At 38.0% G+C, this 61817-nt stretch overlaps 3 protein-coding genes across 8 annotated transcripts; 2 read left to right on the top strand and 1 right to left on the bottom strand.

Moving 5' to 3' along the window:
- The first annotated feature begins 1106 nt into the window (after window positions 1-1106).
- Window positions 1107-15499, top strand: LOC113411114 (uncharacterized). Of its 3 annotated transcripts, none has more exons than XM_026666017.2 (10): window positions 1107-1214; window positions 4246-4336; window positions 4541-4619; window positions 5343-5457; window positions 7634-7818; window positions 9226-9380; window positions 10035-10197; window positions 12278-12436; window positions 13399-13566; window positions 14065-15499. In XM_026666017.2, exons 2-10 carry the CDS (start codon window positions 4248-4250, stop codon window positions 14266-14268), a joined length of 1317 nt encoding a protein of 438 aa, XP_026521802.1. In that variant the 5' UTR covers window positions 1107-1214; window positions 4246-4247; the 3' UTR covers window positions 14269-15499. The 3 variants fall into 3 exon arrangements, with proteins under 3 accessions (XP_026521802.1, XP_087828618.1, XP_087828612.1); XM_087972486.1 differs by lacking the exon at window positions 1107-1214 and adding an exon at window positions 1264-1355; XM_087972492.1 differs by lacking the exon at window positions 13399-13566.
- A 902-nt stretch (window positions 15500-16401) lies between these two features.
- TPD52L1 (TPD52 like 1) lies at window positions 16402-40062 on the top strand. 4 transcript variants are annotated; one of them, XM_087972422.1, is made up of 8 exons: window positions 16402-16526; window positions 23786-23901; window positions 28179-28327; window positions 30715-30816; window positions 34858-34872; window positions 36431-36469; window positions 37665-37725; window positions 38446-40062. In XM_087972422.1, exons 1-8 carry the CDS (start codon window positions 16508-16510, stop codon window positions 38575-38577), a joined length of 633 nt encoding a protein of 210 aa, XP_087828548.1. In that variant the 5' UTR covers window positions 16402-16507; the 3' UTR covers window positions 38578-40062. The 4 variants fall into 4 exon arrangements, with proteins under 4 accessions (XP_087828548.1, XP_087828559.1, XP_026521850.1 ...); XM_087972433.1 differs by lacking the exon at window positions 34858-34872 and having other exon boundaries at window positions 36428-36469; XM_026666065.2 differs by lacking the exon at window positions 34858-34872 and having other exon boundaries at window positions 38446-40060.
- On the bottom strand, window positions 40054-50138 carry HDDC2 (HD domain containing 2). Its single transcript, XM_026666066.2, has 6 exons — window positions 49993-50138; window positions 48052-48173; window positions 47014-47116; window positions 46211-46279; window positions 41289-41427; window positions 40054-40195 (listed from the first exon to the last, which is right to left on the bottom strand). The coding sequence occupies exons 1-6, from the start codon at window positions 50035-50037 to the stop codon at window positions 40098-40100; spliced, it is 576 nt and encodes a 191-aa protein (XP_026521851.1). The 5' UTR covers window positions 50038-50138; the 3' UTR covers window positions 40054-40097.
- Between the last annotated feature and the right edge of the window lie 11679 nt (window positions 50139-61817).

Here is a 61817-nt window from a genome sequence, read left to right as displayed (position 1 = left end):
ATGACCATTTCCCACAGTTATGAACTTTGCAGCATCCCCTTGGTCACGTGATCAAAATTCAGGTGCCTGGCAAATGGTTCATACTTATGATTGTTGCTGCATCCCAAGGTCATGTGATCACTCTCTGCGACCTTCTGACAAGCGAAGTCAACAACTGGATTACTAACTTAACTGCAGTGATTCATTTAACAAAAGTGGCAAGAAAGGCCATAAAACGGGGGCAAAACTCACTTAACAAGCGTCTCACTAAACAAGAAAAATGTTGGGCTCAGTTGTCATAAATCGAGGACTACCTATACTTAACTACTACTCGTCTACCTGTATGCCTTGCCTGAGACAAGATGAAAGGAGAGAGAAAGCCAGCGGAGCTTCGGTGCTCCTTCACCACAATTCCTTTTCGTGCCATGCTCCAGATGGAAGGAAATTGGCTCAGCTGCCCGAGGAACATGGGCAGCAAGGTGAACATGGGACACCAAACTCACAGTTGGACGGCCTACCTTTTTTGCAACAACACTTGAAGGACGACAGGGCTGTGGGGGAATCCTGCAATTTCAGGGTTGGCTACTTGCCAAAGAAAGGGCCTTCCATCCGAAAGTAGTTGCGCCCCGTGAGCAGCTTGGCTTTATGGAAGCCAATCCCAAAGGTGTTTTTTTTTTTTTTTTCAAGAGGCAACTGGACTTTCTTTTCTTTGAAGCCATTTGGCTTCTCATCCATTCTGCAGAGCTGAGGAAGCTTCTTGGATGAGAAGCGAAACGTCTTCAAAGAAAAAAAAACAAAGTCCGGTTGCGTCTTGGGGAAGAAAAAACACCTTTGAGACTATAACCTTGGATGACTGAGAATCTATAAAGATTAGGAAGAGGAGGTATCTTTTCTGCGTCAGGACCGAGGAGTCGTCTTTTTGAGGGCGACGCCCGGCTTGTTTTGTTTTGCAAATTTGTTTTGTATTAAGGAAATCGCGGAGATTTTGCAAATGAGGAAAAGGAGGCACGAAACCTGCCCTCTTTCTTCAAAACCGAGCGCTTTAGCTCTCCTTTTTCTGGTTTTTTCTCCCTCGTGGCTTTTACCCCGCCCGGCCCCGCCTCCGCTGCCGCTGCCGCCCTCTGACATTTTGGCTTCGGCTCCCAAGGAAAGTTGGCTAAAGCTGTGCCTGGAGGTTGCCGTGGAGACGAAGAGCCGCCGGTCGGTTGCATTGGCTTTTCCTGGAGAGCTGAAAGGTAAGAGTTGCGGGCCTTTCCTGTGCCTGCCGTTGCCCTTCCCTACGCCGTCCCTTCCTGGGGTTGAGCGACCGAAACCGCTTCAAGAGAACAGCTCACTTCTTGCGGTTCCTCGTGAGAATAAGCCGGCTTCTGCTCTCTGTAAGAACGATTTGACGTCCGTGCCCGGAGAGTTGTGTCGTTAGCAACTGCTTACAAAATGAACCCTCTCTGAATCCATTTGCTCGTGCTGGGTTTAAACAACCCCGCTCGTCCATCACCTGTGATCAACAAACCTCAAACAAACCCCGAAGGGAAAAATGGAGAAGTGCAAAACGCGCACGGTTTACCACAAATAAAATTATAAGCCACTTTAAAGACTGAAGGGACTGCCCCGGTGTTTTAGCTTAAATGTAGCTTAACTACTGTGGTTTGTTGGCCAAGGGTCGTGCATTTGCATCTGGGGGAGCCCAGCTTTCTAGTAATTGTGTTGCAGTGATTCAATTTGTGTCTTGTAACTTTTTTTTTCCTGCAAGAGAATTTAAAAGTGTAATCCTTGTACACGCACGGATCTCTTCTTCGAGTTTGGACTGGACTGAAGTATTTATTTTATTTTATTTTATTTGGTTTGTCAATTGCTTACAAGATAATAGGTATAAGTAAAAACATAGTTATGAATACATGGATACATATAAGAAAAATAAAAGAAACAATAGGGCAGGGACTGTAGGCATATTGGTGCGCTTATGCACGCCCCCTACAGACCTCTTAGGAAAGCGGTGAGGTCAATAGTAGACAGTCTAAGGTTAAAGTTTTTGGGGTTTGGGGAAGAAACATAGTATGCTTGGGAACGAAGTAAGAAATGGTCTAATTCCAGGATCCTGATGGAAAGATTTAAATATGGATCATCATTTAACTACACTGATATTAATTTACTGCTTCATTTGACTTCTAAAACCTTCCTCTGGTTAAAAGACATATTCATTTTGTTTGATAGAGGATCAGCAAACATGGACATAAATTAAAATTTTAAAATTGCAACAGTAGGGTAGTATAAAAGATGAGTACTGTATTGCACTTGGACCAGGCTTTTATATACTTGCTGATTTAAAACATAATTACATGAATGATCGTGAGCAAAATGCACTGGCTTAACTTCTTAAAATCCAACGAGTTTTAACTGAACAATCTTGCATTATTTTTAGTAAAATGAAAGTTTTTCATTTTATGATAGGGCTTTTAACAAAACATCTATAGTGAAAATATCCAGAATGCAAATTGCAAGCATTTGTATTTGACCAATTAAAGCAACAGCAGCAGCAACAACAACTGTATTCTCCTGTGCTTAATTACCAAGGAAAAAGCCTATGGAACTCATGGGAAGTTTCTGCAGACCCTATACCATTTCAGACAAACATAGATTTAAAACATGGTTGATTTAATTGTTTTGAGAAAATCAGTGAAGGATTCAAGGGTGATGAGAGATTATGACTGTAGAACAGGTTTCTTTGGGGAAATTTTACCTTTGTACAAAATGGAATTAAATTAGAATGACTGCAAAAAGACAAAGTATAAATCCTTTTTACTTTTTAAATCAAAAAGTTTTAAAGGCAGATCTCCCAGATGAAAAGGTGAAAACACTTCCCAAGAGTTTAGGACTGCGTGATGTATTGGCGAATTATGCAAGCAGATCTCAGTAAGGTGGCCTTCTGCAGTTGACCAATGGTGATTTTGTCAGCACCAATTGTTTTTAAGTCCTTGCCTAGGTCTTTAGGCACAGCGCCCAGTGTGCCGAGTACCACTGGAATCACCTGCACTGGTTTATGCCAGAGTCTCTGCAGTTTGATTTTCAAGTCCTGATATCTGGTGATTTTTTCAAGTTGTTTCTCGTTGATTCTGCTGTCACCAGGTACGGCAATGTCAACGATCCACACTTTTTCTTCTCCACAATCGTGATATCCAGGGTATTGTGTTCCAAAACTTTGTTAGTCTGTATTCAGAAGTCCCACAGTAGTTTTGCATGCTCATTTTCGACCACTTTTTCAGGCTTATGATCCCATCAGTTCTTTGCTACAGGGAGATGGTAGTTGTGACACAAGTTCCAGTGGACCATATGAGTGACTGTGTTGTGACATTGTTTGTAGTCAGTCTGAGCGATTGTCTTGCAACAACTCAGTATGTGATCGATGGTTTTGTCCGCTTCTTTGCAGAGTCTGCATTTGGGGTCATCAGCAGATTTTTCTATTCTGGCTTTGATTGCATTTGTTCTGATGGCTTGTTCTTGGGCTGTAAGAATCAGGCTTTCTGTCTCTTTCTTCAGTGTTCCGTTGGTCAACCATCACCAGGTCTTTTCCTTATCTACTTTTCCTTGGATCTTTTCAAGGAACTGTCCATGCAGTGCTTTGTTACACCAGCTGTCAGCCCGAGTTTGCATCATTGTTTTCCTGTATTTATTCTTGATTTGCTACACTTTGAGCAGCTTCCTATTGTTGACCTCCATCAAAGCTGATTCAATACTGTCTTTCACATAATCTGAAAAGCAGAGCATGCTTTTCTTCTTCGGCTGTCTGCTTCACTTGCAAAAGTCCTCTGCCACCTGCTTTTCTGGGCAGATATAGCCTGTCCACGTCACTACGCAGGTGCAGTGCATAGTGTATGGTCATCAGTTTTCTCATTTTCCTATCCAGGCTGTCCAGCTCTTGTTTTTATTATTATTATTATTATTATTATTATTATTATTATTATTATTATTATTATTATTATTATTATTATTATTATTATTATTAATTTTCATCAGATGATGGACATGTGTTTATCCCAAGCATATTTAAACTCAGTTACTAATCATTGACTCACTGAAAATTGGTTCCAAGCTTCCACTACTCTTTCTCTAAGAAGCAATACTTTCTAATGTTATTTTTGAATTTCCATCCTGTCATGATAAGAGATAAGTACTATGGTATATAAGATAAAAGTTTCTTTTAAAAAATCATAAAAATATAACTTTATAAGCTTCATTTTAATTGGTTTTGGTTTTTTTTTTTGCTTTTAGAAATGGAAAATACATTACTATGCATAGAATCTGAATACATCAAGAATCTTCAGCAGCAAATTTATTTCCTTGAATTGGAAGCTAAATTTCTATATCCTATGCATTTCTGTGTATGGTTAACTAAAACATATGAATTAAAGAATCATAGGGGTATTAAAAAGATTATTTGTAATATTGGGGTCAAATATTGTATTAATGTGGGAACTGAATGAGAATTGCTCAGCTATTTATTTTATTTTTAATCAAAGTTATTTAGTTAATATTTCACCCTTTTGCCTTAACCTTTTGTTATTACTCGTGAGCAGACTAAAAAAGCAATTCATACTCAGCCTTTCCTTGCATGTGAAATGGAACATATGCTACAAAACCTACAGGTAACTTTTATCTCTCTTTGACAAATAATGGCAAAGTAATTTTTTGCATATTTACTTATACTTAGTGGGTTATTATTAAGGAAAGTGAAAGTAGCTTCTTCCAGCAGTTTCAAAACGTATTTGTGAATTGAGGACTTGCTACCAATGAATGAAAACACAGGAAAAACAGGAGGCTAACTACCCACAAATACATTTGAAATATATGTATAGGTAGTGGTCAACTTACGACCAGTCACTTAGTGATTATTCAAAGTTACAATGGAACTCCCAAAACAACCTGGTTCCAAGGTTATGATGTGACCACATTTTGGATGCTTGGCAATTGGCCCACATTTAGAATCGTTTGCAGTGCCTTGTGATCATATGACCATTATGATATACATTTACATTTGGTTGTTGGAAAAAACGACCATAGTGAACAATGAATCTACTTAATGACTGCTGCATGTAGTTAACAACCACCACAAAAAAGGTTGTAAAGGTTGAGTCTAGTTATTTGACAATCCACTTTACCACTGTCACATATTACAACTGGAATTGCTAGGCCCAATTACAGTCAAAAGTCATAGATTACCTGTATGAAAATATTTTTCTACATTACGGTAGGTCTGAAATCCAGTGTATCAGAACACATAATTTAAAATGAACTCCTTAAGATTCTGAACTGTTATTTCACTGTAACTATAATTTTATAACTATAACTCACTTTTTATTGTTTTATAGACATTACAGTGTAAGGCTGATAGCCTTGATCTGGAGCTGAGGCGAAAGAAAGATGGTTTAAACATGCTGATGATGGAAAGAAATCAACTTAATAACCAAATCAGTATGGCTAATGGTAATAATTTTTTCAGCATTATCAAAATTATGTAGATTTTCCCACAGTACTATTTTTTTTAATTTAATAAACATTTGGATTTTTTGTTGACTTCTAATATCTGGGGTGAAAAAAACTCAGAAAATTTTATTGCAAATCATTTTCATTAAACTGCAAAAAAAAATTCCAAACTCCTCTACTGAAATCACTAAACACCACCACTGTAGACAGGGGGAAAAGTGTTGCATATGTCCAACTATGGTATTGTTCTTTTTCAATAATAAAGAATAAGAAACTTTACTAAAACCATCCAAGATACTTGAATCTCTAATAAATTTTAATAATTACTGTGCTTGAAAAAAATTTTTTTCTAAATAATAGTACTATAATCACTCTTTTCTCTGTAAGGTGTGCAGCTTCATGAATTTATCACCAAGGCATAGCCTTAGTAAAAACATACTAAAGATTATTTTAAAGAAATACCGGTAGTATTTTTAACATGACATTTTCAATATGCTTATGCTATTTAGCAAATGGAAAGATGTACTTAAGCAGTCAATAAAGCCAAACAGCAAATATAGAAGGAAAGAGAGACAAGGACAGATTTTTAATTTCACTCTGAATTCATAATGTAAGATACATCATTCTAGTATTATATAGCTTATTGAAACTGTTGACTGCTGACAATAACCATTTTAAAAAGCCAGATATTACTTAAGTTTAAGCTTCAGGTGACTGTTTTTTGTTTTTCAAAATAGCGCCATCCTGTGGTAAATTTGTATATTATTGCTTCAAATGATATCTTCAGGAAATAGTATGTTTTCTTTCTTGCTTTCAATTAGGTAGACCAAATTCTAAAAGAAAATATGAATGTGTTGAATAATTGATTATAAATTAGTCTTCAAAAGGCAGTTCAAAAGGAGATGAAGTAAAATCTGTTCCCTTGATCTCTAAATAAAACAGTCTTATTTGAGAAATGATGGAGCTTTATTAATGCTTTCCACTAGACTAGAGGGTGCTTAGACAGAATGAATCTAGAAGCAAGTCAGGTGTTACTACTGAAGTAACACTAACACTACTGAAAAATGGTGTTCTAAGTAGTGGCATTGTACAGTACAGTCTTGTGTTGTAAATCAGCTGCTGTTACTGTAAATCTGAAATACTTATTTAACCGTGATATAATAACTAATCCACAATTATCAGAACTTAGATATCACATCAAGCTACAACTAATAAAAAACAAATTGTAACTTGGTATGATATATAGATACTATATAAGACAGCAGAGGAATAGCAGCTCTCATTCACTAGCTCATTGGCCACCAGCCCTTGCCTACCTAAAGAAACCTAAAAAGAGATGGAACTAAATCACAGATAGGGCATTCATACTACAGAGAACAAAACCTTCTATTTTATTGATATTGTTGAGTCACCAATAGGTTCTAGTCTGTTAATACAGCAAGGTTGCATTAAACAACCTTGTGGGGTTTTTCCATGGTTTACCGATTATCCACAAACCAGCATGTATGAATCATTGGTTAAAACCACCACAGGCATTTTTCAGATGCTATAGGATCTTTTCTTTCCTGCAGCAGTCTACCATAATTATCCCTATGAAATCAATCAGACAAAACATCCAGCTGAGTTGTTTATTTCACTATGAATAGATAAGATAGATAATGCACAGAATAATTTATTTATTCATGACAAAATGTCCTTTTGCTCATTTTTCCATGGCTTCTGACTCTAATTTTGTGCTAAAATTTTTGAAGTTTTGAGCTAATTCAATCTAAGTGTAAGGCATCCAGAAAGTATCCATGATATCAATCACTCCGAGACATTTCTCTCCAATTGATTTATTTAGAAACAGATCTGCAATGTCAAAGGCAATTTCCCAAGTGAAATTATTTTCGCTGTGTTACCCAGAATCCACCTTCTCTCCTCCCACTTCTACATTTAATAAATCACGAGAACCAATTAACTGCCACTGGAATTTCTTAATACAACATACAGAATAACGAACTTTTCAACTCCTCCAACTCTCTTTAAAAAAATGTGGCAGCTGAATTTTAAAGCTGAAGCTAAGTTTAATCTACAACTGTGTTGATCTGATCACAACTGGAGCGAGCTTTTATTAAAAGTATGAAGAGCATTAGTTATCTTATGCTGGCTAGAATTTCATACATTCTACTTTCAGAGCAGCATTTAAAAGAGAAACAGGGTTTGATAGAGGAAATCAGACAATGGAAGAAAAAGAAAGCAGAGAAAGATGAGCAAATCTCTGGAAAACAAATTGAGATCACATATGCTAAGCAAGAACTGGAAGAACAACAAATGAATCTGAAAAACAAAGAACAAACTATCCTTATGCTAAAAACAAAGGTATTGGTTATTTTATTTATAGTTTATTATGTCCTAATATGTTTGATTTAAACAGTTTTTAAACAAAACAGATACACACAGAATTATAGAGCTGGGAAAGTTTAATTTATATTTCATCTGCCTAATAAGTCTATGCTTTCATAATGGCCATCATTGTTTCTGTACATCTGTCAAGCCCCTCTAAGGCTGGCAAATTTGGGAAACAGGAACCAGTTGGATTTCTGGAAACATGTTTATTGCTAAAAGAGTAATGTAGTGAGGAATGGGAGTAGGCTGGGATGCTGAGGAAGCAAGCTGGACTATTTCACCAGCAGTGGGCAGAGTGATATATGGTAAGGATCTGAGGGTGGATCATACTCTCAGACACTGGGTTTGCTGTTTGTTGTTCTGTTGTCCAGTTCTTGGCTTCCTATGTGTCCAGACAGTCAGATCCTGGAGTTTTGCTATTGTCTTTGAATGCCAGGATGGTGTATAACAAAAGCAAAAAAAGCATTCCTTGGGTAGAATTCCTTCTATTTCATGTCATCAATGTTCAGAGGCACCTTTTGACTCGGGAAGAAACATTCCTCTAAACACACAAGTTTCCTTTACAGCCTTATGTCTTAGACAATTAGAAGAAAAAACTTTCCTCACAAAGCCATTGAAAGCAAATTCTGACATCAGTTTTGGTCCATCATATTCTATTGTTGCCACACACACACACCCCATATAAACAAATCTATTCTTCCATTTCCTTCTGCATTACTGCAAGTCATGGAACAAATGTTTTGAGAAATGTGACAAGAGAAGCAATATATATTCTGCCTCTTGTGAGACAGTAATGGCCTCTTGGACACTCCCAATCCTTTCTCCAAATCATCATTAAAGAGTTATCAGAAAACAAAATATTTTAATGCCTTGATAAATCAGATAGCATACACTATATAGCATGCAAGAGATGCAAGAGCTCCTAGGATCTATGGTAGCAACATATTACCTTATTTTCTAAGCTGAACTGGGCATGTAATATCAAACATCTCATCAGGTTTTATATAAACAAATAAGTACATGCTCCTGTATTTTCCTCTCTCATTTTGGGATATCTCAGAGTTGTTATCCTGGAAAAACAGATAACGTTATGATGAAATCTATCCAGATATTCCTGCTAAAAAGTTCCTTCCTTCCTTCCTTCCTTCCTTCCTTCCATCCATCCATCCATCCATCCATCCATCCATCCATCCATCCTACTTCAGAAAAGTTGTTTATAAACATTTGAGAAACAAAAAAGCAACAATTTCAAAGTCCTAACTTTAGATATATGACTAATTATTCATTAATCTTGTTCTGTGATGAAATGACCCTCCACTATTTTTGAATTACAGTTCTATAGAATATTTGCCTACTATCACATGTTATATTTAAATCAAGGTGACGCAACAGTTGGACCGTCAAAAGGCAATGGAGTTGCAGCTTTCTGAAAAGAAAAAGGAATTCTTGGAAATGCAGTCTGCTATTCATGAAATGGAAGAAAAAATCCTTAAGAAAACAGCCGCAATGCATGAGCAAATTACTCATGAATTACGGTACTAATTATTGAATTTTGGAAAAAATGAAGGCTGGGTAAACTAATACCATATTCAACCTTGCAAGTATTTATAAATGCTGCAAACCCCCTACTTAAATGATTAATTTATGATAGTATTAGTGCTAGAAGTGAAGAAAAAATATTCATTAATGGTTCTGCCCAATGGATTTAGCATATTGAAGTTTTGTCTGGAGGCTTGACTAGGAAACTTTGGTAAATGTTTGAAATGAAACCTTTTCAAGTAGAATCCTATAATTACAGAATTCTCTTCTGAGACGATCACACTTTACATTTTTTGTGGTGATATTTATGTGACTGCAAAGGCACTGTGTTTCAGGGGAGTTCTGAATCTGATTATATTATGTTATAATTATTAATTTTCCATGAAGCTCTGTTACTTTGTTTTATTTTATTTTTGATTCTGATGTGCCTTTTTAAATAATTTTGTTTTGCATTTTAATTATTGTGAGGTTGCTTCAGGATTAATTGACTAAAAAGTTAAAAAAAAATTCCTCACCTAACTACAGGTGTCATGTCTTCTTCAACAGTAGACAACAATTCTCATAATCAAAATTAGGAATGATGCAGAATTGTGGCCTATGGCATCAGGATGATAGCAAACTCTGGAAATTGTATTTTTTGATTACTGTAGGAATGAGATATCTTTTCTGCACCATCAAATTCGTGAACGAGAGCTACTGGCAGAACAGGACCGTCTCTTACGAAGTAAAATAGCGGATGATTATGCAGTTTTGACCAAGGAAAATAATCTTTTGCAATCCAGGTTTTTGGAACTTGTCAAACAAATGAACATTGTAAGAAAAATAGTAATCTCATCCACAATAAGAACATACATATCTGTTTGACAGTATGTGAGGAAATATACTGGCTTCTACTACTTTTAATTTTTTAAAAAGTGTGCCTTTTTACCATCTGTACGTATTCCAGTAAAAATGTATTAATAAAGGCTGTTCTGTTTCTTGCTACAAATAGGCCAATTGAATATTCATTCTTCCTTTTTCTCTCAAGGGACAAAATTTTGCCTACGTTTTTTATGTATTTATGTCATGCCTATGATATTAAAGCTTAAATTATTCTCTATTATAAAAATCTGGCGAAATATAGTATTTTAAATAAAAAGAAAGCCTTGTGGTCAGAATGATCTAAACCCCAGGATACAAGAAGAGCTGGTTAAGAATATGAGATGACTTGTATACATTCCAAGTGGCCTTGCATGTTTTCAAAAGATAGAAATCCTATACTAGGAACTCAGTGAGAAGATATTACACAAGATGTAGAATGCTCTCTTCTGTATTAATTAGTGTTAATAAAGATGTGTAGCATAGTAAATGGAATCAAAAGATAAAGACTGGATGGACCTGCCTAACAGAGGAACTGACTTAAAGTTAATTTAGTTTCTCACATTCATACATTTCACTTTTGAAGAGGAAAAATATCATCATTGCATCTCCTGATGACATAATATACCATATTTGGCTCACTGTCCTTTTTTTTTTACTCTCCTTTGATCAGATTCTGCCAAATGTCTTCCTGGGCACAGTTAACAAATGCATTCATTTATCCAATTAGTATAATGCCCATTTCAGATCAATAAAATTAATCACACTGTTGATTATATATTAACCTTTTCTATATATACCCAAACACTTCTAATCATCAGGGATTATTGTGCTGTTCTTGTGAATATAAAAGAACTTGCATAGCCATTCTATTACAAAATTAGATCTTTATTTTTATATTTCTCCAAGTGCCTCAACTGCAGCAGCAACCTTAACTATTTTTTCAAAGCATTTAGACCCCCCCCCCCACTATTTTTTCTAGGACACTAGCATATATAACATTTATTTCATCATTTGATATTTTATTATAATTATCATGTAAATGTCTACAATACTTATTCCAGCATTTCCTCACTTCAATTTCATCTTCAATTATTTCATCATGTTATTTTTCAATGCCATTTACTTTACTGGAAGCTCCTTGTTTAGTCTTTCACTCCTTTTTTTAAAATTTCCATCAAAATTACTCTGTATTTTTTATCTCTTCTACTCTTGACTCTCTTTGACTGCATTCTTTGAAATTATAATTTTCTTTATAAACACCTGATGCAGTATCATACATATGAATTTAATTTTTCATCCTAACTTTTTGCATTAGTTGCCTCTTACATGCATATATTTTATGGTTTTATAGGTTTATTCATACACATCTTCTACCAAAATGATCTTTAGAATTTAGAATTCCCTTGTACCCTTTTGCCATGAATAAAAATTGTTTTATATATATATATATATATATATATATATATATATATATATATATATATATATATATATATATATATATATATATATATATATATATATATATATATATATATATATATATATTATTATTGTAGTGTTAGCGATTATCTGCCATATATATTCGAGTCGATTAGGATGATTGCTGGAGATTTTCTCCGATTGGTGGGTCTTGTCTGTTTATGGTTCGGTTGCTGTGTTTGGAACTCGAACATAGTCAAACACTGATCATATATATATATATATATATATATATATATATATATATATAATGATCAAACTATTCAAAAGAATCCAACCTCTTTCATGATTCTCATTTATTCTTGGGTTTCTAAAACGGTTCAATCACTTTTCCTGTACTCCCTTGCTTTATTTTCATCCATCAATGCATATCACCCATCTCTTTTTTCTGGATTACAATCTCAAAACTTCATCTAACACAGAAAAATACCTGCTGCAGGGCTCCATTATTTTATATAGCTCTAAATATCTTGGGTTGACTTGTGTGCTTTAAAAAAATATACATGTTTCCTTTGAAACTTCATAAATAGCTCATATTTCCTTGTTGTAGGAAAGAGTTCTCAAGGAAGAGATGTATACAACCCATTCAATGAGCATTGCTCAATTTCTGACAGTGAAAGATCAGGAAGAGCAACTGCAACGTGAGATTAAGACACACCAAGACCTTCTGAAGCAAGAAATGAGCACATTCCAGGAACTTGAAGATAAGGTTGAATGACTAAATGGCTGTTAAAAAATCGTAAAATCAATACTAGGCTAGTTCTGATATCACAACAACATGTCTGTGATCTTGTGTATGACTTACACGACTACCAATCAATTCCTTACTTATTTGTGTAGAGTACAGCAGAGGAATCATGTCTTGTGTCTTTAGTAATACTTCAGTGTGATGGGAAATGGCTGCCTGACATTTTGCTGCTACCAGCTAAACGGCTATTATGCTAAATGATCACTAATTGGATGTGTTATAAAACAGACCCAGTTTGAACGTAATGGTTAACGAATCAGATCCTTATTCTATATTTGCATGTATAATTGTAATACAGGAACATGATGCATACTAGTTACACTTTTAAAGATAAAGTGTAAAGATAACCCAGCACTTAGTTCAGTGACAATCTGTGCATATCAAATCCTGTACTAACTGCTTCGTCATCCAGGTTCATTTTTAAACAAAATCCTTTTAAAGCAATTAGAAACATTTTTAGAGAATAACAGATGGGTGCAACTGAGTCAAAACATTCACTTCCTGCTGCTGAATTTTCCTTTGCTTTTGTGTTATAAAGAAGCCAGATGCTTGAAAACATCTAGTTCTCCTTTAAAGTTCAACCGCAAGCCAATATTATATTCTTCACTGATTGCTTGTTTCTGATACTTAGTCAATAACTTTTGATCTTCAGAAGGTCCATTTATACTCATGATCAATATTCAAGGCCTTTGATGGAAAGGGGGAAGCAGGAGGCAGGCCTTCTGAGGGCATCAGAGAGATAGGGAGGTTGCTCATCCAAGTTTTTTATTGATTTTCTCTGGGTTTTCCCTTATAATTTTCTTGCTCAGTTGATGTAGTGATGTATATCAACTAAACAATTAAAGCATTTTTATATTCATATGTATTTCTTTTAAATTTCTGCTCGCTGGTTTTTATTGTTTATGGTTGCTGGTTTATTCTAGATTAGCCTGTTAGAAAAAAGAAGCACAACTGTTGATTTAAATATTGCAACACTGAGTAGCCGAATAGCTGAAGTTAGAGCTATGCTAGAAAAAGAAGAAGACGACAACATTGAACTAAAAAGAGAGAATTCTCTGCTTATTGATTTTGCATCTAATCTAAAAAAACAGGTGACTTCTTTTATCATTTGTGGAAGGAAATTGTGGGTACAGTAATAAAGAACATCTGTAATCAAATACACTTGCATTCACATGTACACACTATAAATAATCTGGATATGTTGTGGCATGACATACTTTATACAATTCCACTTAAAAGGCTATAGTAAGTAGATAATGGTATGCTGAAATTGCATGAAAATACTAAAATCACAGAGGAATTGATGCAGGATCTATTATTATGTCAAATATTTCACAGTCTGCCCAAATAGATAAAGGTATGAGTGCTTAAAAACAAAACTAGTATTTTGTATTGTATTTGAAGCTTTTGTACTGTTCACATTTCATCCTTTTATCAAAATTAATTTTATCTGTAAATATAATCTCATTTCCTATAACAATTCAGAAATATAGTGCAGGCACTTTATGCCCTTTCATTTGGCTGGGTAAAGTAGTTTGGCCTTATGAACAATATCTTTTTACATAATTTTCACATTTTTCTATCTTCAGCTTGCTGGAAAAGAAAACAGTCTACTGGAAGCATCAAATAAGATGCTGGGCCTGGATGAAGCAATTTCAGCATTAAAAATGAAGCATACATTACATCAATCTCTTCAATCAGAAAAATGGGACAAAGTCTCCAAAATGGCAAATACCATGATGAAACTCAGCAATTCAATGGTGAATATTATTGACAGAATAGGAAAAGAATAATTGAGATGTGTTAATTTGATTTCATATGAGTAATGTTAAATTATGTATGATTTCATAGACCCTTCTTGAATCATGTCAATTTAATCATGTGAATTATTCTTTCAATCATGACTGTACATAGAAGGAAGAAGGAAGGCAGTAGTATATGGGAATGACTTTGGGAGATAGGAGGAAGACCCACAGATAGATGAGTCTTGATATAGTCAAATAAGCAATAGTCAGATAAGAAGCAGCTGGGCCCTCAGAAGAAATGGGGCATGGCAAATTTTGGGAAGGACTCTTTCTAGTTTCTTGAGGTGTAAAGAGAAGAGGGAGGGTGATGTATGTTCAGGCTCACAAGATTCTGTAAATTTAACATTATAATAAAGATGGAGTTGGTATTTCTGGTATGCTTCTTGTCTGGGCTATCTTGCAAGGCTGAAATAAGATGACTTTGAAATTGTAATCTTCAAAAGCAATTGTATAAACTTAAGCATGATCTATACTTACTCACCTTGCAAAAATTTATACATTTAATTATTACTGGTGGAACAGTAATTTAGAACATATTTAAAAATAATTATAATTGCCAGGGCACAATTTATTTTGTGGCATGAAATTGTTCTTTTACCAAAGGACAATATTTCATAGAATTCAGTGGGTTTGGCTCCCAAGAAACAGATTGCACTAAGAATATCTCTCATTTAATAGATTTTTAAAATATTAATACTGTTAAAGCAGAAAAGCAGAAGCAAATGTACTCTACTGCATTGCAGGATAACAGGTGATACCCTGCATCCTCAACTTTATAAGATTTTAAACCATTGTACAGAAATTTAAATTTGGTAACCTTTGTTTAAATGATTGTATGTCATCTGGTCTTAAGTGTATCATGTTAAGATTCTTTTTTAAAGTGGTGATTTCTTTCACTCAAAAAACAGTTCACTTACACAGCCAATTTGAAACACATTTTTTTTCATTTCAGATTACAATATATGTTTGTGCTGAAGCACAGAGGTTGATCAGATATTTTCTGTTTCTCCTTCTTTAAAATAAAGATCTATATGCCATTGTTCAAAACATGTCAAAGTGTGGTTCCTAGTATCCAGATGGGTGCCAACACTGCTAGGGTTTTAAAAAACTTTGAAGACCTGGGCCTTTGGCAAGAATAATTGGGTTGTGTGGGTTCGATTCTTTTTGTTCTTGTCTTTTGTTATCTTTCTATTTTAAGTTGCCTTTGTTTTTGTGTGTTGTGGGGTGTGTTTGTAAATAAATTTCCAAGTCTTTGGATCTAATTTTCCATCAGTGTTGCACTAAGTTGCACTCACAGTATTCAATGATCCTTCAGCAGTTGGTAATTTGCATCTTATTTCTAAGTATGGGAAACTCATCCCCAATCTTTCTTTCTAAAACAACTTCTGGCACAGAGAAAACTACAAACTATAAAAAAGGGTCAATTCATCCAAGAAAGCCATTCATAATTCATGGGTAAATTCAGATTTAAAGCTGATTTGTGAGCAAATTTAAGTAATTTCAGATCCTAAAGTGAAAATACGTTGGGTAGCTTAGAAAGAAAGAAAGAAAGCTATGAAAAGAAAAATTATGACACTATATAAATTTTGTAACTTGAAAGGTTTCTTAACCTTCTTGGTCTTAGCTTTAATAGCATCTGACTAGACAGAAGAAGTGTTACATATGTTATCTCAGAAGTTAGAAAACATGTACCTAATACAAGGGGAAAACGGAAAAATACATTTTTCCCCCTGGGATCTGCTCTCAAAAGTTCTGTTCATTGTAATCTCGAAAACAAGAGAAAATGTGGGCTTCGGGTTTCTTACAATACACATATAAAAAGCCACACTAAATTGTACAAGCCAAAAAAATAGAGAGAGAGAAAAGCACCCACTCAACCCTGAAATGTTGTGAGCCCCTTCAGATTGTAAACCTCTAAATTGTAGCTTCATGCCTAAATCCGGCATCAAAGGAAGAAACAGATATTTCCTTTCGCGAAACGTGTGACGGTACCTTCCCCTCAAAAGCGTCCGCCTTTGGGGGAGGGAGGGGGAGAAAGCAGAGGTGATGTAGCAGAGCGGACCAAAAGACGACAGGTGGCGCTGTCTCAGAAGAGCACGGGCAAAGAGCATCGAAGCCGGAGCTGCCGAGGATCACCAGAAAGCAGCAATCGCGGCGTCGAAGCGGGCGCGTTTTTAGACGCATCCTTCCGCTGGTCTTCTCCGCGGTGAGACGCGCTGGCGGGACAATGGAAACACAGGCGCAAGGTGCGTGGCTTAGCTGGACCTTCTGGGGAAGCCGCGTGCGTTTGTTTCCATTCTTGTCAGAGATTTCCAGTCTCTTCTTTCTCTCCCCCACTCCCCAATTCGCTTCCGGCTCGGTATTGTTTTTTTTTTTTTGTTTTTTTTTAGGAAGGAGGAGTGGGTGGCAATCCTCAGGCTGGTCACCCAAAGCTTAGACCTCTTACTCTGGTTGCAACAAGCAGAGAAAGTTCTGAAAAAGGTTCGTTCCTCTTGCAGAATAATCCTCGTCGTAATAGATGAGAGAGAAAGGCACGGCGTTCTAGAATAAACCAGTGTTTCTTTTCTGCGGAGCTTCGAAGGTTCGGAAGTAGAACCTTCGAAGTTTTATTTTAAGATACTTTATTTTATTTATTTTATTTATTTTTTTGGAGTGAGGTCCCTTGAATAGCTTAAAGCTGGGGATTTTTTTTTAAAGAAAGTTGAGAATCCCGCATGGCTCGGTCGGTTAGCTTTTGCCAAAGAACTACTTAGCTTGAACCCTAAGCGGTCTCCTGATGAGAAAAACTACTAAGATGTTGTTCTTCTGGGTCTCTTTAAGTCCAACGTAATGCCGGTTTTTTCGGCAACAAGACCATGCTCTCGTTTGGCGCCGTGTAGCAAAAAGCCCTGAGGTGGCGTTCTCCGTTACTTTTACTCTCCCGTCAAGAGGCGCAGCCTGGTAAATATAGATTCTCTCCCATGACAGTTTTCCCCTGAAAAGGCTCAGGTGTATCCTTAAAACGTGCATTCAAATACAGTAAAAGTTTAAAAAAAAAAAAAAAAACCTCTAATTTTCTTCTTTATCATTTTGCATTATTAGCGTTTTTGCCAGTTGCAAAGCAAAACTCCTTTGTCGATTTGGTGAATAGAAATCGACGAGCGTTTTCTATGAGCGTCGGAAAGGCCCTTACTTTCAAATTACCTTCTAAGTTTCGCGCCCCCCTCTTCCCGCAATGGAATACAATTTTGGTGTATTAAACACAATTGTTTCCATAAGAGCTAATTACAGCACTGTCTCTTAAGGAGTTTTGCGATTGCTGTGTAACAGGTTTGGCAATAAAAAGTAAATGTCAGAATCTCTCTTAAAATCTTGGTTCCTTGTACCACTTGCTTCTTTTTGGTCTGTGAACTTTATGGACCAGAGCTTATGTTTGCTGTTTCTGTTTACAGCCCTTATTTTATGCCTGCATTTTGTTAATAAATGCCTCTTATTAGTGGAGAGAGATCTAGTTAAATTAAGAACTCTTCCATGGAGAATTTGCTAAGTAATGACCTCTGTCTTATTACAGAGACCCTCTTCTTCTCTTCTTCTACAGAGACTCCATTAGTTACATCAATATCATTTTCTAAACCTAAGAAATAATCGAGGATGCCTTTTTATATTACTCTTTTTTTAAAGAGTATCATGTCCTTAGAGAAAATCCAATAAATTTTAGCCAGTGCCATTTGCCATTTTGCATACATGCCTGAATATTTCTGAAAGAAACTAATTGTATAATATTCTGCCAATGAATTTATTATAGGGATAATTCCACACTGCCATCTTGTGAGTAAAAAAATGAACATTGGAAACAAGTTTGCAAAATAAGAGAAGTTGTTTTAAGGGAATATATTCGCTCATTATTGTTTAGTTTTTAATAAAGGGATTGAATGTAATTTTGCACAATATCATGGTTGAATAATTATATTTCTACCAAGAACTCATTGTGCTGAGTGAGATTTCTTTCCAAGTAAAACGTGCATTGCATCAGACTGAAAAAGTGTACAATAGATGCAGTTTAAACATGAATGTTTTGATAATGCATGCAATTATTCTGAAATAATTGAAAGAAACTTGTTTCGCTGTGTTGATTCCACTTCAGAGTCATTGTGAGTTAAAACTCAGCTTTGTGTTAAAACTCATAGATTTGAGTGGGAAGAGCATGGTTTAGATGCCAACTTCTCGCATTATTAACAGACTATGATGTGTAAACTGACATGCTAGTGATCATCCAGAAAAATCAATTGCTGATTTCTGGATGGGGCAGATTTTTTAATGAATGCCTTCTCTGACAGGTTCATAAAGCTTTTCCTCTCAACATATTCACAGGTATGAGAGAGATTTATGAGTGATAACAATTTTATTTTGGAGTTCTGCTCTATGTGGTATTTAATTACTATTTATTAAGCTAAATAATTGACCATTAGGACACCTTCAGTTCACTTTTTTGAATAGAAAGTTGCCAAAATTATTTCAATAGTTAAACCTTGTTGAGAAGGATTACCCAGAATTCATGTAATGCTTCTGCTGCCTGCTAATATGCTTCCCACACATTATGAGGTGTTAATGTAAAGCCTATAAAAGATTCTTTAATGTTTATTGTTCTGAGTTATGAAAAGGTTGCAAGGAAAATAAAACATGGTATAGTTCAGTACCTCCTGAGGGAATAAGCATTTTGAAGTACCAGGCATTCTTCTGAAATCTTTTGTAGAGTTTTATGAAGGATTTTGAATAGTGATGAAAAGATTTTGAACTGTGGGTTCTCAGTTTCTTGAACAATTCTTATTCAGACTTTACCATAATGGTGTTTGTTTATCATTTTCACTTTCTGCCCACTTGATATATGATATACATCTAATATTGGAGGGTTCTTCCAGAATAAAAAGGTAACTTCCTCACAAAAGATCATTAGAAATGGGTTCCAACATTTAATGGATATATCTGCTTTTCTAGCAGTTGAATGTTCAGAATTCCTAATGGATGAAAAGCAAAATGTTTTTGAAGAAAAACAAAGCAAAGTCAAATTGCCTCTTGAAAAAGCACCTTTGGACAACCATGACCTGGATCACTGAGAATCTCCATAGACAAAAATCAAGATGGCAGCCTCAACTACACAATCAGAGAGATCCACCGTTTTTACATACATCACGATGTGAAATGTAAATGTACATAAATTATAAATGTAGAATGCAAGTAGAAAAGGGAACAGGGCTTTGGATGCATGGGTGTGATGGCCATCTTGAGTTTTTAAACACCATCCCTGTGGATACCCCTTCTCCCACGCTAAATTAGTGGGAGAGTTCTAATGGAATATTGTGCTTCATTATAACCAGTGACTCCAAAACCAACACTACGCTCTTCTTGGGAGGCTTAGTTGCATTAACCTCAGTGGCAAATTAGAAATAATAAATCTGAACAAGTTCCAGTTTTTAAATACCTTGGCATAATTTCCCAAGCTGCAGAAACTAGGGGGAACAAATCAGATCCATCTTTTCCAAAGCTAACAGCAGTGTTAAGGCAATTCTAGGCCTTTTCCTTTCTAAAGTGGGTAGATGCATGCTTGCCACCGCTGAGTTTTTAAAAGCTAAAATTATATCCCAGATGTCCTATGGTGCTTCTGTGTGCATTTACAGTGAACTACAAGCCCCAAGACATTGTTGAGTCTAAGTTTTTATGAGCACTGTTCAAGGTCCCATACTGTGTCTCAAATGCCTTAATCTGCATGGAAACCCTTTGGAGGCGAGAGGCCACATTTGCCTGCTCTTTTACTAGTTTTTTGTTCTCTAATGGCTCACTGACCCTGCTAATTCTCCTTGATGAATTTTCATCAAAGTGGAAAATGAAAACTCTTAGCTGACCTGTGTGGTTACAGCCTGTCTTTTTTTCTACTTCCCCTGGATTTAAAGAAAACTGCCATGAAAAAACTCTTGGAAAGTTTTCAATATCACGTGGCAGAAGGATTTGGGCACTTTAGCCAATCACCCAGTAGCAGGCTTCAGTCCAAAACTACTTTATATTTCCAACAGCTTATTTATCCTTATTTGTCCAGCATACTGCGAAGTGTTTACTTTGTCTCATGTCAGTGCTTTACCTTCTGCTGTATTAGAAGGGAGGTTCTGTTCAGTAGAATCCCATTCACCAAGAAATGCAGCCCTTGTAACTCACGTTTTCTTTTGTTGCTTTTGCAATAATGTATGTCCTGGTAAATGGCAGAAGTCTCCCATTTCCTGCTTGCAAACAACCAAGAAGGAACCTATTGGCTAATATGAGAAACAAAATGCTAGATTAAAATGCCCATGGCCTGATCCAATATAGTTTATACTTGTAGAGGAAATTATTGTGCATCTAAAAGCTATTAGTGCCGAGTGAAATATAATAAATGACTATGTTTATTTCTTATTTATTTGATGTATGTCTTCATTCTACCAATGAATAATACTCAAGGCAGTTAGCAGTAAAAAAAACACACACAAAAAAATGCCTAATTAAATTTTGGATTCTCGTATTTCATGGAAAAATGTGAACTGATTATATTTATATCATTTCTGTTAACCTACCTCATATTGCTGTATAATGTTTACTTCACTGGTACAGCAAGCTTTGTTTAATTAGAGCTACAGTCCTAATCAGCTACATTACTATGTGGCTTCCACTAAGAGCAACCAGTAAATTTAGTAACAAGTCTCAAACTCCTTTTTGTATTGTTACTTGATTTAATTATTTGGATGCCATCAAGTTGGGTTCAGCCATTGGCAATTGTAAGAATCAATGTCCACCATCTCAAACTGATCTGAAAACCTGTATATATTTTAAGGGGTTAACACTGATCTCTTGATCCCACCCATACTTGTTGTCTTTCCTTTCTTCTACTTGCAAATCATACTTGCTTTTTCTACTTCATCATACATTTGCATTACATGCCCCAAAATTAGTTTCTGCATGCTACTCATCACTTCAAGGGATCAGTCAGTCTTTATTTAATCCAGAACTGATTGATGGGTTCTTTTAGTAACTATTAATGCATAATTGAAGGCATCTGGGTTCCTGCTCTTTCTTAATAAACAGCTTTTACAATTATTCATTGTTAGGGAAAAAACATTCCTTTATCTTCATTTTATCATTCTGATCTTTGTCATAGAAATATTCTTCCTGCATTAGTTTGTTCATATTTAGCTATTCCTGACCCAAGAAGACAGCACTCACTTCTTTGCCATAAACCAGGGGTCCCCAACCACCGGTCCGTGGACCGGCACCGGTCCGTGGAACAAGTTCTACCGGGCGCTGGCTTGCTGGGCGCCGCCATCTTGTTTTGATGAAAAAGTGCTTCCGGTGAGCTCACCAGAAGCACTTTTTCATCAAACAAGATGGCGGCGCCCAGCTGATGTCGGTACCGGGCCGCGCCATAAAAAAGGTTGGGGATACCGGGCGGCGGCGTAAAAAGGTTGGGGATCACTGCCATAAACTACAAAGCTATTACAAAAAACTGAGTGACTGGTAGATGGCAGCAAAGAGATGAAGGTATAGCACCATGAAGACAGTTTGTTTCTATCCTTAGAAGAGCTGGTGTATCATAATACTGACTCATCTCACCTCCAAAATCTATGTTCTGAGAATGAATTGTGTTATCTTTTCTGAACTTTTTAATTGTTCTTAAGACCTGATTCCGTTTCTTTTATACAGTTAATATTAGTCTGTTTGATCAGTTACAGAGAATTGGTCTTCTTACTGTTCTCAGTGTCTGGTTTATCATTGAAATAAAGTGGTGTGGTGCAGAAAAAGTATTTTCAGAAGCATAATGTTGCTACATCACTTTTAATATTAAACAACCATGTAGTAGCAGTTTGCTTTACAAGATCTATATTAATTTAAGGCACAGAACAAGAAGTACAGTAACTTTGTATGATGTTATTGCATATAAAGACAGGAAATGATGTAATTGGCTTTAATTTTCCTTAAGGTTGACATTTCAATCAGAATATACAAAGAAATGTGAAGGCATTTTGTAACATACCTGAACTGAATAGCTCTTTGGAAATTACACAGATGCTCTGTTTCCTTCCATTTCTTTGTCATTTCTTTTGAATATATTTTGTGCCATTTAAATCATCATAAGATCTACATTAATGAGCTGTACAAAATAATGACTATGAGGGAAGGTTGTGTATGTGATGTAGAAAAATGAATTTTAGACCTGGCAGCAAAGAATTGAACATATGTTAGTTGGTCAACATGTACTGTTCTCTTCAGAAAATTTGGATCCAATATATTACAGCATGTCTACAATCTTTAAGCTTCATACATTTTCACCATGTCTTAAGAACCTTTGGTTCTATTTTTAAAACTATATTCAAGCCATCTATTATAAAATATTCTTTATAATAGAGATGTCCAGTTCATCATCTGAGTAAAGTAAGTCATAAGATCAAACGAGTTGACAGTCTACATGGAAAACTGGATATGAATCCTAAGGATAAGTCTTATCTGAGCTTGAGAATATTTACTAGATAGTCTTGGACAGCCTAATGTATATATAATTGTTCATGTTCTCTATTAACACAAGGAGCACACTCTACACTGTAAATTACTTAAATTGCTTCTATTCATGTTATAAATTTATTTCCAGAAAGCTGGACTTGTATGCCTATTTATACTTTCAAGATTTATACACTAATGATAATTCCTTACAGCTAGTCCTTGACTGACATCAGCTCATTTAGTGACTATTCAAAGTTATAACAGTGCTGGGAAAAGTGACTTATGACCTTTTTCACACTTATGTCCATTATTTTTCCCCATGTGATCCAGTGGTGGGATTAAAAAGTTTCCACCACCAGTTCTGTGGGTGTGGCGGTGGGTGTGGCAGCAGGGGTGGGATTGCACATGCATGCACTTTGCGCATGTGTGTGCCAAACACACACTTTGCATACACATTAAAACAGTAAAAACTAAGCTACTGAGCCTCTCAGCTGTTTAGCACAGCAATCCACTCTGCCATGCCAAACAGCTGAGAGGTTAAAAAAGACCTAGGAGCAGGAGCGGACAGGTGGGCCCAACTGCAGAGTGTCAGACAGGCTCGGAGTGAACCAGTTCTCTGTCAGCTGATCTTCGGTGCTACCAGTACACCAGAACTGGGCCGAATCGGTAGAACACCACCACTGATGTGATCATGTTTTGTGACCTTGTGACTAGCAAAGTCAATGGGGAAGCCAGATTTACTTAATAACCATGTTATTAACTTAACAACTGCAGTGATTCACTTAACAACTATGGCAAGAAAGGTAATAAAATGGGGCAAAACTCACTTAACAAATGTCTCTCTTAGCAGCAGAAATTTTGGGCTCAGTTGTGGCTGTAAGTTGAGGACTATCTGTTATTGGTGTTATATTTGTGTGTCTCCACTCTCACTTGTCCAGGAAGACTCAGGAATCAAGCTTGCTTTGAAGGAGCCCTTATATTTTCACTCTTTTCTGAATTATTTACAAAGGTCTATTAGAAAAACAAACATTCCCTGAGACAGATGAAGACACCGTCACTGATGTTGACTTGACCAATGTGATTTCTGAAGAAGAGCGAGAAGAATTAAAAGTTGAAGTAATCAAGGTGATTTTATTTGACCTTTATACATCATTTTAAATAAAATGATTTTTTTTAAAGAATTCATTACTTTTACAATTTTTTCACTTTCTATTATTTTTGGTCACTTAGTTGTGTGAAACTATTGGATTATAATTAAAAGTAATCCTGGTTAAAGCAGATTATCTGGATCATTGGGATTTAGATTCAAGTCTGGATATGGGATCAAAATTGCAGTTGTTGCTCTTGTTGATAAATTTTGGTGCAACTGAGATAGAGGGATGTGGTTATCCCAATCCTCTTGGACACTATTAACCATGATATTGTTCACCTAGATCAGGGGTCAGCAATCTGTGGCTCTGGAGCCGCATGCGGCTCTTTCATCCCTCTGCTGAGGCTCCCTGCTGCCAATCGCTAAAAGGAAAAAGGATGTTATGCTAGGAGGAGACTGTGGTGGGGAAACCGGACTTCCGGTCAGCAGAGGAAAACGGACGCTGTGCTAAGAGTAGACACTATGGTGGGGGAACTAGACTTCCAGTCGGCTCCAGAATTGAACGGGGGCTTCCGGTTAGGACCTTTGTGGCTTTTTGAGTGTTTAAGGTTGCCGACCCGTTCTAGATTGTCTGTCAGAATTGGGAAACGAGAGCTATTGTTCTTCAGTTGGCCACTTGAAAGTTCAGTTGGTCAGATTCAGCATATCTTTTGGTGGGGCCATGTCACACCCATTAGTTTGAGGAACCAGGATTATCCATTTCTGGTCACTTGGTTATTTATTTGTATCTGTTTATTATTTATAAAATTGAGTCAAAACCAAGTACAAAGAATTTTATGTTTAGTTGTATAAGTGTTTCCTTCTCACTGACGTGAAGTGAGGTTAAGTTTATCCTTAAAGCACATGTCACGGTGGAAATTGTTTTGTAGTCTTTGTGATTATAGAATCTAGGTCAATTCTGATCTTAGAACATTCATAACATTCAGATGCCATAGTGTTTCATTGTTTCAAAGAAGTGCCCTGGAGATTTGCTTTCAGAAATGCTTGAAACTTCTCCAAGTTTACCAATTTTCTGAAGAGTGAATGAATTTTTGCTTGTTTAGATTAGTTGTTACCCTTCCATTGGAAGCTATGATTCTCCGTAACTTTGCAACAGTCAGTAGTTAAAGATGTTTATTAAACCTGACTACATTCTCCCAAAGTACTAAACACTGTAAATATTATACTCATATGTGCTCCTCTTTCTCCTCACCAACTCTACCACATTATAAATATAACACATGAAGTTGGGGCTACCAGATCAGGTTACAGAAATTAAATGATCAGCAGATTGCACTCTGAAGGTATTGTTAGTGCTCACCCAAATTTTTGCAGGTCAGATCTGGTATATCTAGATCAGGGGTCCCCAAAATTGGCAACTTTAAAACTTATGGACTTCAACTCCCAGAATTCTCCAGCTAGCATAGCTGGCTGAAGAATTATGGGTGTTGAAGTCCACAAATTTTAAAGTTGCCAAGTTTGGAGACCTCTGAAGATGAAGCAGAATTCCAATCTATACCAGCTAATTTTATTAAAAGCCTAAATTTTGCACCCCATTATTTCTCAGCTTAGATCTTTTTTAAGACCTCCTCCTTCTAACCATGCTGACTTATAATGCATTTTTAAATTGTTTATAGACTGTCTTATCTAAATTTCCCAACCATTGTTTAAGAGACGTGTATATACAGATCCCTGTGTATAACAATCCATAGTTCACTAGTGCATGATTTCTGGATATTTACAGAATCTTTGCTCATTTCAGGATTTTTACAGGATGCTGTTATGGATAATAAGCAGGCAAACAGGCTGCTTTATGTTTATTTGCCAACTGGTTTTTAACTGTTCCATCCACTTTTGTCTTTTATCTATGTTTGCATAGATAAGTCAAGTATCATAGGAAGATATGCTCAATCCCTATAAGATTCTGATATCATAATACTAGAAGTACTCAAATGTTTTGAATGGGAAAGTTTTAGATTTGAAACAGCTTGTTTCAACCTTACTAGAAGAGATGCAATGCCATTTCACCCATTCCAGGAAAATTTAGAACTTGAAAATGGTTTATTGAGCTCATGGAGCCATTTGATTCTGGAATGCTAGAACAGCTATGTAGTGCAGGATATTTCAAATTTTGCATTGCACTTTATATTTCCATGTAAATGTAACGATCTACAATGGCAGTGTATCTTGCTTTGTGATATTATATAAGATTAATTGGGTTTTGGGGTGTTTTTATTTCTATGCTCTGGCCCAGGGTCTTGGAGTATTTTTTTAAAAAAATTATGAACTTCATGGCTCATAAAGTGATATTTTATTTGGAGTTGTCATAGCACAGGAGGAGGAGTACATACAATAATTATATTTATTTTGCTTATAATTTAGTTTGCATCTATGGGACACAGAAAAACGCCATGTTTTCAAGCATACCCATGGCTTTTATCAGATTTCAGGGAAAACTACACAACATAACCTTCTGGAATTCTTATCATCCACACTGCCCTTGTTCTAGAACCATTTTGCTTTCTTCCTACCAACTCCACCTCTCTCTTTCCTTTTTTGGTACTCTGATAAATATGCTGTACTTGCCATAACTGGCCAGGTATTGGGAAGACAGACTCTTTATTTTTTTTCATTTAATCTAATTAGACAACTCTATAAAAAAAAACAAGACCCTTTTTGGAGATATGAAAATAACCTTGGCAGTAGGTTTTTTGTTGTTGCTGGAATGCACCCATGATTGACTATGATTGTTGCTGGAATGCACCCATGATTGCCTGTCATACATTTAGGGTTTTATAGTGCTTGTACTTCTTCCTTCATGGGCAGTTTTAGTCAGTGGTTTTCAGAGAGAAAAAGGTAGGTCAGCAGTCACTCAACTCTGGGATACTTTAGGGTTCAGTTCTCCTCTTTCAGGATTCAAAGGATGTAATATCTATATTAACCCACTGGGAGACATCATTGGTTAGTTTGGAGTTTGGTATCATTTGTATGCTGATGATCCCCAGCTTTGGTATAACTCACTCCTGCTATGCCAGAATGAATAAGAGATGCCATGGAAGTCTTATCCCAGTTCCTGGCAGGAGTATAGCAGATTAAAGTTTTAACCCAAAGTTATTACTTCGTTGTTCAAGGTTCTCAGCCAGCTCCAGTCAAGTCTTAACTCAAGCATTACTCCCTTGGGGGGTCTTTCTGAAGTTACCAATCCTCCTGAGCGGGCCATGTACAGGGGGATCTTTACCCATCTTCAGGCAGTAATTGTAATCCTCATCATCATATGTCTAAATTACAGCAGTGTGATGTACATGGAGATGCCTTTGAAGATAATCTGGAAGCTAAAAATTATGGTGACCTAATTACTATCACCAAGGAGCATAGTGCAGTTCAAGTTACTGACCTATAAAGATCAATATTGCTTGGCAACAAGGTATTTTCAGAACCACTTCTCCAAGTAGAATCACCCTGTCCAGTGCAAACCTCTTGGGAGATACTCTGGTAATCCTAGGTTTTCATGATATGGGAGTTGGGGCTAGCCAGGACATTACACATTTCTGTTCTAGCACTGACACTAGAAACCACATCCATTTGGAGCTTAAATTACCCTCCATTTTTCCAATCGCCTGGAAAGCAGTGACGGTTGGGCTTTGAGAACTGAATGCCATTTTGCGTTATTTTGTTTAAATTATGGAATATTCTGTAACTATCATAAGATTGTTATACTAGGGTTATCACTAATTCAGAGTGATAGGCTGATAAGATATTGTACGGTTGCTATAAATATCAGTCTAAATGATTTATTGCAAATGTTTAAATATTTTACTATGGATGGTTTATTGTTTTCTCCTGTTTTTATCATGGTTGTATAATTGCTGTAATTCCCCATAAACCATAAAGAAATTGGTGGCATAAAAATCTTATAAATCATCAATGATCAGCCTTTTTTTTCCTTGATACTTTAGGAATTCCAGGACTGTGTGTCCCTACCTTTGCACCCCTAAAGTCCAGCCTTACATAACCATTGCCGAGATTCGCCATATTGTGATACCTATTTTTTAAAATTATTATAAGCCATTTGACCCCCATCATTTCTGCATGAATAGTCATATTCATTACTTTTGGCATTCTTTAAATGAATATAAAAGCAATATATATTTGGTAGGAATTCAGTTATCTGGCATTATTGTACTTGAGGAAAGTGTGCCACTTAAAATTAATGGGCATGAACAACGAGGAGTGATGATCCAAGCTTTTCCTTTGCTTTATTCCTTATACACAGCTAGAGGATGAAATTGCAACTTTACGCCAAGTTTTAGCAGCCAAAGAGAAGCACCTTGTGGAAATAAAGCAAAAGCTGGGCATCAATCTGATGAATGAGCTGAAGCAGAACTTCAGCAAAAGTTGGCATGACGTGCAAACTACCAGTGCGTGAGTGCAAATTCAGTCTCTTCTTTCCTCTGGGTATTAACTCATTATCACTTGCATAGGCAATCCAGAACTTGGGGTAGAACCAATTTGATTTCCACAACTTGGTGTTCATCTACCACTCTTATTATGACTCTACTTGGAACGCTGTTTCGTTGGCTTGGTCTTCCTCAAGGGACCCTTCTGAAGTTCAACACAAAAGAACTATCAAGTCTGCCAATTTATGCTCTTAAAAATAATTGTGGAATGCCTGGCTTATGTGGGATGCTTTGCCTCTTTTGGGGGAGATGGGGTTGTTGTTTTAGCTATCACCTCTCAGCGAAAATCTATTAAAACTAATTTGTCAGGTATAGAAAAGACCGAGCCTCCTATGTTGCAAGGTTGCATTGAGGTATAGGGAAACCTCCCTTTTTGTTACATTAATTGAAGGAAATATACTTGGGCACTTTAGAATGAATAATTGGATATTCTTTGGACAAACTAACTCCATTTGACTTTCCAAGAATGCATTGTAGATAGATGGGCCTATCTGAGTCCAAGGAGGTATATATTTTAATGACAGCACCAGCAATTTAATGGATAGGAAAAAATTTTTTAAAAAACCCATGAGATATTGCTTGCATCACTTTTCAGTTTTTGCATTATCTCTCTGCAAAGAAGCTAGTTCCACACACACTTTCGTAATGCATGACAGGCACCCAAATGATACACCAGACTTTGGTTTGTTTTTTTCAATTAGTTTTTATTAATTATAATAACCTATTGAAGTTTCTAGATTCTGGGAGCAGGTAAAGCATTTCTTTCTGCCTCTAAATTGTTTCAAACTTTAATCAGTTACCCAATATTCATAATGAAATACATGCACCTGGAAACTTCTCTTTTCAAATTACTATCTTACCTGTTCATGGCAAATGTTAATATTTTGCAGACTCTTACTGCAGTACAAATGGTAAGATTTAAATCTATTACGTGCGTAGTTTCCTATTTAATCTAATCATCCACTTTCAAAAGATATGATTCTGGTGATTACTTCATTGTTGCCTAGAAACTTTTAAGTTGATTAAGGCTCAGTTGGACTTAAGACTTTGAAATTAATTGAAAGGATCCTTCCTCATGGGAGAATTTTTCTGCATACATGCTGAGACTAATAAGACAATTTGAAAGGTTGGACACAAGAGGGCACCAGATGTTAAAAGAAGTGTTTGATATATCTGTGCAAGAAGTTTTTAAATTATTCAACTTTATATCAGAATCAGAAGGTGTTATGGAAGAGGAACAAGCCTGTTGCTTAAAATTGAAGTTGACAGAATGTGCATTTAAAAATTACAGCCTATCAGAAAGAGATGGAAATAATGTTTTACAAATTAAATTGGATGATGACTTAAGCATTACAAAAAGTTAAACACATAATAATCAGAAGAGTGAGGTGGAATACTATCCTATACTGGATTTACAAAAGGGATGTTGGAGTTATCCCTTAAAATTGGGAGTGGATTGATCAAAATTGGTTAGAAGGAAACACAGCTGTCTAATTTTCAACATTTATTTCTGGAGATTCTGATCCAAAAGTTTTTCAGTTTTCTAAATGTTTGAGTCATTGACAGATATTTTGGGATGCTCATTGACATAATCATGATCAATGGGCACTCCATAATCACAGGGAATAAAGGTAGTACAAACATGACACTTTAGCGGATTCTTTGTATTATTATTGTTTGTTGATATTATATCCTGTTTCTCTTAATGATGTGCTTTTTTATTTCACTTTATTCTTTCATTTCTCCATTTCTCTAGGTCACAATTGTTTTCATTTTAAGATTTAATAGAAAAAAAGAAATATATTGAATTGAATTATAATTAGTGAACTGGGTTTTATTATGTTTGGTAAACCAACTATATATAAATGTAAATAGATTGATGCCATCTTCTTGCTCAGTATTTTTACAGAGGGTCAGAGTAAAAGAAAGAATAATAGAAATAGTGTTTGAGTATGAATATATATCTCCAGTGTAGGTAGAAAGGTAAAAGGTAAAGATAAATTATAAGATATGAATGAGCATACTCAGCAGATACAATTGACTAAAACTGACTTGTTGGTTTCTAGATTTTAAAACAGATTTGCAGCTGCATTGAAAAATGGAAACACAGCAGGTTAAAAGCATATCCTATAAATCAGTTACGTGCAAATTTAAGAGGATTGTGACATGTATTCTGTTGGCTGTTTTAAGAGGAAAAGCAGAATTCCTTTTAATATGAATCTGTTCAATTAACTCTGTGGTTAGTGAGCTGTGACTGAAATGGCTATTCTTGTTTATTTTTATATCCTGATATCGTAAGGGCATAAAAATGAATCTAGTTCTTAATTAGTATTGTTATTAATGCTATGCTAGGTATAAGAAGACTCAAGAAACTTTGACTCAAGCAGGGCAAAAGGCCACAGCAGCTATCAGCAACGTTGGAACAGTTATCAGCAAGAAGTTTGGAGATATGAGGTATGCCAGTATGGATTTAATTTAAAGGATGAAATTTAGTTCCTCCTGGTTATTCTTCAATTTACTAGCTTTGCAAAATTGAATAATAGTTAAATTAGCTTTCATTTTTCCTGTTTTATCATAAAGTAAATTGCTACCTTAGTAAGATACGTTTCTGATTTAACTCCTAGACAATGGAACCAAAGAGCTTACAAGTCCAGTTTGCTAATTCTTACTAGTAAATGTATAGTTGGGCCACAAAAACTGTATTACATTAATTCTTTTCATGGATGAAATTTTAAAAACAAATATTTTGAAGAATAATTATCTATGGTGATTCTCAATCATCCAAGTCATGATCCCAAAGATACTTTTTCAAAAGGCAACTGGGTTTGAAGTCAGAACTGAAGAGTTTCGTGGCTGAGAAGTGAAACATCTTCAGGGAAAAAAAACATAAGTCCTTTGAAAAAGCACCTTTGGGATGAAGAATAACAAGTTTATCACCAAACTTTTACAGAACTTTTAAAACTGTCAGGATCTTCATTCATCATTTTCAGTGGACTGCTCCATGGTGGATCTTTTCAATCAGAGCTGTCTTTCATAGAAAATCAGGTTTTATTATTAGATATTTCAGGGTTGAGCAGACTGATGAATAGCAAGGTTCCAGGTTTATAAGCTTGTTAGGCAACTAGTTTTAATTTTGTATTTGCTTTGTTACTTATTGCCAAGGTTTTAGCAGTTGGATAGGAATGAGGTGAAAGACATTGGAGATAAGTCCCAGGTGAAAGGATTAACAACCTCTTTCAAAGAAAGAGTTCCTAATCTTCAAAACAATAGCTGGCAGTAAAGCAAGTTGCCCATGGCTTGACCTATAGATTGCAAGTTATCTTCTATCATCTTAAATGGAACATCCTATGTTGACGTTAATTTATATTGTCGGATCTGAAACTTCTCCAATTCATTATTGAGTATTGACACTTTTTGATCTCCAGCTCAAACAAAGCCAGTCTTGGGTAATTTTTGCCCAAGTTGTTTTGCCCAAACTGCTGACTTTGCCTTCGCTATGTCCCCACCCCCACTCCCTGGAAAAGAATTATTTGAATGAAGATAATTTACTGTGCAGCTCTCTAATATAATTCCAACTAATAGTAGGTACATTTTACCATAGTTATTTGCCACTTGATAATGTTGCACAAAAGAGTTGTGTCTAGTTTGTTCTTAAAAATAATGGAGATCTTATATGAATAGCAAGCTTTGATAAAAGTAAAGATAAATATGTCACATTAAAATGCTATTGTATGATATAAATATTCTTATATTAATGATAAAATTGGATAATTTTTATAGCACCAGGTTCAGGAATTGGTTGATTATGTGCCATCAAATCTGTGTTGATTCTAAGTGATCACATAGATTGATTATCTCCATGTTTATATCATCAGGGACTTTAGTTGATTTAATTTAAATCATCATCGTTTTCTCTTTGGTTAGTTGACATAATTTCTACCATTGAATTATATATATGCCAAATGTGCAATTCAGCAAGTAAGCTCTGATGTTGAATACTTTCATTTCTCACAGTGGAATTGGCTTGGAATTATGTTTCAAGTCCTACTGAATTCCTGTTGGAAGCACAGCCAGACTTAGTTGATTAATTAATTCATTAATTAATATAAGATTTCTGTGCCACTCCATTCTAAATTGGCTCTGAGAAACAAACAAATCTTGGTGATCTTAACCTATCCCATGCTTTTAATTTCATTTAATTTTATGCATACTTAACTGAAACTAACTGGCTCACCTATATATTTATGTTGGATATGTTGCAACTGATTTGATTTATAGGTACAATTTTTAAAGCAATATTATTGATTTAAGGGATGAAGATGCATTCTGATCTAAGACATTTTTCTTTTGCTATTTAGTTTCCAGAGCTGATGATGATGATAATGGTCTATTAAATTTCTGCTATCTAAAATAGCTATGTTTTAGGAGTATTAAATAGTTCTGAGCAGTGCAAACTTCAATTAACAGATACAGATTATTTGAAATCGTACAGTTTGATGTCTAGCATCCTCTGGGAACAAGTTTTCAAAATCATGTCCTTATTAGAAACACATTTGAGATTGCAAATATTGATAGTTACAGGGCTGTACAAAACATTGAAGAGGGCTTTCTGAAAATTAGGCATCCCTTTTCAAAGTCTGAAAGCACCTATGTCCTTTGGTGCATTGACCCTGGCTGGGACGGATGGAAGAGTATGTACACTGCTCAAAAAAATAAAGGGAACACTTAAACAACACAATGTAACTCCAAGTCAATCACACTTCTGTGAAATCAAACTGTCCAGTTAGGTAGCAACACTGATTGACAATCAATTTCACATGCTGTTGTGCAAATGGAATAGGTGGAAAGCATAGGCAGTTAGCAAGACATCCCCAATAAAGGAGTGGTTCTGCAGGTGGTGACCACAGACCACTTCTCAGTTCCTATGCTTTCTGGCTGATGGTTTGGTCACTTTTGAATGCTGGCGGTGCTTTCACTCTAGTGGTAGCATGAAACGGAGTCTACAACCCACACAAGTGGCTCAGGTGGTGCAGCTTATCCAGGATGGCACATCAATGCAAGCTGTGGCAAGAAGGTTTGTTGTGTCTGTCAGTGTAGTGTCCAGAGCATGGAGGCACTACCAGGAGACAGGCCAGTTCATCAGGAGACATGGAGGAGGCCGTAGGAGGGCAACAACCCAGCATCAGGACCGCTACCTCCGCCTTTGTGCAAGGAGGGACAGGAGGAGCACTGCCAGAGCCCTGCAAAATGACCTCCAGAGTGTGCATGTGGCTGCTCAAACGGTCAGAAACAGACTCCATGAGGGTGGTATGAGGGCCCGACGTCCACAGGTGGGGTTGTGCTTACAGCCCAACACCGTGCAAGACGTTTGGCATTTGCTAGAGAACACCAAGATTGGCAAATTTGCCACTGGTGCCCTGTGCTCTTCACAGATGAAAGCAGGTTCACACTGAGCACATGTGGCAGGCGTGGCAGGATCTGGAGATGCCGTGGAGAATATTCTGCTGCCTGCAACATTCTCCAGCATGACCGGTTTGGCAGTGGGTCAGTAATGGTGTGGAGAGGCATTTCTTTAGGGGGCCGCCAGCCCTCCATGTGCTCGCCAGAGGTAGCCTGACTGCCATTAGGTACTGAGATGAGATCCCCAGACCCCTTGTGAGACCATATGCTGGTGCGGTTGGCCCTGGGTTCCTCCTAATGCAAGACAATGCTAGACCTCATGTGGCTGGAGTGTGTCAGCAGTTCCTGCAAGACAAAGGCATTGATGCTATGGACTGGCCCGCCCGATCCCCAGACCTGAATCCAATTGAGCACATCTGGGACATGTCTCGTTCCATCCACCAACGCCACATTGCATCACAGACTGTCCAGGAGTTGGGGGATGCTTTAGTCCAGGTGTGGGAGGAGATCCCTCAGAAGACCATCTGCCACCACATCAGGAGCATGCCCAGGCATTGTAGGGAGGTCATACAGGCACGTGGAGGCCACACACACTACTGAGCCTCATTTTGACTTGTTTTAAGGACATTACATCAAAGTTGGATCAGCCTGTAGTGTTTTTTTCCACTTTAATTTTGAGTGTAACTCCAAATCCAGACCTCCATGGGTTGCTAAATTTGATTTCCATTGATAATTTTTGTGTGATTTTGTTGTCAGCACATTCAACTATGTAATGAACAAAGTATTTAATAAGAATATTTCATTCATTCATATCTAGGATGTCTTCTTTTTGTGTTTCCTTTATTTTTTTGAGCAGTGTATTTATTCATCCATCCATTCATCCATCCACCCATTCATTCAATAAGGTGGTGCTTTGCAGGTGTTAATGTACTTTATGAAGCACCATTTTCACATGCTTTCTGGTCATGAAAAATACTGTAAATATTATTCAATCCATCATGGCACTGAGTAGTCTATGCTGGGTTTTGAAAGAACTTCAGTAGCTATATACCCATGCTTAATTCTTCCTGATTTTTCCTTATGCTGCTGAGCCAGGTCACATTCCATTGGGTAAGGTGACTATATGTTGATACTACTTCTTGTTCTCTCTCTGTCTCTTAGTTTCTTATTTGCAAGCTATTCCATTGTACATTCAGGAAACTTTGAAATTATATGGAAAATGCCACATATACTCACAGATAAGAGAAGAATTTTAGGTGCCCAAATAGACCCCCCAAATTGGTTTGGCTTATCTGCGGATAAACTTATCCATGAATATATGTGGTAATACTTTTAAAACAAGCCATAGTTCCCAATCATACTTGTGGATATATCCGCTTGCAGATAAACATATCCTAACTTTTTAAACCAAAATACTATGAAAAATGCAAGTTGGCTTACCTGTGAGTATATCGGGTAAATACATACTGTAAATATTTGGCAGTATTTCTTTCCATCCTTTAAGGAGGGAGGTTATTGCTTTAACTAAAATATTGTTGAATATATAGCCTGATTAAACAGTAGAGAGATTGCTAAGGACTGAAACAAACATCTGCAAACATTATTGAGGAATATGATACGTAGGAAAATTTAAAACTAGATTTTCCAACTATAGGTAGCACTTCCAAAGTAAATATGCATATATTGGTCTAAGTATAAATGATGCTCTCAATTATAGCTTGGCACATTCCAGCTGCCTGAAAGCTTGTTTCTTTCTGAAAAATGGAAACAATTGAGTTAGTTTTAAATCTGTCCTGTTTCCCATTTTTAGAATATTTATGAGCAGGATGTAGCCAGGTTGTATTGATTTGACTTTTATAGGAGGTAGCTTTCTGTCTTCTGTCTGCTCCTTATTGTTGCAGTGTTTTAAAAAGAGGATTAGACACAAGAGAAGGTTCCCCCCTTCTCCTCTTCCTCTTCTTCCTCCCCCCCATTTGACAAAAGACTGCATGAACTTTCATGGATATAGACAAAGACCCAGGTAGCAAGGTCTTTAAAATACAGCCCTTTTAGAGGCAAGATTTTTACTTTTCTGTCCCCTAAAATCGGGGTCTCCAACCTTGGCAATTTTAAGCCTGGAGGACTTCAACTCCCAGAATTCCCAGCCAGCTGCCAAGGTTGGAGACCCCTGCTCTAAAAAAGACTTGAGTTTATTAAAGGCAACCATTAACCTAAGACCTATTTATCTTATCTTAGAAGTAGTGCATTATAGGACTTACAACTGAGTGCTAGTGAATAAAGTGTTTCCTGGTTTAGAACTATTGCTCTTCTTCCCATTAGTATCTTAATCATTCCCTTCCTCCCTGCTGCTGCTATTTGGTAGTCCCTAGACTAGTCCTGATAGGCACAATTAGAATGCTATACCATACTAACCCCATCTAGCTATAGTTCATCAATTAAAACCGAATGAACTAGAGTTAAAGTGTCACCATGGAAGATCTTCCATTAGATTCTGACAACTGAGCATTGTATTTTAGTGAGATTCCAAAGTACCTTTTCATCAGTGAGCATGCTCTTAGAATGTAAGTTACAATAGTTACCGCTAGACTTCATTAATGTGAAATCAATATAGCTGCAAACCTGTAATCGCTGTGTATTTTCTCTTCTTTTTCATGCTTTTGCAAAGCAGGTATTCTATCCGCCATTCCATGAGTATGCCTGCTATGAGGTAACTACAGTTATCTATCCAATGGTATTGTAATTATAAAAATATTTAACCCTATAACCTTTATATTAGAAACATTTTGCATAATTGTATTTTCCATTTTTTCGGATACCTTCTTTATTTTTCAAAATGTGTTAGGCTTGGAGTCATTAAGAGACCCTCTTGTTTAGCTGAGATGGAAACTTTGAAATTGATGATGGAGAATGGTAAAACATCCCTTACTTTAGCAGTGCAGGCATGATATTTTTCCGATTAAAATCGGAATTCCGATTTTTCGGAATCGCCCGGGCGAGCGGCGGGCGGGGCGAGCGGCGGGCGCGCGCGGCGGTCGGTGCGAGCGGCGGTCGGGCGGTCGGTGCGAGCGGCGGGTGGGCGGGCGCGCGCGCGCGGCGGTCGGTGCGAGCGGCGGTCGGGCGGTCGGTGCGAGGCGGGCGAGCGGCGGGCGCGCGCGCGGGCGGGCGGGCGATTTCTTTGGCCGGCCCCGATTTTTTTTTCTGAGGGGAATATCATGCCTGGCAGTGCCTTAAAATAAAAATGTTTGAAAACATTTGTTTGTACTTGGTGTATGTTATATTTAGAGAAAATGGGAAGCATCCTTGAGGGGAAGGGCACCCATTACATTTTCTGTCTCATTTTTTTTATTGTCAAAGTTTCTTAGGCCAAAGTCCCAGTCAGATCATTTTAATTCAGAGACAAATTTGATTCTAATTCCTGGCTGTTTCTCAGTTTCATCTATTAACATTGCCTACATGCCACAGTACTTTCACATCAACAATCTAATTCTCCTAGAACAATGCCAGAAGTGAATGCTCTGCAAAAAAGGATTTGAATCGATTTTAAATGCTTTCTGTTATTTTGTACCATTGAATTAAAGCTTCTGTTTGGCATCAGCTTTCCAACTGAAGTATTTGTTCCTATGCAAAAAAAATTGAAAAACAGTACTCTCTGAACGTCTCCAATACAGAGTCTCAGTCCAAGCTACCCAAATTTCCATAGATTTGTATCAAGTATCATCTTTTTTTCTTAAAGAATGATATCTGGAATAATAGGGCCCTAAAGAATTTGTGTGGTTGATGTAGGCTAAATAGATGTCCACTTTTCTTCTAAATGGGGGTTCTTTAAACACTTAAATATTAACTATAGAAATGAACAAGATTAAGTACTAACAAATACTGGTCTTCATTTTTTTCCTTTTAAGGAATTCTCCTACATTCAAATCCTTTGAAGAAAAGGTTGAAACCACTGTTACGAGCATTAAGGTAGGGATAAGAACAAAGGGAAAAGGGATTAGGAGAGCCAGGCAAACCCTAAGAAAAACCTTGTGAAAAGTTGGTCAGTTAAGTTATTGTTGACACTTGTGTTATATAAGCAAACTAGATGTTCACAGGGTTCCTTCTATGAAACTCCAGTTCATTTTTAATCTCTGAGTGTTATTTATCAATTGAAATACTTGGTTTAAGAGCAAGCTATATTTTCATTAGAACTTATTCTCAGATCTATGGTCAGGTCATCCACATTTTTCCCCAGGGTTCCTGGTAATTTCTGTTACTCAGATAGGTTCCTTGTTTTCCCTACAGTACTGATTTTTCCAAAATGTAACATTAGATCTCTGAAGGAAAGTGGATGAATTCATAACCAATTTTGCATTTAAGAGCTATCTTGAATTAAGGAACTTCTGTACTGCATTTCAAAATACCTAATTTAATACAAATGGTCACAACGATATAATGCAAAGCTTATCTATTTGTCAACACGAATACGCTTATAATAAATTTTTGCTCTGGCACAAGTTTCTTGCGTTTTAAACAAGTTCTGTCTTACTTGCTGCTTTGTGAGCTGGGACAATCAAAAGGTAGAATGAGTTACTATGCAAGGGTACCAAATAGTTCATGATACGGTAGTCAGAATACATAAACAGTCCAGAGGGACAAAGATCAAATTATTGATTTTAGCAAAAAAAATGTTTTTGTTCCTTCTAGACAAAAGTTGGAGGTACACCTCACCCTGGAGGAAGCTTTGAAGAAGTTCTTAGCTCTGCAGCCAATGCTAGTGCTCAGAACCCAATTGCAGGCAGCCGACTTTCAGAAACCGAAGAAGAGCTCCATTGCTAGGTATATGCTGTTTGCATATACCGATGCATGAAATGTTTCTTTTCTCTCCAGGACTGAGTATGAAGTTGTAGGACTGCATTGAGAATATACCTAGACAGACAGTCCTAGGCAGAGAGAATGGCTGGGATGCAACCAAATGGCAGCCATTGCTGCAGAAGTAACTGCTAGCTTTCCTTCTATATTACCCATTTAATTCTATTTATGCTTATAAGTGATTTTACACTGTAACTTCTGTACAATTGTGTCAATTTTTAAAATGGCTATTATCTTAAGAAATTTGTCCGTGTATGTTTTTATAATGAATTTCAGAAAATAAGTTGTGATTATTGTTCAAGCCATTACCTATTCTATTTCTCATGGGGTAAACAACACAGCTGTTTTTGCCTGTTCTCTGTTTATGTGCAGTTTCTGACTGTTAAAAGAAAATCAATCTCTTCATTATATGTGCCATTGGGATAAGGATTGGAACAAAAAACAATTCTGTTGCAAAGTTTTCTGTCTAAAGAAGCAATGATACACATGCCTTTAGTACAAAGTACTGAGGAAATATAAAAGAGAAAGAGAAATAATTTTGGAATAGCCAATCAATAAAAAGTTGGTGTATATAAACAGTTCCAATTTCCTTGCAAACATGTGGCATGTAGAGATTTAATCTGATAACAATCTGAGCCAGATTATATCCATGCTTGACTGCAATTGTTTGAATTGTAATAAGGTTTTTCTCTTTTCAGTTGGAGTAAAATAAATGTGCCTATCCAAAAAAAAAAAAAACTGAACTTATTTATACTTTTTAAAGAGAATATTTAAAATTTCAATTCTTAATTTCGGGCTGGACCTTTAAACTATGTTAAAAAAATAATAAATCTTGTAACATATGACTTCTGAACCTGGCAAAAAACTGATATCTAAAAGATATGGAGCTCAATTAAATTTATGCAGCATTAACCAATTTAAATTATTTGTGTTTCTTTACAAATTATGTAAATTATGTACAAATTATAAGCAGCTATTTTTATTTTCCTGTTTCACTTTTGTCTCCCTATCTTGCTAGGTTATGTGGTTCATTTAAAGATGGTTACTGTTTCTATTGCAAATGTTCAAAGAAGCAGACTGAAAAGCTGACACATGGTTTAATCATTTGGGTTTTCGTGTCTGAAATTCACTAACTGGAACTGCCCAAATGGTGAACGTGTTTTCTCACTTAGTAGACTTTTGCCGTGCAGAGAGTCTGAGATGGAAGTAACAAAGTGATTCATACTGTGTCCAATTTTAATTTATTACTGAATATTCTAGGTACTAGTTGCCTCCTATAAAACTCCAACCATGCTTTTAAAGCAGCCAGTTTAATTTTTTGACTCCAATCTTGGCCTTCCTATCCCATATCACAGCCTCATTTATTGCCTACATTTTCTACAAATTATTTGATAAACCAAAAGTCTTTATGTATATTATGCCACAAGACCACACACACACATATTCAAATTATAAAATGATTTATTTTATATGCAGCTAAGCATATTTCAAGTTGGTGGATCACTGTTTTTCGCAGCTATATTTGCATTTCTTTCTTTATTTATCGAAGATACAAGCTGGACTATTTCTGGATGACTAAATTTTCCTGTAGAAAAAGATTTTAGTTAGTTTACATACAGGTTAGTTAGTTTACAAGTAGGCTAATTGCAAGGTTATGGCAGTAATTCTGGTAATTATAATTTTACCTACAAGAACTGTATTATTATGTAAGCTTTTATATTTGGTACTCATCTGTTTGCCTATACAAGTTCTATTTTCTAAGGTATTCCTTCCTAAAATTACAATAAAGCTTTGGATGTTGAAAAAAAATGCTAGGCATCTATGTTGTATTATTGCCTTAATCTGTCACCTGAAATCAGATCAGATGAGAGGAGGAGCAAGTCCATAGCACATATCAACACAATTGGCTGGTTTTTTAAATGTCCTTTGCCTCTGAAATCAAAGTCACAGAAAGTCAAAGTCACAAATTGACAGCTTTTTTGCTAGCCTTCCAAAATACAACTAGACAAGCCAAAGTCATAGAAAACAAGAGCACCAGCTGCTACCAAATGGTTGCTGGCAGCTTCTTGTGTCTTTGAAAAATTCTAACTAGAATGTCTTGCAACTTCAATCATGTGGAATACGTTAATGGGTGGATCCATTAGGACAAGCTCCTACAACCAAAATTGAATTTCTTGGAAAATATACAAGTAACTAGACATCTACAAGATTTAGGCTATGATTCAGAAGTCAAGGCAACAAGCCTTTTTCCAGTCAACAAGATGGAGCAGCCCCCAGGACAGTCCCAACTTCTTCCCTTTCCCATCTTGGTGTTATCAGCTTCTGGTTTGAGAAATTTTGATACCAGAACACTATGAAAGGGTGATTGTGGGATCCCAGTCATCTGCTTTAAGTTAATATCCCATCTTTATTCATTTTATTTAGTGTATGACAATGTTAGCCGGGAGACTACAATGCTAATACATACTAGTAGTTTGGCTGCCTAAGACTGCTCGTCCTGTTTGGTTCACACTTGTGCACTTTCCAAGCTGCACCACAGAAGATGAGCTAGCTCTGCACCAGAAAGAAAGATGAACGGCATCCTGCAGCGTCATCCCTCAGCAGAGAAGCCAACCTATAACATTTGTTTTGTCTCATGAGTCATAAACATAAACTTGTTTAAAAGAAAGGATATTTACCGGCAGTAGTATCATAAAAGTCTTGTAATGTCCCAGGTCTTTTCTCTAACTCTTCATACTCTAAAGCTTGAATAATCATTTCACATTGGTCCAGCTGTTTAACAAATTTTGCTTCTGCAGTAGACTGATATTCATATTCCTGAAGAGAACATATAATGGAAAAGGAGTTCATCCTGTCACACTGTGGTCTGGAAGTCATTCCCACCATTACTTTTTCTAGCAAGTCAGACATGTAGGCACAAATGCAGGTTTATATTCAGTATTGTTCACTTTCTGATCTAAGAGCTCCACTCTTACGTTTCACACATCCAAACATACGTTCCCAATGCAAAGGTTAGGTTTGAGTTCCAGAACAATCAAGGTGACCTACACAGAATGCTTCTTCTGGCTTCCAAGGACTATAATGCCCACTTTGATACCTTTCAACAAAATTTGACTGAGTTACTCAAAGCATTTCTTCCATCTCCTTGTACTTTTCCAGCAGAGTGCCTTTCTTCCCTTAATTCACATGGAAACTGTGTTTTGAGAACTCTTTTTTGTTGCTAGAGAGATATCTTGCTAAACTTTTGTTAAAGTTGCAATTCTCCACATCAAGGGTGGGATTCTACCGGTTCGGACTGGTTCTATAGAACCATTTGTTACGATTCTGTGCAGTTCAGAGAACCGGCAAATCATGCCGCTGGCTGGCCCTGCTCCACCCTCCTCTCCCCGCCCAGTCACTCCTTAAGGTATCAGCTGTTCCGACAATCAGTTGTGCTGGGATCCCCCACTTGCTGTCTTACTGCTTCACCCAGGAGGCTTCCCGGAGGCCCAAGAGGCAAAAAGAGGCATGCAGGGTCTGTGGGTGTGCTTTGCGCCCCCACCCCGCTCCATTTTTTGCCTTCCTCAGCTTCCTGGGAGCAAAAACACCCCGAAGGCTTCTCTGAGGCCCAGGAGGCAAAAAAAAAAAAAAACGGAGCGGGGGTTGCTGCAAAAAAAAAAGTAAAGAAAAAGAAATGCCCACCCAGTCACATGACCACTCCCACCTAGCCACGCCCACAGAACTGGTAGTAAAAATATTTGAATTCCACCCTGGCTCCACATGTAATGTAAGCTGAAATCTTCCTAAACGAACTCTGCCTGTTTGAAGTGAATGTTAAGCTTATCCATCCACATGCATACTGTTTAACACAGAGGTCTCATTCTTGCGGCCCGCAGGACGATATCCTGTGGCCCCCACCGTGATATGAAAGTGTAATATTACTGTATAATTAATATTACTGTATAATATTACTGTATATATAAATATAAAGTATATATTTAATATAAAGTATAATATTATGCGGCCCAGCCTCACCCAGACTCTGCCTCCAGCGGCCCCCAGGTAAATTGTGTTTGAGACCCCTGGTTTAACAGATGCACAATGCCACTGCTCTTCCCAACCATCTCTAAGGAAGCCATCAATACTGTGGGATGTTGCCTGACCTGAATAATGGGCTAAATGAGAGGGAACAAGCTGAAGTTAAATTCAGAGAAAATAGAAAGTGTTGACAGTAAGGAGAAAGCTTTACTCTGGGACTGAACTGAAGCCTTTTCTGAATGAGGCCATACGCCAGAAAGAACGCATTTGCATCTTTTGAATGGTTCTTGACCTTCAGTGGTCATTTGCACATTGTGGCTGTGATTTGCATACTTAACAGGTGCGCAAACTTTTCTAAGCCAGTTTGTTTGGGATACAATCTGACCAAACTACTGTATTGTGCTTTACGAAGGGCTGTTCTTGAAAAGTGTCTGAAATTGCAAAGTAGAACAATACAAGTAGCCCTTGACTTATGACCATAATTGGGCCCAAAACTTTCATCGTTAACAGATACAGTCACTAAGTGAGACAATCCAATTTTACAACATTTTTTGCCATAGTTATTAAGGAATTAGGAATAGCACTTAGACTTATATACTGCTTTGCCATGCTTTATAGTCCTCTCTAAGCAGTTTATAGAGGTGGCATATTGCCCCTAACAATCTGGGTCCTCATTTTATCGACCTCAGAAGGATGAAGGCCTAGTCAACCAGAAATCACACAGTTGTTAAGCAAATAAGGCTTCCACCATTGACTCTGTTTGTAATGATCCCTGGGAAAGTTGTAAATGGTAATCATGTTACCCCAGGATGCTGCAACTGTCAAATACACGCCAGTTGCCAAGCATCCAAATTTCGATTACCTGACTGCAGGGATGCTGCAATGGTAAGTTTGAAGACTGGTTGTAAGTTGCTTTTTTCAACACCATCATAACTTTGAATGGTCATTAAAAAATAGTTGTAACTTGAAGAATATACAGTATATACAGGTGAAACTCGAAAAATTAGAATATTGTGCAAAAGTTCATTTATTTCAGTAATGCAACTTAAAAGGTGAAACTAGATAAGATAAATTTATTGTCATTGTACTCAGAACCTGAGAACAACGAAATAAGGTGCTCTTTCACAACATACAACTGAACAACACCAAAAGACATATACAAATAACAATGTAAAACAAATTAAAACAATTAACAGTTAAAAACTATACAACCAGGATATATATATGTTAAGACCACCAGATTCATAACTGCATAACTCTGAAACTAATATATGAGATAGACTCATTACATGCAAAGCAAGATAGGTCAAGCCGTGATTTGTCATAATTGTGATGATTATGGCTTACAGCTCATGAAAACCCCAAATCCACAATCTCAGAAAATTAGAATATTACATGCAATCAATAAAACAAGGATTGTACACAGAACAATATCGGACCTCTGAAAAGTATAAGCATGCATATGTACTCAGTACTTGGTTTGGGCCCTTTTGCAGCAATTACTGCCTCGATGTGGCGTGGCATGGAAGCTTTCAGCCTGTGGCACTGCTGAGGTGTTATGGAAGACCAGGATGCTTCAATAGAGGCCTTCAGCTCTTCTGCATTGTTCGGTCTCATGTCTCTCATCTTTCTCTTGGCAATGCCCCATAGATTCTCTATGAGGTTCAGGTCAGGAGAGTTTGCTGGCCAATCAAGCAAAGTAATCCCATGGCCATTGAACCAGGTTTTGGTGCTTTTGGCAGTGTGGGCAGGTGCCAAGTCCTGCTGGAAAATGAAGTCAGCATCCCCATAAAGCTCATCTGCAGAAGGAAGCATGAAGTGCTCCAAAATCCCCTGGTAGACGGCTGCGTTGACCCTGGACTTAATGAAGCACAGTGGACCAACACCAGCAGATGACATGGCTCTCCAAATCAACAGACTGTGGAAACTTCACACTGGACTTCAAGCATCTTGCAGTGTGTGCCTTTCCATTCTTCCTCCAGATTCTGGGTCCTTGGTTTCCAAATGAGATGCAAAAGTTGCTCTCATCAGAAAAGAGGACTTTGGACCACTGAACAACAGACCAGTTCTGTTTTTCTTTAGCCCAGGTAAGACGCTTCTGACATTGTTTGTTGTTCGAAGCGGCTTGACAAGAGGAATACAACATTTGAAGCCCATGTCCAGGATCCGTCTGTGTAAGGTGGCTCTTGATGCACTGACTCCAGCCTCAGTCCACTCCTTGTGAAAGTCCCCAACACTTTTGAATGGCCTTTTCCTGACAATCCTCTCCAGGCTGCGGTCATCCCTGCTGCTTGTGCACTTTTTTCTTCCACACTTTTCTCTTCCACATAACTTTCTATTAATGTGCCTGGATACAGCACTTTGGGAATATCCAACTTCTTTTGCAATTACCTTTTGAGGCTTTCCCTCCTTATGGAGGGCGTCAATGATGGTTTTCTGCACAACGGTCAAGTCAGCAGTCTTTCCCATGATTGTGATTCCTACTGAACAGACTGAGAGACCATTTAAAGGCTCAGGAGCCCTTTGCAGGTGTTATGGCTTAATTAGCTGATTAGAGTGGGACACTTTGAGTCTAGAATATTGAACCTTTTCACAATATTCTAATTTTCTGAGATTGTGGATTTGGGGTTTTCATGAGCCATAATCATCTCAATTATGACCCATCATGGCTTGAACTATCTTGCTTTGCATATAATGAGTCTATCTCATATATTAGGTTCACCTTTTAAGTTGCATTATTGAAATAAATGAACTTTTGCATGATATTCTAATTTTTCAAGTTTCACCTGTATATGATGCCTATAATGAAAGATCTGCACTGTTAAACATTTTAATGACTTCAAAATGGTTTGCTAATTAAAATTAACAAAAGCTTGGCAAAAGATCCTCTCAAATCTTTAATTTTAATTGTATTAAATCTTTTATGTTTTGTATTTTTCATTATAGTAAATACTGAATGTTGGAATAAACAGAAAGGTGGGAGATACACACACACACACACACACATTTTTACCCTTTTCTGTATGGATTATATGCATATCATTTTAAAATATTCTTTTAACCTTGTGTATTTTACATTTTTTTAGCTTTTAAAATTGCTAATTGTTTGCATTCCACCCTTCCTATGTTGGGCTATGACCTTAAAGAGTTGGTTGATTGAGGCAAGGGTATAATTTCAATAATAAATAATCTTTATGAAAAGGAGTCTGCTCCCTATTATCCCCCACTCACATTATTTCATGAAACACAATATTTCCCCAAATTAAAACAAACGTACTCTAATGTAAACGTAAGAAAATAATTCATTTTTTGAAGCGTTAAGCAAAAACTGAGGAAAGAGGTGTCACTGTAATGGACAAGATATACTGATCATGTTAAGTACGTATACTTCAAATTGCTAACTGTGCTTTCTAACTCCCAATATTGTGGGTAATAGCTGCATGACAATTACCCTGAATCTTATAATGAGCAGTAGAGAGGAGTTTCTTAAATTGATGGTGGCTTTCATGCAAAACAATTTTTAACATGATTTTTTTTTTTAGAAAAAAAAAACCATGAATAATTTTATATGCTGAAAACTTACTTCCCAGAGTTCATAAATCTCTTTTTCCAGATCCTCTGACAGCAACCTGGTCAAATGTTTCATAGCTTCCTAAAAAGAAAGAAGAAAGAAAAAAACAAAACAAAATCTCCAAGATGCTCTAATTTTTATTGATATGCTAACAAATACCTTTATCCTGTTCTCTGCTTTTGGACATCAATAAGAGCCATGGTCTATGTTGCATTGCTATTCAGAATTGGTTAGATATGGGGGAATTGGTAGGATATAAGTGTGTTAGCTTGGTTTTTATCGTTATTGATTTACAACCAGTTGCTTGGTGGCTTTTCAGTTATGATGGACCTCTCTGGGGTACTTACGACTTGGTTCTGAAATTCCAACCGCTGGCTGCCTCACGTGGTCACAACTGTCAATCACTCAGCAACTGACCATATTTACAGCTATTTGCAGCGCCCCATGGTCATGCAATCTTGTCTTTATGACGGTTCTGCTGAAAACTGGCATTTACTTCACTTTCAGCCCATAGGGATCCATTGGTTTGCATAACAACTGCCCCCAAAAAGGTCACAAAAACAGGTCTGTCACATGCTTGACTCAATTTAGGAGCATCACAATTTATAATACTGATGGGCAGGTTCCATTATGGTTGTAATTCAAGGACTAGTAGATTAGAAACCTACATTTACCTGTAAAGTACAGCAACCCAGCATAATTGGTGGGTTCTATACCAGAAATATATTCTAAAAGTGTTTTTTAATGTTGTTTGGGAATGACAGTTCAGGGAAAGCTGTTACAGACAATCACACTATTCTCATCTCCATGCTGACCTTTTCTTGCCGATGTTTCTCTTCTTTGGAAATATTGTCAGCAGGAGCAATGTCACCAACTATGCATTCAGCCATATCATGAACCAAAGCTAATCGAATGCACCTGCAAAGAAAATATGGATAAAGATATACAACAGAGAAGCACCACCTGCAAAATTTACTTTGAATATTAGTGAATCGTATATAGATCTCCAACAAAATATCCATGTAGGTTAATGAATGAAATAAAAAAAAATTGTCACATAAAGTATCATAAAGAGAAGTTTTAACACTAGTAAACACTTTGCTCTAAAAACACCAATAATAATAATAATTTTAAAAATTCATTTTGATCAATGCAATCATTTGTAACAACTTTTGGGGGGCCTAACAACAAAAGCCCTCACTGTGAAACTGATTAGGATCTGGCCAGTGTCAAACAGTCAGAGGGTTCTAATCTACTAAATAAGGACAGCAACTAACCAGCGATCTTCGCAGTATCTTTCTGTCATGTGTTATCTTAGTGACCATTCTGCTTCTGATTTTAAGGAACAGATTGTGATCACTAAACAAGGAGGGGGTGTAGTTCTGAAGTACTGAATTTCAGTAGCACCACCCCATCCACACTGGCAGAGGAGGCATGCTGCAGGCCCCATCGATCAAGGAATTTCAGCTGGTGGGGTCCAGAAGAAGGACCTTCTTTGCCATGGCTCCTCACCCCAAGGAGAGATTGGCTCCTCCCCTTTTGTCTTTTTGCAGAAGCCTAAAGACCTGGCTCTGCCAGATAACTTGGGACCCTAACAGGAGAGCATCACTTGGGAGGTGGTGATTGAATTAAGAGACAATTCAAAAGGCCTGTTCCTTCCCTCCCCTTCTTTTAACTATATTTTATCTTGCTTGGGATTTCTATTTTTATTGTTTTAAAGATATTTGTTAGGATTTTAATGTTTTAATGCTGGAAACCAACCAGAGTCATTTCCTTACAATATGGGTGGCAAATAAATTCAATAAATATAAATAAATATAAAATTTGTTTAATTAATTTTAAGGTCCACTCACCTATCTTTATTAAGAGTTTTATCTTCAGTGGCCATAGCCATAATTGCCATTCTGTACATGTGATCTGAGACACTTTCTGGATTGTTTACCTTTCTGTATACCCAGCCGGTGCGAGGTACTCTCTGGTTTCAAAAAAGGAATCAGAAAACCCAGATGGAGAATTAGACTTAAGCTCCAGGCAGCACGTTCATCTATTGTACTACAGAAATGTTTTTTAAAAAATATTTACTGATATTTCCCTCCCCTAAACACAAGTAAAAGGAAGGATTCAGTCATGTTATTTTCAATATTATACAAGTACAATTAGGCAAAACCTGGCTCAAAAACAGTAACTGTGAAAGGGACCTTGGGAGTCCTAGTAGATAATCACTTAAATATGAGCCAGCAGTGAGAGGCAGCAGCCAAAAAAGCCAATACGATCCTTAGTTGTATAAACAGGCATAGAAACTAAACCATGGGAAGTATTAATATTGTTTTATAAAACTTTAGTAAGCCACACCTGGAATATTGCATCCAGTTTTGGTCACATTACAAAAAAGATATTGAGACTTTGGAAAAAGTGCAAAGAAGCAACTAAGATGATTAAAGGCCTGGAGCCTAAAACATATGAAAAATATTTTGGGTTTGGCTAGTCTAGAGAAAAGAAGGACTAGCAGTGACATGATTCCAATATTTGAGAGGTTGCCACAAAGAGGAAGGAGTAAACTTATTTACCAAAGCACCAGATAACAGGACAAGAAACAATGGATGGAAACTATTCAAGGAAAGAAGCAACCTGGAACTGGGGAGAAACTTCCTAACAGTGAGGACAACTAACCAATTGAACAGCTTGCCTTCAGAAGTTGTGGGTCTTTATCACTGGAAATTTTAAAGAAGAAACTGGACAGTTACTTGTCTGAAATGGTATAGAGTCTCCTGCTAAAAGTAGGAGGCTGGATTAGAATACCTCCAAGGTCCCTTCCAATCAGCTCTGTTCTGACTGATTGACTTGGCAATGTCATAAAAATATCTGCAGGTTTTTTTTTCCACATCAGTTTTTATTTATTCAATTTATATAGCAGCAATCTCACAAAAGCAACTCTGGGTAGCTCATAACTTTTTAAAACAATGCAATTGCATAATATAAATCATAAGCGACAGCTGAGGAGCCCAAGCAGCCTAATCATCATCATCATCATCATCATGGGCTCTATAAGTAACATGCCCAGAACCTATTCATGTCAAAACACCCTTAAACACCCAAGTGCTTGTGCCATTTCATACACAGCCGGCCTCCTGAAAAATTACATTATTGAATGTAATTTTTACATTCAATAATGTAGTTTTTTTTGGGGGGGGGGAAGAGCCAGGTTCAAATCCATCACCAGCCATGGAAATTCACCGAGTGGGCAAGGCCAGTTATGTCTCTCAGCCTAATGACCTGTCACATAAAGGTGGCCATAGGGAAAAACTAGATTAGGGGCTGCCGTGGACAGCAGTTTTGAACGAGCGGATTAAAAGCGGAATGACAATATCCTTGCCTTCCTTCGTTTTACTTGGCGTTACTAACGCCATTTCCTGATCCGAGCCACCCAGGATGCTGGGAAGCCGGGCGAATTTGACGAATAGGTAAAATCTAAAGCCGAAATAAATGAATATATTTCGTGCGCTTGGATCCCAACAGGCCACTGGATAAGGCGAACCGCAGGGATCGCCTGGCTGGGATCGCAGCCTTGTAAGCCCGCCTCGAGGCCCCGCTTATCGTGCGCAACCTGCGACCCGGCTTCGGGTTCACGAAGATCAGATATGGGCTTCCGAAGGCAGCCGGAATGAGCGAGCCAGGACCGCGGGAGGGACCGGCAAACCAAGCCGGCAACGAAAAGCCCAGCATGAGCAGGGAGAACCGCCTCCGTCTAAAATACTCCCCACCAGCCCACCCCGCTCGTCGCCCGGATTTCCCACCTTCAGCTGCCCCACCAGCTTCAGAAACTGCAGCAAATTCCCCATCGCTGTCCTTCGGCAGCCAAACGCAACCACCACCAGCAGCGGCCGAGAAAGAGGCGAGAACCGCGCACCGTTTCGAGGCGGGACTTCCGGTGGCCTGCTCCAATCCGCTGGGCGCTGACTTCGTTCCCTGCCACGCTTCAGTCGCTTGACTCCGCCTTCTCCTCCGTCAACGAAAGTTGCTCGCGGGAGCCCATTTGCTTCGTTGTCTGCACTACGTGTATTGCGTACACAACGGCAATGTAAAAACAAACAAACAAGCAAACTGCCGGAGGAAATCCCAAAGGGGCTTTTTTTTTTCAGGAGTCAACTGGACTTTGTTTTTTCTTTGAAGACGTTTCGCTTCTCATCCAAGAAGCTTCTTCAGCTCTGACTGGATGGTGGGGAATGGAAGGATTTATATTCTTCGCAGACAACTGGTCATTTGCATCCTTTTAGAGGGTGCTTGATGAATATTGCCCATGAATATTTCTACCGGCACATATTACAGTCTCTGCTCCCACCTGATATTATTACTTGAAGTTATTTTTAATTTACAATTAAAACATTGCAATGTTTTATCTGCAAGTATATCTCAGTGTTGAAGCCTGTATAGTTTACAGACTTATAATTTATACCTGGGAGGTTTATCTGTATCAGAGTCACCGAGTAGTGCTCCTGGTTCCTGTAATCTGCAATTTTTTCCCCCTCTGGAAATCCATTCCTACTCCCACACCATTCAAAGGGTGTTCATCCTAAACTGCATAGCTAAAAGTCTAAAGTGACCCTGAGGACACAGATAAAAACCTCCAAGTGCTTCAACAGCCTTCTAAAAGGATGCAAATTACCGATGGAATATTCTACCATAGAGATTCATTTATGAAATCCCATAAACATTCTCTTAAGGGTTTGTGTATGTAATTCCTCATATTAAAGATTCTCTGATACAGGAAAAGGACATTATTATAGTACATTTCCTTCAGAGGTGGTATTCAGCAGGTTCTGACCAGTTCTGGAGAACCGGAAGCGGAAATTTTGAGTAGTTCGGAGAACTGGCAAATGGAGACTTGTGAGTGGAGATATTATAGTATCCTTCCCCTGCCACGCCCACCAAGCCACGCCCACAGAACTGGTAGTAAAAAAAATTGAATCCCACCACTGGTTTCCCTCTCAAAAGGGAAAGACATCATCTATGGATACGGTAGAATAGCAAAGCGGGGGAGAGAGGATTTTGAGTTCTTGTAGCAGAGATTGCAGAATTGGGGAGAGAGAGCTGTGAGAATATATCCGATTTTGCAAGGCATCAGTGTATAAGAAAAATAAGAGAAAATCATGTTATTTGTCTCAAAAAGATGAGCGGAGATGTTGAATCTGCGCTTTTATGAATCCTCCACATCAGACAACGCTCACATGTAGTCACCCATCCAGATAGAAACCTAAGCTTTTCCAGCTTAGGAATTGGGACATATCATGCTTGCTACAGATAGAACTGGGGGAGGGGCCTTGCTTTTACCTCTTTCACTCCATTACAATTGCAGTTTCACTTCCTCTTTTCTCATTCAGGCTTCACAATGAATCCCCCGTTTTCCCATTTGCTTCACGGTCCCATTTCACTCCCCTTCACCTCGTCACCTGCCGTCATCCACATCCAACACATCTGCACAAAAAGCACCAAGCGCCAACCACTCAAATTCCCACCCGCATGTCCAGGAACAGCCACTCACACTGACACCTAAACTGTCTTTCTCTTAGCAAAGTGCAGGCACAACTTGCCACTGACCAAACAGAAAACACAGAGAACAATTTCTGTGTTGACTTCAAAGACAGCTCCAGAAAGAATTCATTGCAAAAATCCACCTATATAAAAATCCACCTATATAAAACCTCGTGATTCAGGAAAGGCTCACAAGCAAAATCTAATGGTGCAAAGGCCCTCCTGGCCACAGCCTCCACTTGGTCCATGGCATCTTCTCTCTGCCTGGGAGATATACAAGTGTATAACATCAGTATACTGAAGATGTCTACTAATGTTGGCAGATGATCTTTCCCAATTGCTTCATATAGATGTTGAAAAGTAGTAGGGAGAACATCTACAACGTAAGTCCCAAAGGTGCTTTTTCAAGAGGCAACCATATCATTTATCATCCAAGTAGCTTCTTGGGTGAGAAGGAAAATGTCTTCAAAGAAAAAACAGAAAGTCTCTGTGCCTCTTGAAGAAGCACCTTTGGGACAACCATGACCTGGATAACAGAGAATCTGCATGGACATCTGCAACATAACAGAGTTGTTGAAGGCTTAAACTGTCTCTCTCCCAAATGGGAAGATCCCATGGTCAATGATATAAAAGACCTGTGCTGTCCAGACGGTATATAGGTAATGGGAATTGAGTTAGTTAAGTTAGAATTGGGAGCTGTTCCCTTAAGGCAGGGGTGGGCAACTATGGCCCTTTTATGAATTATGGACTTCAACTCCCAGAATGCTTGCTCAGGAATTCTGGGAGTTGAAGTCCATAATTCATAAAAGGGCCATAGTTGCCCACCCCTGCCTTAAGGGAATGCCTCATGGGTAAATGTAGTTAATGCATCCTGGGAAATGTAGTTCATGTCATTGATCACATCTGTAATCCTGATTGGTCACTGAATTGACCCTTGGTTGGGTTGGGGGAGGTTCCTTCACTCTTGCCTGGACCCTAGCTGGTGCCTCACCCCCTTGCTCCTTCGTTATGGGATGAAAGATCACTATTCTTTTACACTATGAAGTCAGCTATGCAAAGAATTGGACATTAGATGGATCTCGACATAACCGTGAGTTATATTTGAGGATGCCTGGTGAACCAATAAAGAAACTTTGTATGGAAGCCTTTGTAGAGTTGTCTGTCTGTCTTTATATTCAGCCAGCAGTCGAAAGACAGAACAAGACCACTGAGAGATCCAGCAGAACCCTCCATCCTGGTTCCACCAAAGCTCATTAGTAAGAGCAAATATACCAAGTTTTGATCCCACATGAATCCTCACTGAAAACAGTTCAGATAATCCAGTTCATTCAAGGCTTTTTAAGTCTAAACGAACAATATTTCTTAGGAAGTTAAGTTAAAGGTAAATGATAGTTGATTAAATGGGCTGCTTGAGGATAGGAATTTCTTGAAGATAGGAAACATCATCACCTATTTCAAGGTAGGAGGTACTACCCCTTCATTTAAGGATGCATTTACAACAGCCTGCATCCAGTTCCGCTCACCTTTCTAGCTGCTTTTGCCAACCAGATAAAATAGGAATTAGTAACAGACAGACAGAAAATCTAACAGCACAAAGGATTCTGTTTATTTTCTCAGAGGGTTATGCCAATATTTTACAAAGTTCTTATATTCTGAAGATTCAAAAGCTTTTCCCTCCATAAAAGTTGTTCTGGAATCTAGGACAACTTGAGGTTACTTTGTGATTCATACACTTCTTTCCCTTATGTTGGTTAGAAATTCAAAGAGAAGATCTTAACACATTCAAGAAATATTTTTCCAGATGATTTTCTATTAGCTGCTGGGAATATATATCATATTGTCATGTGTTTGACTGTAACATACAAAAAACATTGCTGTTTTATTGCTGATGAATGCTGACAAAAGTATTTTCAATCATTTTCATATGAAATTAAAACAGAAATGCTTTCCGTACATGCAGCATTACAGTACGTTCCACTGTGCTCTCTGTAACCTGGGCAGAAAATTTAATTTTTGTGTGTTACAGATGCTTTCAGAACATTATCTGCCAAGAGTGATTCCACACAGACACATACAAACACAGAGAGACCATGTAGCAGAAAGAAGAGAAGTATTTCTCCTAAGAAGACCATCCATTCTGTTGAATTTGTTATATGGGATATGTAAGCCATCAAAATCACAGGTGAGCAGTAATTATGTCCATAATCAATCTTAAACTACTTGAATTATGAATTTATTTTTAAATTAAGTTTCTTCCAAAGCCTTTTGCTTCCACTTAACTGCTCGTATAGTTCTTTCTTCTCCAGTGCCTGAGGCTTCATTTGATCTATACAGGAAACAGAGATATGGCATATGGGAAATATAGGAATACTATTGCAAGTAAACAACAGCTATGTCTCTTGGTTGTTTATCAATTAGTTTGACATCACCACATAAATTAATAATTAAATGTATGGTTGCTATGAAGAAATCTATTAGCCAGGAACTAAAGCGCCCACGGAGGTCTGGATTTCCTTTAGCAATGATATCCCTTGATAGGACCTGATGGTAAAGACTGCAACGACGACACCATTAAAGCCAACATCTTTAACACATTCTTCGGCTCAGTATTTGTAAACAGCAATGGATCATGCCCAGTATTTCCTAGCCGTACCACAGATAACAACAATGATCTAATACATATCGATTTCACAGAAGACAATGTTGAAAAAGCACTACGCAACCTAAAACCATCTCTATCTATTGGACCGGATGGAATATGTGCCTACTTCTTAAGAAAGCTATCCACTGCCATAGCCAAACCTCTAAGCATAATCTTTGAAAAATCTTTCAGAACCAGCTCCTTGCCTAACCTATGGTCACAAGCCACAGTCATCCCCATCTTCAAAAAGGGAGACCCAAGCCTAGTTGAAAATTACAGGCCAATCTCCTTATGCTGCGTCACCTGTAAAGTCATGGAATCAATTATTAACCAATCCATCATCCTTCACTTAGAGACAAATAACCTACTCTCCAATAAACAATTTGGTTTCAGAAAAAAACTATCCTGTAATCTGCAACTCTTACACTGCAAAAACATATGGACGACACAACTCGACCAGGGCAAAGCAATAGATGCAATCTACATAGACTTCTGTAAAGCCTTTGATTCAGTGGTACACGACAAACTACTCCTAAAAATAAAATCCTATGGTATCTCTGGACAACTGAATAACTGGATAGAAGCATTCCTGTCAAACAGACAACAAATGGTCAAAATCGGGAGCGTACTATCAAATCCAGTACCTGTCAATAGTGGTGTTCCCCAAGGCAGTGTTCTAGGACCAACTCTCTTCATACTCTACATAAACGACCTCTGTGATCATATTAAGAGCAATTGCGTTCTCTTCGCTGATGATGTAAAGCTGTTCAATACCACAGACAATACTGCTACCCTACAAAAAGATCTTGACTATGTATCAGAGTGGTCAAACAAATGGCAACTTCAAATCTCAACAAATAAATGCTCTGTCTTACATATTGGCAAAAAAAATCAGAAAATAAAATACAAGCTGAATAGTCAAGATCTTGTTGATGACTCAAGCTCTGTAAAGGACCTTGGAATACTCACCTCTAATGATCTAAGTGCTAGAGCCCACTGCAACTACATAGCCAAAAGGCATTAAGAGTTGTTAACCTAATCCTACGTAGCTTTTTCTCTGGTAATATCACACTACTAACCAGAGCATACAAAACATTTGCTAGACCAATACTCGAATACAGTTCATCAGTCTGGAACCCACACTACGTATCTGATATTAGCACAATTGAGAAAGTCCAGAAATATTTCACAAGAAGAGTTCTCCACTCCTCTACTCGTTGTAGAATACCTTATGCCACCAGACTTGAAATTCTAGAACTTGAAAACCTTGAATTACGCCGTCTTCGGTCTGACTTAAGCATGGTATATAAAATCATACATTGCAATGTCCTACCTGTCAATGAATACTTCAGCTTCAACCATAACAACACAAGAGCACACAATAGATACAAACTCAAAGTAAACCGCACCAAACTTGATTGCAGGAAATACGACTTCAGCAATAGAGTGGTCAATGTCTGGAATACTCTACCCGACTCTGTAGTTTCTTCCCAAACCCCAAAAACTTTAACCTTAGACTGTCTACTATTGACCTCACCCCTTTCCTAAGAGGTCTGTAGGGGCGTGCATAAGCGCACCAACGTGCCTACCGTCCCTGTCCTATTGTTTCTCTTATTCTTTTATTTTTCTTATATGTACCCATTTCATGTATTCACAACTATGTATACATTTATACTTATTATCTTGTAAACAATTGGCAAATCAAATAAATAAATAAATAAATAAATAAATGTCGGCGGGGGCAGAAAATCCCTTGGTCGACCAAAACTCGCTGCCTAATTCTGGCTGAGAGCGCCTCCTCTCTGAAGGAAAAAGGCATTGCTTCTAGATAGAATAGAATAGAAGGGAGGGGGGGAACCTTTCCTTGAGCTCTTGTAACAGCAAACTTCGCCCAAATCTAGGAAAAAAGAGCCGCCAAAGGGATACATCCCTTTTGCCAGATGTTGGAGGGTAAGATAAATGGGCTGAAATCATTTGCTTGGCTTCCAAAAGAGGGGGAAATGGGGTAGGGAAGTTTTGTGACATTTTTTGCAAACCAGCACTCGCATGTAGTTGCCCATCCAGATAGAAACCGAAGCCTTTGCGGCTTAGCTACCGGGGACACAGCATGCTTCATGCAGGAGAGCCAGAGATTGAATTAGGAGCAGACGCTTGCTTTTACCTCTTTTACTCGATTACAACTGCAGTCTCATTTCCTCTTTTCCCTTTCAGGCTTCACAATCAATGCCCCGTTTTCCTCTTCATTTCACGGCCCCATTTCACTCCCCTTCACCTCCTCAAACCACCTACCTTCACACACATCCAACAATTTCCAAACAAAAAAGACAGCCCCCACCCACTCAAACTCCCACCTGCATGCCCAGGAACAACCACTCACACTTTCTCATAGCAAAGAAAGTGCAGGCACACAACTTGCCGCTGACCAAAAAGAAAACACAACCTTCGGCATTTGCACCTCCTTTTCCCCTTCTTACCTTGGTCTCGGACACAGCAAGCCCCCGCCTGCCCCACTCCCTTGCACCGAAAGCTAGCAGAAAGGAGGAAAAACAGCAAGCTACCGCCTCACCTCCATCAAATTAATTGCCGCCCCTGTGCCAAAAAGGCTTGCCCCTTTTTTGTAGAGAAAACAAAACGGTCATTTCCTCACCTCCACAAAATTCAAATTAATTGTTGTGCCCCCCACCCCCGGGTGCCAAAAAGGGTTGCCCCTTTTTGTAGAGAATCCATAGCACACAGCATACACGTGCAGTCGCCCTTCCAAACTGTAGCCTAAGCTTTACCAGCTTAGTCAGCAGACATGACACGCTCTGCTGCTAATGAGCTATAGAAAGAGCTGATGCTGTTGCTCTCTTTTTAGCTATTTCACTCCCTTCAAATGAAATCATTTCATTGCTTCTCTGCCTGCATTTTTTCCTCTTCCAAATATTTCATGCCCAGAAAAACATGCTTTCTTTTAAGAACATGATCAAACCACCTGTCTTTACAAGATGCACATCTATAAGTCATGGGGGAAAGTGGCTGAGGTGCAGATTTCCAAACCTCATCATGGAACCTCTTTCACAGAGCAGGAGCAGCTATGGAAAAGGTGTGCCTCTCACTCTCACTGGATGATCTTGAAGAGAGAGCACCTGGAGGCACCCACCTGTCTGGATTGGTGGGATGGGCAGATACCCTCAAAGAGAGATGGACCTGCAACTATCCTGGCTCTCTATTATTCATAGACTTAAAAGCGATGCGGAACTGCTTCCCCTCCATCCAGACCCTAACAGCCTCTTGGCACTAATTCATCACCTGAATGCCATTGACCAGTGATGGAAATGTGGGGCTATGTTGGTTGCCTTTAGGGTTGGCTCTCTTGCTGCTCCTTTTTTATATCTATCCAATACTATGACACCCAGATGATCCGAGAATGTACTGCATCCTGTCCCGCCAAATGACTTCACCCAATGTTTTCATCTACTGCTGATATTAAAAAGGAGCAACTATGGACCCTGGCCATTCAGGCAGGGCTATTCAGGTGCTTACATACCACTAGTTCCTGGAGGCTGTGAAGGTTTTCAATGGTGCTCTACCTCATGCCTAACAAAATAGAGGTTTGGCCTACCTGGATCCAGAGAGTTGTCATCTTTGACTCTCAACGGTTTAGCCCTTCCCCCAGATAGACCTGGTATATAATTTTAGGTTCTTCCTGGGTTCACAATTCTTGCTCAGGGAGCAGATAATAGCTAGGGCTAGGGGGCTTTGCACAGATCCCTCCTGTGCATCAGTTGTGCCTATTTCTTTTTTTTTTATTAATAAAAGTTTTATTGATTTTAACAACAAATAAAAACACATAAAACATAAAACATAACATAAAAACATCATCATTCTTCATAAATTTACAGACAGTGTATCGGTTGGTTTACCACTCCTTGTTGTGCCTATTTCTGTATTGGGAGGCCTTGCTCAGTCCTTCCTACCTTGGTACTTTACAACTGGACTCCTCTAAGGTATCGGTAGCTCTCTTTTAGCAACCACAATTGGGACCAGCAACTTGACTGTTAAGCAAAGCAATCACAAAATGAAACATAACTCTGCTTTTGATCTTATTCTCATTTCTTTTGCTTTACGGACCTGAGAAGGTTGTAAATGGGAGCAGATGCAATTCAAAAAGTGCCAATTACCTGTGCCAATACCTCTTTAAAGCCATAAATATCACACAGCCAGGATATTTAAGGGACCATTTCTCTTTGAGGGTACCTGCTCATCACACTAAGCCAGATACGGTGGATGCCTCCACTTATTTTCTTTTAAATGTTGTCATCCCGTGAGATCTAGGCAGTGCACTTTTTCCATGGCTGCCCCTGCTCTGTGAAAGAGGTTTTTCCATGAAAGCCATCATCTCCTTCCAGCCCCCACCCCACCCTTTGGATGTTTAGAAAAGAATTGGTTCTTCCCCTAAACCTTTGGACTAGGGTGAACCTGGAGTCCAAAAGAAGTGGGGGGAGAGATGTGTGGGCACCTTATGGTTTGTGGATAGTATCACTGCCATTGTTGGTTTCGCTATGTGATGGTTATTGACCCGCCTAGCGATGTAGTATATAAGATGGATGGCCATATCAGTCTCTTAAAATGAACAGAATAAAGAGAAGGCGATACTTCTGTGTGATCACCTGCCCAAAGACAAAATCAAGTGGTTCAGATGAACAAGGAATTTCTTCAGGGTACAAAAGAGGCAATCCATTTTTATTCAGGGTGTGTCAGTTGACCAGGAAGGGGAAAGGAAGAGAAATCCCATTAACTTTCCTTCTCTTCAGATTATTTTTCTCACCACAAATAGCTTATAATAAGTAGCAATCTGACCTACTGAAACCTCACAGATCAAACCAATCATTACACTTCTCAAGAAGATGCTTGAGACAATTTTTCCTTTCCTTCCCAAACTTAGTTTGGCCTCTCATGACAAAAGATTTCATTCAGCTGTGTGCCTGGACCATATTTGTGACCTTTCCTTCCGTAGGTGTCACACAGCAGAGCCAAAAGCAGTCAGCCAATCCAAGTCAAAAACCAACACAAAATACCCATGTGCAGTCAGTCAATCACTCACAGCAAGAAGGACTCCATGTCACAATTTGAGAGAAAGGGTTCTGGCCTTGTGTTAGTTCAGTGGAATCAGGAATCTGTAAATTCCTGGGTTCTTAAGGACAGGTCCCTTTCTATTATTGACAGGTCTCAAATATGAGGAATTGCACACACATATATATGCCTTATGAGGATGTTCCTGGGATTTCCTAAATGAATCGGTCCAGCAGAATTTCCCATTGGCAGCTGCCATTCAGCATCAAAGTCATCGCCTGCTTCAGGAAAGCATAGGGGGAAAAACAGGGCTGTTCCAGGCAGAGCAACAATCAGCAAATAGAGCAGGCCTTGCCCTTATTCCTATTTATCTCAGCCTTTGGCGGCAAATGGCTTGGCTGAAGTTGAAAGCGAGTTACAATAAAGTGCTCTGGGGAGTCTGCTCTCGGTCTTCGGCAACAGCAGCGGCAGATGATCCCTTGGTCAGCCAAAACCCGCTGGCTAGTTCTGGCCAAGAGCGCCCCCTCCCAGAAGGGAAAGGCATCACCTCTGGATAGAATAGCAAGGGAAGGGGGTAGAGGGGGGAAACAGGCCTCTGAGTTCTTGTAACGGCAAACTTTGCCTTAACCTTGGGAAAAAGATCATTGAAAGAGACACATCCTTTTTGCAAGATGTTGAAAAGGGTAAGAAAAAAAAATCATTTTCTTTGGTTGAAAAAGATGGGGAAACCGTAGCAGACAGCGCTCACATGTAGTCACCCATCCAGATAGCAACCTAAGCTTTTGCACCGTAGCAATTGGACATAGCGTGCTTGCTGCCAGAGAGCTACAGATAGAACTGGGGGAGGGGCCTTGCTTTTACCTCTTTCACTCCATTACAACTGCAGTTTCACTTCCTTTTTTCTCATTCAGGCTTCACAATGAATCCCCCGTTTTCCCGTTTGCTTCACGGTCCCATTTCACGCCCCCTTCACCTCTTCACCTGCCGTCATCCACATCCAACACATCTGCACCAGGCGCCAACCACTCAAATTCCCACACGCATGTCCAGGAACAGCCACTCACACTGACACCTAAACTGTCTTTCTCTTAGCAAAGAAAGTGCAGGCACAACCTGCCGCTGACCAAACAGAAAACACTGCCTTCCGCACCTGCACCTCCTTTCCCCACACTTACCTTGGTCTCGAACACAGCAATGCTCCACACTCCCTCTGGCCTGTCCCACTCCCTTGCACCAAAGGGTAGCAGAAAATACGAAAACTTAGCTAGGTACCACCTCAGCTCCACCAAATTAGTTGCCGCCCCTGTGCCAAAAAGGCTTGCCCCTTTTTGTAGAGAAAACAAAACAGTCATTTCCTCACCTCCACAAAATTCAAATTAATTGTTGTGCCCCCCCACCCCTGGGTGCCAAAAAGGGTTGCCCCTTTTTGTAGAGAATCCATAGCACACAGCATACACGTGCAGTTGCCCTTCCAAACTGTGGCCTAAGCTTCACCAGCTTAGTCAGCAGACATGACACGCTCTGCTGCTAATGAGCTATAGAAAGAGCTGATGCTGTTGCTCTCTTTTTAGCTATTTCACTCCCTTCAAATGAAATCATTTCATTGCTTCTCTGCCTGCACTTTTTCCTCTTCCAAATATTTCATGTCTAGAAAAACATGCTTTGTTTTAATAACATGATCAAGCCACAAGCAACCCTTAAACTGCCATACATTTTACAAAGAATAATAGAAACAGTATGACAAAAGAAAGAAAACACAGTATAGTACTAATCATAATAGGTGTGCTTGGTGCAACCCCAAAACAACTGGAGCATCACCTGAATACCATCTGCCTTGACAAAATCCCCATCAGGCAACTGCAAAAGGCAGCTTTGCTGTCAATGGCTTACATTTTGTGAAGATCCCTTTAAAAACTATTAAACAACATCTGTCTATCCGAGATCCTTTGGGAAGTCTTGATAGGTGGATAAAAGTGCCAAGTGCGGTTTGAACATATGGCTGACTGTGCAAATAACCATAACAATAAATAATATGTTGTAATAATTATCACAATTACAATCAAACATCCAGGATTAATATCAGTAGATACACCACTACATACTGGTATCATTTGGATTCTTCGCTGTCCAGTTCCCTGCAGTGCTGACTGTCGAATTCTGGGAGTTGAAGTCCACCCACCTTAAGCTTTCTTTTTTTAAAAAAAATATATATATATTTTTATTGGTTTTTAAAACAAACATAAACAAATAAAACATAAAAACATCAAGCCATCTTCCATATATATACATACAGTGTGCCGGTTGGTTTACAATTTGTTTTGTGCTTCCATTTCGTAGTCTTCAATTACAATTACATTGTATATAATCTCGTATTTTCAATCAAGTATTAAATAC

Source organism: Notechis scutatus, chromosome 1, assembly GCF_049901735.1.
Source record: "Notechis scutatus isolate UNSWTSFEM ecotype Mainland chromosome 1, rNotScu1.2, whole genome shotgun sequence".
Classification (NCBI taxonomy): Eukaryota; Metazoa; Chordata; class Lepidosauria; order Squamata; family Elapidae; genus Notechis; species Notechis scutatus.
The sequence above is the reverse complement of the archived record's forward strand: the minus strand, read 5'-3'. Positions and strand labels throughout refer to the sequence as shown.

Excerpts from the sequence above, each read along its gene's own strand:
- LOC113411114 (XM_026666017.2), top strand. The coding sequence starts at position 4,248 with ATGGAAAATACATTACTATGCATAGAATCTGAATACATCAAGAATCTT. Across the intron at positions 4,620-5,342 it reads ATATGCTACAAAACCTACAG|ACATTACAGTGTAAGGCTGA; the intron begins GTAACTTTTATC and ends ATTGTTTTATAG. Across the intron at positions 7,819-9,225 it reads TCCTTATGCTAAAAACAAAG|GTGACGCAACAGTTGGACCG; the intron begins GTATTGGTTATT and ends ATTTAAATCAAG.
- TPD52L1 (XM_087972422.1), top strand. Across the intron at positions 23,902-28,178 it reads TAAAAGTTGAAGTAATCAAG|CTAGAGGATGAAATTGCAAC; the intron begins GTGATTTTATTT and ends CCTTATACACAG. Across the intron at positions 36,470-37,664 it reads ATGAGTATGCCTGCTATGAG|GAATTCTCCTACATTCAAAT; the intron begins GTAACTACAGTT and ends TTTCCTTTTAAG.
- HDDC2 (XM_026666066.2), bottom strand. The coding sequence starts at position 50,037 with ATGGGGAATTTGCTGCAGTTTCTGAAGCTGGTGGGGCAGCTGAAG. Across the intron at positions 48,174-49,992 it reads AGCTGGTGGGGCAGCTGAAG|AGAGTACCTCGCACCGGCTG; the intron begins GTGGGAAATCCG and ends TTTTGAAACCAG. Across the intron at positions 40,196-41,288 it reads CTTTTATGATACTACTGCCG|GAAAATTTAGTCATCCAGAA; the intron begins GTAAATATCCTT and ends CTTTTTCTACAG.